Source organism: Hemitrygon akajei, chromosome 22 (genome assembly GCF_048418815.1).
Source record: "Hemitrygon akajei chromosome 22, sHemAka1.3, whole genome shotgun sequence".
Lineage (NCBI taxonomy): Eukaryota > Metazoa > Chordata > Chondrichthyes > Myliobatiformes > Dasyatidae > Hemitrygon > Hemitrygon akajei.
This window is the reverse complement of record NC_133145.1, coordinates 51,951,797-52,023,885: the sequence shown is the minus strand read 5'-3', so window position 1 is coordinate 52,023,885 and position 72,089 is coordinate 51,951,797. Positions and strand designations below refer to the sequence as shown.

Below are 72,089 nucleotides of genomic sequence, written 5' to 3'. Positions count from 1 at the left end.
ATAAACTCCCATTTTTAATTTAGTAAGCTGACCTGATAATAACATATAACGAGAATAGAATGCATTGTGTACTGCTTTCTATCAGTGAAGAATGAAAGACAAACTACTGATGAATATGTCTTTCAATGATGATTTAAATTGGACATTGTGATAATTACCCAAATAAAGAATAAAGAAATCTAGCTGGACTACTGTGCTGATTAAAGTCTTCAGTCTTCAATGTGTCATATCCACACCACATATCAATTGATTGTTTATAGTATAACTAAGTTTTTAGTAGATCCATAGCTTTTTATGGCAAAAATCATACCCAATTCACAAGCCTCTTGGGCTGATTTGTTAAAACGCTCTGTTCTGCTGCTTCCCTTAAAGAAATCCAGGCATGATTGTTTAAAAAAAAGTGGGAAGGCCAGATTAGGAGATCTAGTTCAAACCAGTGGATTCATTGCTACTTTTGGCAAATTCAGGTTAGAGTTGACCATTTGAAGACAAAAGAAAGGAACGTAATATATATATCTGTCTATGACACAATGCCAAAATTGCATTTAAAACATCTGTTCAACATTTTCTGTAAACTTGCAATGCAACTAATAGTAAAGTATAACTTACTTTTGATCTTGGAAATAGGAATGTTGGTAACCAATTCCACAAATGTTACTATTTGTTTTTCCCACCCTTTCCAAATTATTATTTATTTTGCTTTGAACAGTGTTGATTCATGTCATCACATTAGTAACTTTGTGTAGTTGTTGTTGTGATAATCATCCAGTGAGTTGCTGTTCTGTGGGTGAAAATGCCTTGTTAATGAGAGAGGTCAGAGGAGAAATGGCCAGACTGGTTCAAGCTGACAGGAAGGTGAGGAGAAAAGCATCCCTATATGCACAACACATCAAAACTTGAAGTGGATGTGCTACAGCAGCAGAGGATGACGGTCATACACTCAATATATATACTGAGTGCATATACAGAGTCTAGCAGATGAGTTGCAACTGTTGGAAGCCAAGAAACAATTACACTAATGGAACCATATTTTAATTCTACATTGGGGAAAGAACATAGACTCTCTGAGATGAGAGAGAATGTTGGGAATGTGGTAACAAGTATGAAGGAAGACCTGAAAAACCAGGCCTTTCTTTTTAAGAACAATACAGAGTTCTGGACAATGATTGAATAATGAAAGGATGGGTCAGGCTAGATAGAAGCAGATTGTTTCCAATAACAAGGTTCCATTGACACTAGATTAAACACAAGAGGTCAATTACAGCAAGCAGGAGAAAGTTCATTACAAAGAGGGTTGTGAAGCACTGGAATTCCCTATAACATTGATGGTCATACAGCAATTTGATTTTATATGGAGATTTTTAACTCCGTAAAACAACACAGTGTACTTTACTGCATTGAGATAGCAACAATGGTAATTTTCACAGTTCCTGCCCACATTACCAAATTCTCTATAGATCATTATCATTCCCACACCCAACACTCACCCCACCCCCCCCCCCCCCCCCCGCCATCATCACACATTTTATTGTTCCTTTGTGGGATTTAACATCAAATAGTACTCTTGAAGTAGAGGTGATTGTTGCATTATGCACAACAAGCTCCCACAGACAGTGATAAGATTGTGATAACATATTAGTGTATCTCACCAATTCAGCATCCATGGGAACATTGCATGAATGTTGTGAATTGTTCAAAACAAACTTCACTATACATCACACATAAACTTCCTATGCATAAACTTTAATTAAATAGTTGAATTACATGTCTCCTTACAAATACAAGAAGAATTTGCAGATGCTGGTAATCCAAAATGCTGGAGGAACTCAGGAGGCCAGGTAGCATCTTTGGAAAAGAGTAAACCAGTGTTTCCCAACCTTTTTTTGCCCAAAGTCCTTCTAAAGCACTTTCATACTTACCAGCACTCACAGTGTTAAAACATGTCTACCATATGCCAATATGAGAAAAATGATTCTGCTTTAAATTTTGATTTGTCTTTAAACCCAAAGCACTGCACAGCAGCTTCAATATCAATGTGATCCTTGAGCTTGATGGTTTTTAGCAAGAGTTGAAATATCTTGTTCAGTTTGTGACAGCAAAAGCCTTTAAGTCCCCACTCGTAATAATGTCCTAGTGGTTCCTGTACTTTGTGAATTTGCAACGAGAAGCAGTTTGGCTCTTCGCCAAAGACCAGGAAGCTTTGTATGACAGTGTAACCACATACCATAAAAGCTGACATTTTGGAAAAGCATTTTTGCTTCTTCATCATTTTGAATTTCAATAATTCCTTCTTGAAAGCTCTCTTCCTTTTCTTCAGTCTTGCAAAGAAATGGGTTAACCAGTCCAGAATTTACAGATCATTCAAATCCTTGAACTGATTCTGAAAATCCTTCTTCAGTGACTGCAGGTGTAAGCAGTACTCTTGCAAATCACCATCTGTGAAAGAGAGTGCCATAGTTTCCATGCAGGGAAACTGTGAGAACATTCTTCTCCCATTGTTTCCAATTTTCCAACAAAAGTGGAACCTACACTTTTTTGCCTGGATTAAATTGAAATTCTCGCTCTGCAGTTTCATATTTAGAATGTTCATTTTGTCCCGTAGATCGGCCAGGTATGCAACATCTCCACCTAGAAGTTCAATTTTGTTTCCTAAGCTCTTGTCAACTTTAAGCAAAATTTCAACCACAGTGTCAAAAGGATCAAAGAAATGTCTTAAGCAGCAGCCTTTTGGCAGTCAATGCACATCAGAGTGAAGAAGCAAGCATTTAAACTCTTCATCATTGTCTTGGCATAACTGGCAAAATATTCTGCTATTTAATGGATGAGATATAATTTTGTTGATAGATATTACAAGAGTCATGCTTGAAAAAAGTCATGAACTGAAGTTTTTGGCTGTGAGATGATGATGAATTACACAATGAGACTTTTACGCAATTACGCTAACAGACTTGGAATTTATTTTCACATAAATGCCACTAAGCCAACGTGGTGACCTGTCATATATGGTGCTCCATCGGTTGCACAAGCAATCATGTTCTTATTTGGAATATTTTTATCCTCAATATACATCTTCAACTTGTCGTAGATTGATTCTCCTTTGATATTAGCTTTTAACTTTTTACAAAAGTGAATCTCTTCATAAACTTTTCCATTTTTGATAAATTGTACATAGGCCATTAGCAATGCCTCATTGTGTCGCACAGTTGACTCATCCAGTTATCCCAAATTCTGTTTTTTGTAGCTCTGTACAAAGTAAATACTCAATGTCTTCACTCATTTCATCAATACACTGAGTGAAAGAGATATTGGATACCCTAAACGTTAACCTCAAGGTTGAGTCGGTGGTGAAGAGGGCAAATGCCATGTTGGCATTCATTTCTAGAGTTATGGAATATAAGAGCAGGGATGTGATGTTGAGACACTCGTGAGAATACACTTGGAGTACTGTGTGTAGTTTTGGGCTCCAGATTTTAGAATCTGACATTGGAGAGGGTTCAGAGAAGATTCACGAGACCCCTGGTATAGAGCCTGTGAGTAATTCTCTGGCATAGAATTTAAACCATTCATCTTCAGTTTTGGAGTCCAGAATGCTACCAACTGAGCTACAATTCTACTCAAAATACTTTCCATTTGTGGGAGCTTAATGTGCGCAAATGTGCTTTTACAATCTCTGCTTTTAAAAAAGAGAAAATCTGCAGATGCTGGAAATTCTGCCAAAGGGTCTCGGTCCAAAAATTTGACTGCACTCTTTTCCATAGATGCTGCCTGGCCTGTTGAGTTCCTCCAGTATTTTGTGTGCTCTACTTTAAAATAGTGACTTTGGTTACAAAAGTACTTCAAATGATTTGAGGTGGCAGAAAGAAATGCAGGTCTTTGTGAATGGAGGGTAATAGAAATATGTCTTTTGGTCCAGTCAGAAAATATCAGACATCATGAGTGACTTCATGAAGAAGTGAGACTGAATTCCAATTTAAATGCCATTTTTCCATAAACATTAAATAGGAAGACAAGATGATTATTTTTATTTGTTTGGTCATGAAACGCGGAAGCACATAAATCTTAACCAACATATTGTTTCCCATGGCTGATATCAATCTGCTGTATGTGTAAGAAAATAAGGGAAAATACATCATGCTCAAATTGCTTGTCTAAGATGTTATTCAAAGACTTTTGAATCAGGTGATGAGGTCAGGCACAACATGAGAGAAAAAAGTTTGGAATTTGCTTTGACAGCATTCCTGCACATTCGTGATTTACCTTTCTCTTTGACTGACCCCTTGAAATGTTCCTTATCTTTACTAGGGCCAGTTTGGCTACATTCAAATTCCTTCAGCAGACATGGGATAGAAAATGCTACTAAAGAAAGGGCATTGTTGCCGACCTGTGAATAGTTATCAGCAGATAAAATCACGTCAAGGATGCATTTTAAGACAAGACACTCCACCCCATCACATAAAAGCACTTTTCAAAAACTGTAGCTGTCTTTGTCGTTAGGGGTGCCTGTTGGGAAACTGAGGACATTCCAGACAAATGCATTGTCATTAATTCTGTACAGGCACTCCCACCCTATCAGGTTGGTGAAGTTGTAAAATCAATTATTAAATGCAGTTCAAGTTAACTCTAACATTTTACTGTAAAACCATAAAGGTAGGGGAGAAAAGGTCAACACCTGCAGAAAGATGATGTTTCAACAAGAACAGTATGCACTTAAAAAGTGCCTTTATGCAGTTTACACAGGGTTCAAAGTTATGTGGTGCAATTACGTGGGCTTGCTATGTCAGCACTGGCCTGTGTGGCGATACTTGCAGGCTGGCCCCAGCACGCCACTGAGTGTGTTGATTGTAAATGCAAACGATATATTTCACTGCATGTTTCAATGTACATGTGATAAATAAATCTAAATCTTGATCTTGATCTTGTCTACCTTCATCCACCAGTGCCAGGTAATCCACTGAGTTCCTCAAGCAATTTGTATTTTTAGTGGTTCAATGGTTCAATTCAATAACAGAGAATGTACACAATATACAACCTCAAATTCTTACTCCTCACAGACATCCACAAAACAGAAAAAAAATTCCCAAGAAATAAATGACAGAAAATGTTAGAACACCAAAGCCCCCCCACACCTTTCCCATGCACAAGCAACTACAAAAGAAACAATCCTCCCCCCACTTGCTCCAGCAGAAGCATCAACCCCCCCCCGTATGCAACCACCCTCCATAGAAGCAATAGCAAGACCCAGAAGCCATTATCCAGAGTCCATCAAAAACTACTGCCCATCCCAACACTTCGACATCTCAGACAGGCTCTCTCCCTAACTAGCGGAGGAGAGAGAGAAATCACTCCTGCAGCAACGAGAGGGAAGAGCAGCAGCTTGCTGCTTCGATGTTAACGATCTGCCGCCTCGCCTGCCTGAGTTCTCAGACTTGGGGTTCAACAGACTCACTCTTTTGAAAAAGTGATCAGGATGGCTCAAAGAACTTGAGTCTGCTCATCGAAAGCACACAGAAGTCCTCTGTAGAAGATGGAAGGAGCCCACCATGCCCCCAGCGACCTACTTACCTGGCCATCTGTTACTCGGTGCCGGAGTGTGTAGATCCTCATTGGCTAGCCCATAACCCCCAACTCGGGAGTGGAAGCAAAACAGCCTTGTTTTTGAATTACTGACAAAGCAGAAGAGGAGATGAGCAAATATTGGGCATCAGAAAGATAAATAACCATTTCTCCTTAGTGCTTTTGCTTGGATCACTGGAATGTTGGCCAGCACAGCTGGAAGGCTTGCTGCTCTTCTGCAAATAATGCCAGGCGATTTTAAAATGAGATAACAGGACAGACTAGTTCTTGGTTAACCTGCCAACTGTATCACATACCTCCAGAATCTTCATAAAGTTGACTATGCATTTCCACACCACCTGATTACAGATGTCATAATAGAGAGGAAATGCAGGTCCTGAAACCTACAATTTGGTTGTTCTCCATTGGTTTATTACTGTCACATGTGCAGAGATATTGTGAAAAACACTGATTTGGATGCCATCCATACTGATCATTCCAAAACATGAATATATTAAGATGGTACAAAGGGAAAGGCAGTAACTGAATGTAGTCATAGTAATAATAGTGTTACTGTTATTGTTACAGAGAAAATGCATTGCAGGTAGACAAAAATGGAGAAAGGGCCATGGTGAGCTAGACTGAGAAACTGAGTTCATCTTTATCATACAGGACGTCCATTCAACAGTCGTATAACAGTGGATTAGATACTGTTCTTGAGCATGGTGGTAAGTCTTTTCAAGCTTGTGTATCTCTCGCCCAATGGAAATGGGGAGAAGAAAGAATGCCTGATGTAGGATGGGCATTTAATTATGTTGGCTGCTTTCTTGAGGTGGCAGGAAGTGTAAATTGACTTAACAGAGGGGAGGCTGGTTTTCGTGATTGACTGAGTTGTGTCCACAACTCTCCACGATTTCTTCTGGTCTGAGGCAGAGTGAAAGCAAAAAGCTAGGGTTTCTTGCACCAGAGCCGGGCAGCAGATTCACGCCTGTCCTTTATAAATGCGAAGAATGTTTCTTGAAATGGAAAAAAAAAGCCCCTAGAAGAATAAAGTGCAAGCCATTTCATTTGAGAACACAAGAGACTCTGCAGAGCGACACACACAAAATGCCGGGGGACCTCAGCAGATCAGGCAGCATTTCACCTGAGACCGGTTTTCCTGAATTGTTGCCTAATCGATGTCTCCTGTTTGGTCAGCTGTCAATGAAGCACTATTAAAACTCTGGGGATTGCCACCTTGTAGCAGTGGAAAGGCTTGTGAGTTCCTGAGATCCCGATAACGATGCTGTCTGGAGCTTAGCTACTGATAGGGTGACCCGCAGCGTTAAGATTAAAGGGAAGGTTCCAGACAAAGGCGCCAACTAAGACCTCAGTAGCGGAGTCGGAGGAAGATGGACAGTGAGGGTGGAGGGAGGCTGCAGCAGTGAAGGGGCTCCAGTCATAGAGTCATAGAAAAGTACAGCACAGAAACAGCCCTTTGACCCATCTAGTCCATGCCAAAACCATTGAAACTGCCCTCTCCCATCAACTTGCACGGGGCCCATAACCCTCCATACCCTTACCATCCACATTCCTATCCAAACTTTGCTTAATCATTGAAATCGAGCTTGCATGCACCACCTTGTGCTGGCAGCTGGTCCCACACTTCCATGGTCCTCTGAGTGAACAAGTTTCCCATCCTGTTCTCATTAAACTTTATACCTTTCACCCTTTAACCTATGACCTCTGGTTGTAGTCCCACCCGACCTCAGTGGAAAAAGCCTGCTTGCATTTACACTATCTCTACCCTTCATAGTTTTGTATACCTCTATTAAATTGACTCTCAGTCTTCTATGTTTTAAGGAATAAAGTTGACTTGCATTCCATGCCACTGGACCCTGACCCCCAATCTGTCAAGGACTGTATGGTGGTTGCCTGTGTGTCACGTTAAACAAAGTCACGCACAGGCATTCTCTGTTAAGGGAGTAACCCCTTTGGAGAACATCATTTTCGACTTGAGTGATCGCACTAAAATAGAACTCCAAGTAAGTGTCAGAATAGTCTGGTACCACTTCATAAAGCAGGAAAAAATGTGGTCATCATCTATTGAAAAGTCACTGGCATCACAGTAGACATCTCTGTTCCGCTGAGTGAAGATTTGTAAGGACTATGGACTGCAAAGGTTTATAACAGTGTTCAGAGGAGATTTCCCCAATTGTGTTTGCTGTATTGCAGACACGGGGATTGAAGGAATTCAGCAGTGTCTTTATAATATCACTGATGATGAAACCTCAGGAATTATCATGGTATACTTACAGTGTTATTGACATGTAACAGTTGGAAGAATTCACTGTACTGTGCACGTTGAGTCCCTGACTAACATTAATCAGGAGGATTTCTTTATCAAATATTTATGGTGTCACTTTCAGCCAGTGATTAAAATTAATGCTCTGGCTGGATTTATAATGTCACAGACAGCTGACAATCAGAAGACTCCTGTGCACTGCGTTTACAGTGTTGCACATGTCTATCACAGGGGTATTCTCTATACTCGATGTCACTAACATGTGTCAGAGGAACTCCGCTCACTGTGAATATTTGTGGTAAGATAAAACTGGTCCATTTAAAATGCATTTTCCTTTTTTGTCCTCCCTTTTAATCCTGCAGACCTTCTTGGCTTTAGTCTAAAATGGAAAACTCCGCAGGGTTTCCCGTTCCAGCGGATGCTATAAATGGTACTTTCCTTAGGTAGATTGCCCTGCCCTCATAAAAGTAGTATCATGATCTTCTTCATCAAACAAAGCCCCCTACCCCCCCATTCCCCTGGTGGGCGTAACCACAAGCTGCTCTAAAAAGCCATCTCAAAGGTGTTTTACAAATTCCCTCTCATGGGATCCAGCACCAGCCTATTTTCTCAATCTACCTGCATATTAAAATCCCTCATGACTTTCCTGACATTGCCCTTTTGACATGCCTTTTTTAATCTGCCATTGTAATTTGTAGTCCACATCCTGACTACTGTTCAGGGGCCTGTGTATAACTCCCACCAACATCTCTTTACCCTTGCAGTTTCTTAACTCTACCCACAAGGATGCTATATATTCCAATCTTGTGCCACCTCTTTCTAAGGATTTGATTTTATTTTTTACCAACAGAGCCACTTCACCCCCTCTGCTTGTCCTTTCAATACAATGTGTATCCTTGGATATTAAGCTCCCGACCATGATCTTCCTTTAGCCGCGTCTCAGTGATGCCCATAACATTGTACCTGCCAATCTCTAACTGCACTACAGTATCATCTGCCTTACTCCATATACTGTCTGCATTCAAACGTAACACCTTCAGTCCTGTATTCATCACCTTTTTTGATTTTGGTCCCCTGTTACTCATCCCACTGCCTGCAATCTTGCCCTATCATCTGCCTGTCCTTCCTCACAATCTCACCTCACAATGCATCAAGCTCAGCTCTGTCACTCTGGTTCCCTTACCACTGCAAAATTAGTTTAAATCCACCCCAACATCTCGAGCAAACCTGCCAGATCATTCTATTCTCACCCTCACTGGCACATGGCGCAGGCAACAATCCAGAGATTATTACTCTGGGGGTAACACGAGTGAATCTGCAGATGCCAGAAATAAATAAAAACACAAAATGCTGGCAGAACTCAGCAGGCCAGACAGCATCTATGGGAGGAGGTAATAATGACGTTTCGGGCCAAAACCCTTCATCAGGAGTGAAGTAACATGGGATGGTCGAGGGGGGATAAGAAGTGGGGAGAGGGATAAAGTAGAGAGCTGGGAAGTGATAGGCTGGAGGGAAATGGGCTCGGGGGAGGGTGGAGAATTATGGGAAATAAAAGAGAAAGAAAGGTTGGGCTGTGGGGAGATTATAGTGAGGGGGGGAAAGAGAGGGAAAGAGAACCAGACTAAAATAATAGATAGGGATGGGGGTAAAGGTGGGGGGCAGGGGTATCAATGGAGGTCAGTGAATTGGATGTTCATGCCGGCAGGAAGGAGGCTACCTAGGCGGGAGATAAGGTATTGCTCCATCGACCTGCGTGTGGCCTCATCTTGACGGTAGAGGAGGCCACGGACAGACATGTCAGAGTGGGAGTGGTCTGTGGAATTGAAGTGTGTGGCCACAGGGAGATCCCGCTACTGCTGGAGGACCGAGCGCCGGTGTTCGGCGAAACGGTCTCCCAGTCTGCGGCGTGTCTCCCCAATGTATAAATGGCCACATCGGGAGCACCGGATACAGTATATCACCCCAGCTGACTAGCAGGTGAAGTGGTGCCTCACCTGAAAGGACTGTCTGGGGCCTGGGATGGTGGTGAGGGAAGAAGTGTGGGGGCAGGTGTAGCACTTCTTCCGTTTGCAGGGATGAGTGCCTGGAGGGAGGTCGGTGGGGAGTAATCCTCCGTAACTTCAGCCACCTCCTACGTGATCCCACTACCAACCACATCTTCCCCTCCCCCCCACTCTCGGCTTTCCGCAGGGATCGCTCCCTACGCGACTTCCTTGTCCATTCATCCCCCCCATCCCTCCCCACCGACCTCCCTCTTCGACCTTGAATCCTGCAAGCTGTAAGATGGATGCATCACTCTGCTGCCATACTCTCTGTCAAAGCCTTAGGTGTCCTGTTCAGTTCAGAGGACTGCCCCCATATGTGTCCACTATTAAACCGTATTTGTAACGTTTCCAGTAGTTATGTCCCTTCTCCCTCCCAGAAGTCATTCCTGGCTCCCTCCTTGCCCTCATCAAATGTTTCCCCTAATTTAACTAGCAGAAACATGGCATCACTTTACATTGATAATATCCAGCTCTGCTTCACCGTCATTTCTGTTGATTCTCTAATGTCCAAATATCAAAGTCCGCAAACTTCAGCTCCTCATCCGAGCTTGTTTCCCCTTTCTTGTCCAGCCTCAATTTCCATATAGTCATCTAGCCCTTATTAAACTGTTTCGCAGTCCAATTCAAACTTGGATCACGAGCTAAATCCACTCTAGGCCATAACTTCTGCAGCTTCTAGCAGCCCCTTCCTCATGTTGTGTCAGTGTTCTGGCCTGAGTCCAGGAACCTCATTCCCTTGATCCCTTCACATCCCTCTGCTTAAGATCCACTTTTTCAAACATTTTCTCTTTTATTTTGACATCCACTTCTGTCTGACTAATATATAGTAAGAACATTACATGCCCACTGTTATGAGGAACTGATAAGCGAGGCTTTGGGCTTTTCTGGGGATCAGATCTGCGGATTCAATTTCGTTTCGAATGTTGTTCGCTTCAACTGTTTCCATGATTTGTTCTTTTTTTCCTCTCACTCATCGGGTGTCGGTCTTTTTAAATCTTCTTTTCTTTAATTGGGTTCTTGCTTTGTGACCACCTGTAAGCAAGCAGATCTCAAGGTTGTGTAACGTGCACGTCCTTTGACAGTAAACGTACTTCGAAGAGGAGATTCTGCAGATGCTGGAAATCTAGAGCAACACACACAAAACGCTGGAGGAACTCAGGAGGTCAGGCAGCATCTATGAAGAGGAATTTGTATACTTTCAGAGCATTACTATGCATATTAAATTTGCACTTACTGTGATTAGAGTAAGTCTCTTCTCTGCCATGATGCTAATGACATTGAATGATAAATTGAAACCTTGTCTTGCAATGACATCGCTTCACTGAGTAATGCTTCACTGGAGTTAGACTTGTGCACATGAGATTGTACAGCCAAGACACCATTGTAATAAAAAGCCCCTGACAAAAAAAAAACATGTAGGCGGGAGTACAATGCTGCCGTTTAGCACTCTCTGTACCAAGAAACTAATATAACCTTGGAGATTCGTGGACAGCCTCTGAAAAATATCTGACCTTTAAAACAAGACCACAATATTTCTGTCCTTCCCATTAAAATAAACACTGAGAACAACTTGATTCCACTTTGTGGCACTCCTCACACACGGAGGGGGGGATAATCTACCCAGTTATTATAATGGCAGTGCATCTCGTGGATTACCTGGCAGACAGTTAAAATGGGGCACTCACTAATGATTGAGCAGATAGGCAGATGCATTTAAAAAGAAGTTCATTAAACACATTAGGAGAAGTAATAGACGGATATTCCACAAAAGCCCACTCAAGAGGGCACTTTGGAGGATATTCCGGTTGGGTCCAAGGGTATTTATTTTATTTATTAATTCTTGAAATATGGTGGTTGTCCAAATATAATGAAATAATGGTTGAATAAACCACCATACATTTATTTAAGTAGTGGAATTGTAAACACCAGAGATTCTGTAGATGCTGAGAATCCAGGGCAACTCAGACAAGACCTGGGAGGAACTCAGCAGGTCAGGCTGCATCTACGGAGTCACTGTTTCGGGCCATCGAGCAGTGGAAATGTAAATAAATGAAAAGCTCTGGTTGTACTGCTAGAATCACAGAGTCGAAGAGCACTACAGCACAGAAGCAGGCCCTTTGGCCCACCTAGTCCAGGCCAAACTGTTATTTTGCCTAATCCCATAAATCCGCAACTGGACCATAGCCTTCGTGCCTTTCCAATCTATTTATCTACCTAAACTTCTCTTAGCTACTGAACTAAAAAAATACAACATGCTCCATCCACTATAGTCTGCATTAACAACCCCTGTCCAGGTGTCTTCTATTGACAAAAAGGTGTGTCATCTACCTGTTCTGTCAGTTCCTGGAAAATTCTCAAAAACTCTTTCATTATCTGAGGCAAATTTTCTTCTATACACACTCAGAGGCCACTGCATTGGGTATAGCTGTTAATAAAAATATCTAATCAGCCAATCATGCGGCAGCAACTCAAGGCATGAAAGCATACAGGCATGATCAAGAGGCTTAGTTGCTGTACAAACCAAACATTAGAATAAGGAAAACACGAGGAAATCTGCAGATGCTGGAAATTCAAGCAACACACACAAAATGCTGGTGGAATGCAGCAGGCCAGGCAGCATCTATAGGGAAAAGTGCTGTTGACGTTTCGGGCCAAGACCCTTCGTCAGGACTAACTGAAAGGAAAAACAGTAAGAGGATTTGAAAGTAGGAGGGGGAAGGGAAAATGCGAAATGATAGGAGAAGACTGGAGGGGGTGGTGTGAAGCTGAGATCCCTTTTGCCAATCATAATCCTTTCCCTTGTCTAGCTCTGTATCCTTTTTGCCAGTAACATTGACTTCTCTAACTTCTGTTAATGCCCTCCTCCCCTTCTTACCCCATCTCTGATATATTTAGCTTTTTTTCCCCCTTTTTTTTCCTCTCTCTTTCTGCCCATCACTCTGCCTGTTCTCCATCTCCCTCTGGTGCTCCCCTCCTCTTTTCTTTCTCCCTAGGCCTCTTGTCCCATGATCCTTTCCCTTCTCTAGCTCTGTATCCCTTTCGCCAATCACCTTTCCGGCTCTCAGCTTCACCCCACCCCCTCCGGTCTTCTCCTATCATTTCGCATTTTCCCCTCCCCCTCCTACTTTCAAATCTCTTACTATCTTTCCTTTCAGTTAGTCCTGACGAAGTGTCTCGGCCCGAAACGTCGAAAGCGCTTCTCCCTATAGATGCTGACTGGCCTGCTGTGGTCTACCAGCATTTTGTGTGTGTTATTAGAATAAGGAAGGAAAGCAATCCAGGTGCCTTTGACCACGGAATCATTGTTGGTGCCAGACAGGGTGGTTTGAGTATCTCAAAAGCTGCTGATCTCCTGGGATTTTCACACACAACAGTTTCTAGAGCTTACAGAGAATGGTGAAAAAAACCCATAAGAAAATATACAGTGGGTGCCATTTCTGTGAGCTCAGGAAGGTGACAGTAACTCAAATAACCATGCATTACAACAGTGGTGTACAGAAAAGAAGCTCTGAATGCACAACATGCGGAACCTTGAAGCAGATGGGCTACAGCTCCAGAAGACCATGAACATACATTCAGTGGCCAATATATGAGGTACGGGAGGAACATAATAAAGTGGCAAATGAGTGTATAGAAAAGAATCCCATTACCAGCGGTGACTTTCAATTCTTGCCAAAAATAGAGCACATGGATAATAGATTTTATTAAACGTGTTAATTACTTTTAATTTTAAATTTGATGTTAATTTAAGCATTTTAATTTATGAAGCATTTGCCTCAATGTGGTGAGCATTCACTTAGTGCCAAGCATAAAGTTAACCATTCAAATTGAGTTTTCTGTCATATGCACAAGTGCAGCAAGGTACAGGTGCACTGCAAGTCTTGCTTTTAGCAACATCACGTCGAGTCAGACAGCACACAGTGTAAATTGTACAATACTGAAGAAAAAGAGTTCAAAGCAAGGCAGTATGGAGCAAGTCTCTGTGGTTCGTGGTGTTCCATTGCTGAGGTAGTATGAGGGCATTGCAGGTTAGCACAAGAACATGATGATTGTAGGAAAGTAGCTGTTCCTCAACCAGCCGGGACTTCTAGCTCCTGCACCTCCTGCCCAACGGCAGCAGCGGAAAGAGCGCCTGACCCGGCTGGTGTGAATCCTTGATGACAGATGCTGCTTTCCTGAGGCAGCACCTCGCACAGGTGCTGCCAATGGTAGGGAGGACTGTGGCCACAATGCACTGGACTGTCTCCACTTTCCTCTGCCGGTTCTTGCATTTCCATGCATTGGAATTTCTATACCAGGCCACGTAAGAATGTTTTCAGGGGAGCATCTGTAAAAGTTTGTGAGAGTAAAGTGCTAAATCTCCTTACACTTCCAAGGAAGCAGAGGTGCTGGCATGCCTTTATTAGTATTGAGCTATGTGCTGTGTTCAGGACTCTTTGCCATCACTTTGCCAATACCAATAACGACTGTTCAATGTGATAGATAAATTACAACGTAAGCAAAACCAGTGGTCAGATTAAGCACTGCCTTTCATCACAGAATCAATATAACAAGGGTCAGTCAAATGGTTCTCTGAAAGAATTATCCAATTGGTTTCATTCCTTTGGATAAGGAAGAAACCAGAGATGCTGGAATCTCATTCCCTCGCTCTTTCCCATAAAGTACTGATTAATTTCCTCATCTAATCCTACAAATCCATGAATTGATAGTGGTGGCAGTCAACCACCCTATTGCATTTGGGATATTGTGACTGTCAGTGCAGATAGCAGATATATTGCACCACTCTCTGCATGGGCAAAACGTGCCAGTTCCAAAAGCTAAGGTAAAAAATCCTTCAACATCTCCTTGATGATGGCATGTGTCATTAAGTGAAGGTACTACAGTGCCCTGGCTTTCCAAGAAGCTTGCACAAATTTGGCGTGTCACCAAAAACTTTGACCAACTTCTATAGATCCACAGTTGAGAGTACCCTAACTGGTTGCATCACAACCTGCTATGGAAGCACCAATTCCCAGGACTAGAAAAACCAACAGAAAGTGGTGGATATAGCAAGCAAAGCTCTCCCCACTACAGAGCACATTTACATGGAGCAGTGCCACAAGAAAGTGGCCTCCATCGTCAATGACCCCTGTCATTCAGACCCCACTCTCTTCTCACTACTGCCATTAGGCAGGAGGTACAGGAGCCTTAGGCCCCACACCACTAGGTTATGGAACAGTTATTACTCTACAACCATCAGGTTCCTGAACTGGCACAAATAACTTCACTCACATCAACACTGAACTGATTCTGCAACCTACAAGTTCACTGCTAAGCACTCATGTTCTCAGTATTTTTATTTACTTGCACAATATATCTGCTTTTGTACATAGGCTGTTTGTGGGTCATTGTTTATTGAATTGAATTGACTTTATTTCTTACATCCTTCACATGCATGAGGAGTAAAAATCTTCACGTTATGTCTCTGTCTAAATGTGCACTGTGCAATCATAGTAATTTATAATAAATAGAACAGTCAATCTAATATAGAAATACACTCAAATCAGCATCAGTTAATCTGTCCAATGGCCTGGTGGAAGAAGCTGCCGCAGCACCTGTTGGTCCTGACCTTTATGCTGCGGTACTGTTTTCCAGATGGTAGCAGCTGGAATAGATTGTGATTGGGGTGACTCAAGTCCCCAGTGATCCTTCTGGCCCTTTTTACACACCTGTCTTTGTGAATATCTTGAATTATAGGAAGCTTGCACAAATTTGGCATGTCACCAAAAACTTTGACCAACTTCTATAGATCCATAGTAGAGAGTATCCTAACTGGTTGCATCATGACCTGCTATGGAAACACCAATGCCCAGGAATAGAAAAGCCTACAGAAAGTAGTGGATATAGCAAACAAAGCTATAGTTTTTCATAAATTCCATTATATTTCTTTATTTTCCTGTTAATGCCTACAAGAAAGTAAGTCTTAAAGTAGCATGTATGTTCTCTGATAAGAGATTTCACTTTGACTTTGAAGCACCAGGGAAATAACCCCCTTGAGGGCTTTTGAGTACAGGGTGCTTGGGATAGCACAGGCCAAGGCCTAGATTCACTTTTCTGTAATCCAAAGCCATGGAGCAAAGTTATAGTCATATTATTTACAAAGTAAGGAAAAATCAAAGGATTTTTAACAAAATTAACTTTATAATAAAAGAAATTACAAGAATAAACCATTCTTTTTCATTCTTTACATTCATAGCCAATGCTCTCAGTACTGTTCCACTGCATTTATAGCACTGCTCCCACTCTTGTGCTCCTCTGGGATGGATTATTACTGCAATAATTCAATAATTAAAGGGCTTCCTGCCCCAGTACTTCAAATAAATGTTTACTTCTATATTTACTGCAGAGCTACCTTGACTTTCTTCTTGCACAATGGAACTTCTTGACTAACATCTTGAAGCTTTTCAAAATGGGAGGATATCGCCAAACAGCTCTGTACATGTCAAGGTAAGAACATTCAGATTATCAGTTCGCATGAAAGAAAAATAGTCTGTGCTCTTTTATCTTCCCCTGACGTCCCAAATTGAAACTCTGTTCCTGTTATTCATCAAGTGGTAAAATTCAATTCCTTCTCACGTCGGCTGAGCTAAAAAGGTGAGATTTCCATTGTATCATTATAGACGGTAACAAGTGCAAATAATTGTGAGCATTCACACCTTATAACATAATTCATTTTTAAAATTTTATTTAGCGATCCAATGGAGGCCCTTCGAGACATACTGCCCCAGCAACTTCACAACCCTGATTGATGAGGCCTCCGTTGGTCAAGGTCAACCATGGACGTTGCGTCCTAGCTGTTTAGATACACAAGCCATGGCACTATGATATGGAGAGCAAACTCCCCCTCTCATTGCATCTGATGAACCCAAAGGAAGGACGGAGACTGATACCATTTGGCACCAGCAGCGTCGCTGGAGTTGCCAGTCTACTTAGGGATTCCAGCTCCAGATTTTGCCATTGGGATTTACTCCCAAAGCTTTTTCAATGAGTGGGTATAGCCGCAAGGCAGCCGAGGTTTGAGATCAGAGTTTTCCTTCTCCTAGATGAGCTGCCGAATATGGCTGATGAGCCCCATATGCCTGAAATGACTGATTTAAGGCACTAGTGACCCACCTTTGCCCTTTTTCTTGTCAGTAGAAACTGTTCTGCAGGGCTTGGTAACTAAGGCACACGTGAAGGCTAGGAGCTGGATTTGGTTGTCAGAGGCTATTTGAGCCACACACCATTGGGAGCATTTAATAAGTAGTGGGAGTTTGTCCTCATTACCACCACGGAATATAACAACCTTAAGGAAACAACAACCTCACAACCCCGATTAACCCTATTCTAATCATGGGACAATCTACAATGACCAATTAACATACCTGGTACATCTTTGGACTGTGGGGGGAAACTGAAACACTCAGGGAAAATCCACGCATTCCACGGGGAGGACGTACAAAGTCTCCCTACGGATGGTGTAGATAGAGTCTTGGGATTTCTGAGAGATGGCACCTTGGGTGAGTTGAGAAAGGCCTGGCCGTGGGGTAGGGATGAGGTCTTGAGATCCGACAAGAGTGATTCTTCAGTTAGTATGTAGCAGGGGCTGGCGCGTTTAGGGCTGTTTGGGTGGGTAAAAAGTTGGTCCTGAGATTCAGGCAGTCAAAATAAGGAAACTAACTCCAACAATTAGAAACTGATCATGGCACCACGAGAGAGACTGCAGACTCAAGATTCAGATTTATTTATCATGATTACATCAAAACATAGTGAAAGGTGATGTTTGCCTTAACTACCAACGTACTTGAGGGTGTGCTGGGGGCCGCCCGGATGTGTCTCCACACCATGCTCAGCAAACAAAACAGAACACAATAAGCAACAAAACCAGCCCTGTTCCTCCCTCCCCCCCCCCCCCCCCCCCCCACAAACTGTCCTCCAACCCCAGGGCTCCAGCCTTCGGAGGACTTGAACTTGCAGACATCAGGCCTTTGACTTCGACTTCCCCAGGAGACTCGCAGCGATCCACAAACTTTGGGTTGCTGGAAATTGGGAAAGATACACCCAAAATGCTGGAGGAACTCAGGTCAGGCAGCATCTATGGAGGGAAAAGAGCAGTTGACGTTTTAGGCCAAGACCCTTCATCAGGACTGGAATGAAAATGGGTTGAATTCAGAATAAAAGGGTGGGGAGAGGAAGCGGAACACGAGCTGGTGGGTGATAGGTGAGTTCAGGTGAGAGGGTAAAGGTAGGTAGGTGTGGGAGTATGGGGTTGGTAATGAAGAGATGTGTGGAAGTGGCAAAGGGATGAAGCTGGAATCTAATAGGAAAGGACAATAGACCCACGGGGAAAAGGGAAGGAGGGGAGGAATCAGATGAAGCAAGGTGTGGGTCATAGTCAGAGAGTAACACAGGACAGAAACAGGCCCTTCAGCCCAGCCAGTCCATGCCTACCCCAGCATCCTTCCTGCTAATCCCCGTGGCCAATGGTTTGGCCCAGGACCCTCCAAGCCCCTCCCCCTCCCCAAATGTTCCAATTGTACTCGTCTCAACTACTTGATCTGGCAGTTTGTTCCAGGTACTCAGTTCATTCATAGAACATAGAAAACCTACAGCATAATACAGGCCCTTCGGCCCACAATGCTGTGCCAAACATGTACTTACTTTAGAAATTACCTAGGTTTACCCATAGCCCTCTATTTTACTAAGCTCCATGTACCTGTCCAGGAGTCTTTTAAAAGACCCTATTGTATCGGCTGCCATCCCATCGCTTGCAGCCCATTCCACTCACTTACCACTCTCTGCGTAAAAAACTTAGCCCTGACATCCCTCGGTACCTACTTCCAACTGTGCCCTTTTACGTTAGCCATTTCAGCCCTAGGAAAAAGCCTCTGACTATCCACACAATCAATGCCTCTCATCATCTTATACACCTCTATCAGGTCACCTCTCATCCTCCATCACTCCAAGTTCACTCAACCTACTCTCATAAGTCATGCTCTCCAATCCAGGCAACGTCTCCTCTGCACCCTTTCTATGGCTTCCACATCCTTCCTGTAGTGAGGTGACCAGAACTGAGCACAGTTCTCTAAGTGGGGACTGACCAGGGTCCTATATAGCTGCAACATTGCCTCTCAGCCCTTGAACTCCAGGAGTCCGCGCTGAGGGATGCACTGAAGTTTAGTGTAGCTACCAGAAGGACAGTGATATAGGCTTCTTCTGCTACTGCACAGTGAGGGGCCAGGCTAGCTGAGGATGCTCAATTACTGTAGTAATGTATCATGCAAGAGGGCCACAGGAAAGGCAACAGATCAGTTGATCTTAAGGAATGTAACCTAACAGTATACGAATGGTTTACTTTAGTAAATAATTTCCATAATGAATAAAGTTTATAAGAATCTCCAAAATGCATCTGACCTATCATAGATACCTTAGTGATGGTCAAGCCAGGAGAGGGAGCGAGGAGAAAAGGGAAGGGCTAAATGAGAAAGGGAGAATAAAGAGGGGTGGGGAGGGGTGAAACCGAGGGGAGTGGTTGGAGAAATTGATGTTGATGCTGTCAGGTTGTAGATTAGTACAGCAGACTGTGAGTTCCTCAGATTAATGGTGTTCCTTTAATCTGAGCCTAGCCTTTGCTCGGTGGCAGAGGAGTCCATGGACAGACATCTCCGTGTGGGAATGGGAAGTAGAATGGGTGGCCACGGGGGTGGGGGAGGTGGTAGATCCTGGCTGTTACAGTGGATAGAGTAAAGGTACTTGACCAAGTGAACCCCCAATCTGTGCTGCGCTTCGCCGACAGAGAGGAGGCCGCACCGGGGAGGACTGGTCCCGGTAAATGCCACCTGTGGATTAATGGGCAATCTACCATGTTTAGCTTGATACTGTCTCAAGGGAAATCCCCTTTAACTGTGACACCACTTTAAAAATCAGCAATACCAAGATCTTTCTGAAGAAGTGGCACTTCTACACCACTTTTCAGCACAGCACCACACCGGGGTGCCTCCGAAGTCTCCTGCCCACTCCTCACTGCAAAAGTTGTCTCGCTTGGTTCCTCCAGCATTTTGTCTGCTACTGTGAAGAACTGCCTTGACACTATTCTGTATATTGATGTGGGGGCCCCGGACACTGTATCTAAGAGGAACAGCAGGAAATGCAAAACACAGCATTTCAGATACTGCAGAATTCCCTCCGTGTTTCTCGGGTACACCAGCCCGGTGCTCACGCTTGATTCCCCTTAACCGTCCTAATCAGAGATGTTAAACGGACACAAGCATCTCCTGAATTCAATATTGATTTGTCCATTAGATCCCCCCATGAAGACATCATACTTTAAACAAGTTAAATCCCCGGAAACCCAGAAATCCCTAAAATAATGTTTTGACGTATGCTGAGGTCAGCAAAGGCGGAAAACCATCATCAAACTGCCAGGCACCGGAGTTCTAATTCCTCGCTTGCTCCACCTTGTGGCATAATATCAGGGCTACAGGGAACATTTTCGACGCACCAAGACTTAAAAGAGCCCTGAGTCATAAAGACAGAAACGATATGAAGAGCGGGGATGAATATTAAGATTAATTGATATAGAGTCAGTGTCTGCGGTGAAGATATTTGAGAAATGTCTGTACGAATGTAGGTCGAAGAATTGATTTGCTCACTTCTGAGCAAATACTTTTGACGGGCATGTTCAAAATTATAAGGTTGCGGAATTAACATTTAAAGATTTTATAAGTCTGTCCTGTCGGACATCGTATCCAATATGACATAACAGCATTGTTCGCAATTCGAAGTCATAGGACACTACAGCTCAGAAACAGGCCTTTCGGCCCATCTAGCCTGTGCCGAACTATTATTTTGCCTAGTCGCATCTAGCTGCACCTGAACCATAGCCGTCCATAACCCCTCCCATTTATGGACCTCTCCAAATGCTGCTTTGATGGGGAAATTGACCCCGCATCCATCCCTTCCTCTGGCAGCACTTCAGTGAAGACGTCCCCCCTCCCATATCATCCCCATAAACATTTCACCTTTCACTCTTAACCCATGACCTCCACTAGTTCGAGTCTCACCCAGCCTCAGTGGGGAAAAAAAGCCCGCTTGCATTTACCCTACGTATACCACTCATAATTTCGTCTACCTCTATCAGGATTAATATTCTGTGAAATTACTCTGTATACTTGAGGAGCTAACCACTTTGCAGGTCAGCATCTTAATTACGTTCACGATGGAAAGCATAATCACCACTTGCTCATTAATGTAAATACATTAAACGTATTACTTTCAAAACAAAGTAGATTTCAAAGCGCAGGCTCCCCGACATGTCACTGGAGTTTTGCGCTTATTTCATCATCACTGACTCAGGAGACAACTATTTTGTATCTTTAACGTTATTCTTAGCGGAATCAGCGCTGCCTGCTCGCTCTGTAGCGTAGGGACACTATTGTAAGTTCCAGCTGTCGACACGACGGGCAATTTTGTCCGGCATTTAACGCCGTTCACTGACTAAGCACAGTTCCCTGGCAACACTGCGGGCGACTGGTTTTCCCATGTGTTATCAAACCGGTTACAGAACCATACACATAAGCAGCGGAGAGAGAGAGAGACAGAGGCCAGCTGACCCATTCCTTACAGTGAACTCTTTGCTGGAACCTTCCAGGTAGACTCAGCCTTGGGCTCTGTCCTGATCTTAACATTCAAGCCACTACCACATTTATTTTATAAGTTACAATTTGATTCTACTTCCTAAACCCATTTAGGCAGTCCTGATAAAAGGTCTGGACCTGAAACGTCAACTCTTTATTTCTCTCTGTTGATGCTGAGTTCCTCTGGCATTTTGTCTGCCGTAATCCGGATTCTGTCATCCGGTGCACAGTTTTCCTCCAGAACCAACATCGCACTGCCTATGTGCCCCCTCGCAGGGCAACGAATCTTTTGCAAGTAAATTGCCAAGATCGGAGAACAACTCAACCCAACCATTTTTTCCTCTTCATCTCTTCTCTTCTGGAAACTGCTTCAGTGACCCATCCTTTCCCCAATACATTTTTTTTATCAAAAACCTCCAGAAGAACCTATCTAAGCACAAATAAATTACATATTGATTAACATGGGGCTGATCTGCTGATCACAATGGAATCTCTCTCTTTTTCTTTCTTTTCCCTCTTCCCCCTCTCTCTCTGTCTTTCTCTCCCTCTCTCTGTCAGTCTGTCTCTCTCCCCCCTCTCTCTCCCGCTCTCTCTTATCCCCACTCTCTCCCTCTGTCTGTCTCTCCCCACCTCTCTCTCCCTCTGTCTGTCTGTCTGTCTGTCTGTCTCTCCCTCTCTCTTTCTCCCCACTCTCTCCCTCTCTGTCTGTCTGTCTCTTCCCCCTCTCTCTCCCTCTCTCTCTCCCTCTCTCTCTCTCTCTCTCTCCCTCTCTCTCTCTCTCTCTCTCTCTCTCTCTCTCTCTCTCTCTCTCTCTCTCTCTTCTCTGAACGTGACGATAACTAGACATCAGTAAGTCCCGTCTGTGAATCGGTTCAGATACCAGTTATATTTCAGATGTTTGGGATAGAATTATAATATGACTTTCAGATTGAATTGGGGACATTTGTAAAAGAATCTCGCTCATGTTTCTTCATTGTGTCCACACGGGGGTGGGGCGGACTTGCCCTCACTTGATGGTCGACTTCAGTGGCAAATTCATAAGTAAGATACCACCAGGTGTAAATATCAGAGATAACTGATTGTTAATTTATCTTCAGGTCTGTATCTCCTTAGCAGTTAATTTTTCAGGAAGGACTGGCAAGAACCTTGTGCTAAGACTAAAGTCGAAATAAAGCACTTTGCTAATTATCTCATTGTTTTCCCGTGTTTTTTTTACATCTGGAATTCCAATTTACTGTCCCGATGAAGGGTTTCGGCCCGAAATGTCAACTTTTTAGTCCTCTCCATAGATGCCGCCTGATCTGCTGAGTTCCTCCAGCATTTTGCGCGTGATACTCTGGATTTCCAGCATCTGCAGAATCTCTTCTGTTTATATTCACATCGTGAATGACAGTCCTGCCTTGTTTTGTTTTTGCATTGAACATCACTGCTTAAAAAAAAACTAAAAATATGACGGCTTGAACTATGTTCAACTAAGCAGAACGTTCAATTTAAGGCAAAGTCACTTTGGGAATATCTTTAAATACTAGTATGGGAGATTGAACGAACAGTGAAAGCGGGTTCTTGCCAACGAGTCTATCATAACTTGCTGTCACAGGTGCCCCGCATCCATATTTTTATAAATAACAGTAAAATATATAAAGTTTCCACTTCCAAAGTGGAACCCTTGCGCCTAATAGGTAGATATATTGTTTTGGCACTGTGGAGAAGGCCGATTCACTTGGAAGGTAACGAGCAGCTTTTATGCCAAAGACGGGAAATTCTTGTTTCAGGCGTTGCTCAGGAAAAGTGCAGCAAGACCCACTCCCGAGAGGTCCACACGCCTCCACAGGTTGGAATCCACGGCAAGAAAAAACCTGCTGGAAGAACTCAGCAGGTCAGGCATCATCAGTGGCGGCAGGGGATGGTCAAAGCAGGAATGCAGGGTCTCAATCCGAAACTACCTCCACAGACGGTACTTGACACGCCGAGTCCTTGCAATAGTTTGTTTTCCTTTTAAAAACTTAAAAAAAATAAAAATAAAACTTCTGATCCAGAGAGGAATAGTATTAATCGATGCATACAGTCCTCAACAGAAGCATTGTCACGTTAATTCTTTTTTCCATAGGAAAGTCTGAGTTTTCCAATTAAATATTAAAACCGTGTGGCTCGCGGTGCAGGCTCGCGAGTGCCCAATTAAATGAAGCAGAATAATTTCACGTTTTATTGTTACTACTCGACATGGACTCTGTTATATTTTATATACACATTATCACCCAGACTCTCATAAGTAGTTGTGCTGGCAAGTGCGATTGTCGATTTCCAACAGTTGAAATGGACGCGTGTGGAGCGGCGAGGAGGGGAATTAACAGATATTCGCCAGGGATTGGTACACCCAACTGTCAGTTAACGTCGCCGTTGGACGATTGGTAAGAAGGTGTGTTAGGGGCGGAGTTTCTGTCCCAGCCGGCGCGCTTTATATCTTTGTGGGTGAACTGAGTGGTGCCAGATCCGATGAGACTGAGACAGCACCGGAGCAGGGTTTTTACATGTTTCAATGAGTGTGTATGTGTGTGCGCGCTCCTCAAAAAAAAAAGTTGCCGCTAACTCCGAACTAGTACAGGTATTGCTACTGGATCTGAAAACTAAACACTCGCTGCAGACATTGACCAGGTAACCAGGATTATGATCACTTTTTCGTTACTTCTGTCAGTCACTGATAATGCGATTAAATGTGCGGGTGCCTCCAAGACACGTAACAGAGAGAACAAAAAAAATCCGATCTTTTGCCCAAGTAACTCAAGTGAAGCAGATTTTGGATTCGTGCACCGAGTGTGCGGAGTGAGTGGATGGTGCGGTAGATAGTACTCTGCGTTAAGAATTTCACTTTTGTGCCGGGGGAAAGGGAGGGGGGGGGGGAGAAGCGTAAACTATCAAAGGGACCCTTATTTGGTGTGTGTGTTTTGGGAGGGAGGGCTCGGAGGGTGGAAGCGAGCACCCTGACGAGCGACTGCGTTGTTGCATCAGTTCGAAACACTTCGACTACCGGTTTCGTTATGGGGTGCGTTAATGTCAGCGCCTGAGTGTGGCCGGAACATGGTTTCGGCTTTGCTGGACTGAATTCAAAGATGCCGCACGGTTCATATTTTGTTGGTTGTGAAGGGGGGGGGGGGTGTGATGGTGCCTTTTACTTGGAGCCCCGTTCCATTCTTTGCTTCATCGGGAGTGTTGTCTTTTTTAAGGACGGTTTGCGTCGCTTCTTCCCCACTGCCGCTACGCTGGTCAGCCGAGGGCAAGTGCAAAGGGGGCCGCAGCGAAGTTGTGGGCCATCTGTCCTGTTTGCAGACGCGCGCACACACACACACACACACACAATAATTGGCAGCCGAAATAGGAAGTTCCAAATATTCAAGGGCGTTAATAGCAAAATAATATTTTGGAAGTGCCATCAGAATGGGAGTGGAAATCTGTCCTGCGGCTGAAATATTTTCGTACAACCGGTCGGGTCCAGTTTCATTTTATTATCTGTTTTCACGTGTGTGGAGACTATTTCAAACACCCTTTGCCAAGCTGGGATGGAGGTTGTAACCACAGAGATAGAGGGGTGCAGTAATGAACTTCGCTGACAGGTCAATAAAGTGCCCGGGAGTTGCAGACAAGTCAGAGCTGTCAATCCAGCCCCAAGCCCTTGGTTACAATTTGGGGGGGCGGGGGGGGTGTTGCTGTAGTTTTCTGCTCGGATTAGTGGTTTCAGCATTGTTTTTAACGCTGCAATCAGCGGTCGCTATTCCAAGCGCAGCCCAGACAGCTGAGCGCGTCTGCCAGATAACACGTGTGCGTGAGAGGGGCTTGGATCTCAAGAGAGCAGCAAAGGTACCGAGCGAATCTGGACCAGAAAATTGGACGGCTGGGGATGAGTCACGATGCGTAAAAAAAAATCTCGTTCGGCAAACCCCGCCACTGCAGGCTGAACCGCATACCTGCCCTTTATCCTCGTTACCCTCTGTCAGCGTTCCAAAGCCTTCCCTCCTGCCCTGTCTCGTCTTCCCACACACCTGCCCTCCCATTTACTCTCATGTCCCTCAACTCTGCCCTCTCGCTTTCCCCTGTCCCTACAATATCTGCCTTTTCTCTTTTGAATACTCCCTCTACTCTCACTTTCACCCGAATACTCCCTGATATCTCCCATTCTCTCTACCCTCTCTCCAAATACCCTCCTGTTCCCGATCTTTCTATCACACTCTACCCTCTTTCCCTTGAATATCTTGTACTGTACACCTAATCTATGCCTCGGGCCCTCCTCCATCTCATTACCCACTAGTTACACAACCCAAACGCTCAACAATCTGTTTCAAGTGCATTCTAGAACTTCCCAATTCTCCTCCTCCCCCCCCCCCCCCCACGTCCTTTCCATCCCTCGAGCAGCCCGGTACCCCGCTGATCGCCCTCGCCGCCTCTCAGCGGTGCCGTGTGGAAGCCCCCCGGAGGCTGGAGTTAACTTGTCGAGCAACAAGTGCACGGCGGCCGCCGGGGATTAGAGCCCAGCACCAGCACACTCAACTCCAGGGGCTGATTACGCCGGCCTCGGGAGGGGAGGGTGAGAGGTTCTGGGGTGTCAGGCATCCGGACGCTGTCACAAGTCCTGTTCTTGCTAAAGATCAGGGAGGTGGGTGACAAGGCAAGGGAGACGCACCACCCTCCCGGTCTCGCTGCTCCGGTTAGGCTGCAGCCGGCGAAATATTAAACGTTAGGCTGGGGTTGCTGGGAGCAGAGATAGACGAAATGAAAATGAACAGAACTCGGCAGTGAATTGAAAGGGCTCGAACCCGGACCCCTAGAGGCACGGGGTGCATTCCCGACTTGAGTGCAGGACGGTGTTATGGAAGGCAGTTTAAAGAGACGGTTGTTCCTCCGTCCCGAACTGGGCTGGAGCGGCAGCTGGAGTAGCCGAGCCGTTCCTGTTCAGGAAGAATCGCCTGCATTCGTTGTTTCAGTTCCTGTGCTCAAGCCTACTTCCTCCGAGATTTACTGTGTGAAAAGTGTGATATCATTGCCAGCTTCGGACTGTGAAATCGCCGATGGGAAATAACAGCCCTTGGCATCCCCTGGGAAGAAGGGAAAAAACCGGAAGGCAAGCGTGGCAGAGAGCTGGGGCTCTCGCCGAGAACTGTCGTGGCGCCGACCAACTCCAGCCCAGTCCCGGAGCTGTGCTACGAAGCTGGAAAAAGGACTGCCCTGGCGAGAAGTTATTGGCTTCTCCACAGATACCACCCAAGCTGCCGTGTATTTACTATTTCAGAGTCCTTGCACCTGGGATAGAAGGGAAAGGGCGGGCCGAAAGCCTGCCCGGAAAGTGAATGTGCTTTTGAAGGGAGGAAGCAGAGTGCAGCGTGAAAGGGCGGGTAAACGTGTGCCGAGAAACCGGGAGGCGGGCCCTGGGAAGTGGGTTTGCACAGAGCCGGACATGGGAAAAGGGAGGCAGAGCGGACTGCCATTGTATGATTGGACCTGGGTTTGGGTCCAGACCCTACCGCATCCTCGGTGATTCTGTGGGAGAATTCACACCTTTTGTGACAGGTGCAGGGGCCCAGCCTCACGACATAGACCCACCCTTTGTCTGTCCAGAATTAGGAAGACTAATTAACCCACACATGGTGCCATTCTGTTGTCGTGATCATGGAAGCTGTTATTCATGGGTAGATCATTTGAAGTACAACGCCCAGTAAAAGGGCAGGTGACGAGAGAAGAACTGGATGGCTCTAGACGCCGACTGGCTCTTCAGTCCACCTGAGATGAGGTGCCTGGGTAGCCCACGTCGTGTTCCAGTTGCAATATGAGTCGGATGCTCTCTTTCGTGCATGTCAGGGCTCGCCTTAACTGCACACGTTTTGAAATGTTCAGGGTTCCTGGGAGTTCCACAGTGCCGCGAACTGCCAACCTGGACAGGTTGCTTTGCATTGCAAATGCAGGCAGGCTGGTTGCTAAGGTAGTGAGAGGAGTCGGCATTGTGTTTTGTGTGTGTTTTGACAGTGAATTATGTAGGCTTCTGCAGCAGACCGAATAGTGTGCATTGACAGTAGAACTGGAAGGGTACAGATATCTTTTCACTTTAATAAATATGGCATTGACAGATAAAAGGCGTGAATGGAATTTGCTACAGTCTAAGATTTCTCTTTACCAAATTCCCTGTCCTTGCTTGACTCCTTTTCTTATTCACCTCAACTAATTCCCAATTAAATTTACTTTGTATTTCTTTATAACGCTGTGCAAGAAACTGTATTATAAGTAAAACTCAAAAGTGGATAAGGAATTGGTTGTAAGGAATGAATAACTGATGTTGTGATTGGCAAATAATTTGAGTTTAATCCAAGAGATAAGGTTCTCTTTGTTTCTAGCACACATTCTTCTCATTGTATTCCACTGATACAAGGAAAGATAACTAAAGGACACAGACTTAAAATAACTCTCTTGGGTGAGGAATGGGGTCTGAAAGGATCCAGAGGAGATGAGGAACGTACACAGGTGACTGGAGACATGAGGCTCCAGAGCAAAACCCATACTAGCTGGCGAAACCTAGTGGGCCAGGCAGCGTCTGTGGAGGCAAATGGGCTGTCGATGTTTCAGGTGCTGTCACTTCACCTTGGACTGGCTGAACTCCTCCACCTGTTTGATTTTCACACGTTTGATGGCTCTGGAGGGTTTATGTCACAGCCACAATGAAATGCGACTGAGTTCCTTATTGAATTATTTCTGCTGGTTGGATCAATTGTTTCCATGGGTACCCAGAGTTCCTAGGTTATGTCTTACCCATGGCTAACCAGATTTAGTTGGACAGGCAGAGAGAATGCAATCAAATGCACCGCACTCCCCGAGAGGGTGATGGAAGGCAATTCAATTAAAGCTTAAAAAAAATAAGCTTAAACACACTGATAAAGGATACGTAGAATTTTATTTTTTATTTATTGAGATGCAATGTGGAATAGGCCCTTCAAGGTGTGCCGCCCAGCAATCCCCCAGTTTAATCCTAGGCTAATCACAGGACAACTTACAATGACCAAATTAATCTACCAACCGGTAGGTCTTTGCACTGTGGGAGGAAACTGGAGCACCCGGAGGAAACCCACATGGTGTGGGGAGAATGTACAAACTCCTTACAGGCAGTGGCAGGAATTGAACCCAGGTTTCCTGTACTGTAAAGCTACCACACTAATGGCAATTTGGAGAGCAATAATAAGTGGAATATTATTCTGTAGATTAGATCGACCAAAACTTGTGCGGGATGATAGGGGACTAAGTGGCCGTCAGAACTGACAAAACAAATAGAGATCTGTAGAAGGGTCATAAAGAAACTTTCAAGGCGAATTGGCAAATGAGATGAGATCGGATTTTTTGATTATCATTGACACCATGATGCAATGAACTTCCTTGCTGGCATGAAGCTCACAAAGTAAACAGTATACATGGTAATTATAAACACGGGAAAAACATAAATCTGCAATGTTTCATAGACTGGAGCGTTAAAGCAAACAGGACAGGTCAGCCAGAAGAGGTGAGATCAATAGTGATTCAGTCATTGTGAAGGTAGACAGCATTGTAGCATCGTGGATCGCGTAAGGCGATTACAGTGCCAGCGAACCGGGTTCAGTTCCACTGCTGTCTGTGAGAAGTTTGTTCTACCTGTGCCCATATGGGTTTCCTCTGGGTGTTCTGACTTCCTCCCACATCCCAAAGATATATGGGTTAGTAGTTTAATTAGTCTCATGAGTGTAATTGGATGGTGTGGGTTCGTTGGGCCAGAAGGGCCTGTTACTGAGCTGTATCTCTAAACAAAATACCAGAGTATCAGAGCTATACTAGTGAAGGTGCAGAATAGATTGATCAGAGCTCACTGAGTCCTGAATTGACTCCAGGAACTAAAACACAAGGGAAATGTCAGCATTTTGGATGAAATACAAACAAGCACAGGTGGCTGACCCTGGCGTCAGAGAACTGAATTATGGAGGAAAATAACGATAAAAGTAATCTGAGTCTTCAGCTTTGAAAGAAGTTAAAGAAGTTTATAAGGTTGTGAATGGAAAAGAGATTCTGGTGGACTTTTTCCAAGCTAAGCAATAGGAGGCAACATGATGTAAGTATAGTTAAGGAAAGTTCAGGACCCATGTCAGGAAACATAGATTAATTAAGAGCCCCATAAGATAACCGAGTCAGAAAAAAATGGATTGTATCTATACAGCAGCTTTCCTAAGGTTTGAGGTTCCACTGCACTTAACAGAGGACTAAGTATTTTGAAACATAATTTCTCTTATATATGAAATGTAGAAGCCAATTTGCATTTATCAATGCACTGCAAACAATATTAAAAAATATAAAAATAGGGAATTAAAGGGCACAAGAAAATCTGCAGATGCTGGAAATCCAAAGCACACACAAAAAATGCTGGAGGAACTCAGCAGGCCAGGCAGCATCTTTGGAAAAGAGCAAACAGTCAACGTTTCAGGCCGAGACTCTTCATCAGAACGTGAAGGAAATCGTCAGAGGGTCGGAGAGCAATGACAGCAAGAGAAACAGGAGCTAACATTTGAGATTGAAGAGCTTTTATCTTTTCACTGCTATTCTCTGTGTGTTTCCATCCCTTTCTGGTTTTGTTGCTGATTTCCAGCATCTGCAGTTTATTTATAATCTTTGATTTAAAATAAAACAGATCATTCATTTAAAGTTGTGTGAGAGATAGCTTTTGGTGTTGACACTAGGTAACTCATTTTCTTTGACACGGTAGTTTATATTTTCACCCGAGAAGGCAGTGAGCAGAAGATTTTCTTAAAATCATAAAGATTTTCACCATGTCAAATGAATTATCGAGCCTATCTCAGGCCAAAAAAATGGTGTGATTAATCCCACTTAGCAACAATGTACATTGCAGCTCATCCAAATACCTAATAAACTTGAGTGTTCCTGCTTCCATTACTCTCCAAGGTCCTCAACTCTTGGATGAACAACAACTTCTCCTACTCCTTTCTAACTTTTACGATAAATGTGAGGCTCCTCTTGTAGGGAAAATGGCTCTTCCTTAATCTCTCTATCTAGGCGTCTTTAAAATTTTATGTAGCTGAATTAAATCTTCCTTTAGCCAAGGGAAACAGCCCCAGCGTATCAAATGTTTCCTCGTAACTGAGTCTCTCCAATCATGTCAACGTCTTCATGAATCACTGTTGTGTAATAACGTTCTTCCCATCTCATCTGAAAGAAGGCATCTCCAGCATTGAGTAGTTCCCTGCTACTAGTGCGCTGAATTATTGGTCAGTATTGTGTAGTATAAATTGGCAAGATGAAGTTTAAGCATACAACCTTCTGATTCAAAACGAATGGGTCAGAACTACCCATAAAGTGTCATGGTAGTGTAGTGGTTAATACGACCCTATTACTGTAGCTCAGGGTGCTCCGGAGTTTGAAGTTCAGTTCTGGCACTGTTTGTGAAGAGTTTGTACATTCTCCCTGTGACTGAGTGGGTTTCCACCGGGTGCTCCAGTTTCATCCCACAGCGCAAAGACGTATTGCTTCGTAGGTGAATTTGTCATTGTAAATTGTCCTGTGATCAGCCTAACGGCTTGAAAGTGTGGCTTGTTGGGCTGAAAAAGCCTGTTCCATGTTGTGGTTCTAAATAAAAATAAATGAAGAAATAAATATGATTGACCGATATCTTCAGACTGCATTAATAGACTTTCACTCTGATAGTTTATTTAATTTGAACCACTTAATGGGATATTCCTAATCTACATCATTCACTCTAACACATATCTATTTATCCATCCTGCCAGTTTCACTGATGTTAAATGTAAGCTATCGTACTTGTACAAGACTTAAACGTCAGTGGGAATAGGTTTGCAGTATGTAAATAAAGAAGTAAAATGACTGCTTCCTCAGTAATGACCCAAGGGCAGATAAGGTTGGGAGGAAGGTCAATAAAAGCACAAGAAGATCTGAGTTGAAACTTAAATGATTATCAATTTAAGGCACACCAATATATAACACTGCTGGCTTGGTGTTCTGAAATCTAAAATTAGTTGTATTACGGTGATTCATTGGTATTCTTTGATTGTGGTAGGGAGTAGTTTGGCAATTGCACAGTAAGTTCATATGTTTGGATAAACTGACTGACTTTTTTAACAGTCTGCTGTGTCAAACAGCATTTCCTTTCCTGAAGTACTCTTATCTAGTCATGAATAATGCTTTTTACAGAAAGTAATGTTGTATAATCTGTGCGAAGCTGCTGAACACATTGAATGTTTGTGTGCAAAACAGACAGAACTAATTTTACATTGGTAGCTCGTACTTTTAATAAAGGAAAGAAATGAGAAAGTACAGGACAGCGTGACTTGTGTGCTAGCTGCTTATAATTACTATTGAGATGATTATCTGTGCTTAAATTTACTGCTGTAATCTCATTCAAGGTAAAAGAGAACTGCCAGGTCCAAGTATTTTGAAAAACTTTATCAATATCATCAGCAAGTGTGTTAGAGCTTCCCTGAGGACACTACTTACAAATTTTGATGGTAAACCTGACTTAAGATGTTCAATTGAGTTTATGCCCCAGTGTTTAGAATGTTGTAGATATCCATCTCTACCCAGTTGTTGGATTGGACTCAGGTTAATTGGATCACATTGATCCAATACAACTGACGTCCTAATTTAACATGCACTAGAAATGTTTTGCTTGTCCTTGTAGGCAGGAAAGAGAACACAATGTACATTTCATCTTTAATCATGAATAAAAGAGAACAGGACAAGAATTTTAATCTGCATGAAAATTTGAGAAATTTAGTGCTTTGACTATCAAGGCCTGGACCTATTCTTTAGCTGAGATTAAGTTGGAGTGTTTAATTATCCCTATTGATAGTGGTGGGGGTGATTTCTACATTGCATTGTTATGTTAATGTCCATTATATCCTTTCAATTACCACAGCATCAAAATTTTTATTTGACAGTAAATTTAATTTTGCTTCTATTACAGATCACCCTCTCATGAATTCTAACCAAGCATAGATTCTTGGATAGCCATCTCCATTCAAGACTGCTTGGTGGAACGAACGTTACCAGCAGGGATCTACGTTCCCGGTCGCGGTGGTATTCCGCTCAGACGTTCGAAACTGTTTCTTCAAAGGTTGCTCCAAAAAATTTCAAGACTGTATCCCAAAGTAGAAACGCAGCAGTCCCAGGCGTTGGCAATGGGCAGCGTGCGTGCCAACCGCTACAGCATTGTGTCGTCAGAGGAAGATGGGATGAAACTGGCCACAATGGCTATTGCCAACGGTTACGGAAACGGAAAAAGCAAAGTTCATACCAGGCAGCAATGCCGGAGCAGGTTTGTGAAGAAAGATGGCCATTGCAACGTCCAGTTTGTAAACATGAGTGAGAAGGGGCAGCGCTACTTGTCGGACATCTTCACAACATGCGTAGACATCCGCTGGAGGTGGATGCTGGTCATCTTCTGCTTGTCCTTCATCTTGTCCTGGCTGTTGTTTGGCTGCATGTTTTGGCTCATTGCACTGATGCATGGTGACTTGGATAATAAATTAGGCCATAAGCCATGCGTTTCTGAGGTCAAAAGCTTCACGGCTGCATTTTTATTCTCCATCGAGACGCAGACAACAATTGGGTATGGCTTTCGCTGCGTGACAGAAGAATGCCCCATAGCAGTGTTCATCGTGGTCTTTCAGTCCATCGTGGGCTGCATCATAGATGCTTTCATCATTGGCGCTGTCATGGCCAAGATGGCCAAACCGAAAAAGAGGAATGAAACATTAATCTTCAGTGACAACGCGGTGATTGCAATGAGAGATGGGAAGCTCTGTTTAATGTGGCGAGTTGGAAACTTGCGCAAAAGCCACTTGGTGGAGGCTCATGTTCGAGCCCAGCTGCTGAAGTCAAGAATAACTCCAGAGGGCGAATACATCCCTTTGGATCAAGTAGATGTCAATGTAGGCTTTGACAGTGGAATAGATAGAATATTTCTGGTGTCCCCTATTACAATAGTCCATGAAATTGATGAAGACAGTCCTTTTTATGACTTAAGTAAACAGGATCTGGATAATGCAGACTTTGAGATTGTTGTCATTCTGGAAGGAATGGTAGAAGCTACTGCAATGACCACCCAGTGTCGCAGCTCATATCTTGCCAGTGAGATAATCTGGGGTCATCGATTTGAGCCAGTGCTCTTCGAGGAAAAAAACTATTACAAAGTGGACTATTCTCGCTTTCACAAAACCTACGAGGTGCCTAATACGCCCCTCTGTAGTGCCAGGGACCTGGCCGAAAAGAAATACATACTCTCCGCACCTAATACTTTTTGCTATGAAAACGAGGTGGCCCTCATGAACAAGGACGATGAGGGGAGTGAAAGTGGGGTTCCAGAGAGCCCAAGCACAGACACTCAAACTGACCATAATCAGGCCACCGTTCCATTAGAACCTCGCCCACTGAGGCGAGAATCCGAAATCTAATACCTAAAGTATCTTTGTTTTGTTAAAGAGAGTATCTGTCAAAGCATATTATGCTTACTGTGGCCGGAGTAGTCAGCCTGGAAGGGTACTGTTGAAGTTAGGCTTTGCTCAAAAAAAGCTGCTGTACAGAAGGGTTTGTCCTTTAGCAGAAAATCAGTTCTTTCATACAAAGCACTAACTATACTTTCTGACGCAACGTGAAGGCACATAATACTGTATGCTGTAGCATACATAAACCGTATAGCAAAACTTGAACTTGCAGGAAAGACTGGGTGGATTGCATTATCTAAAGATGGCTTTCAATGGAAACTTGTAAACCTAGGAGATTTCCATCTGCTCTGAATGGTTTAACCAAATACCTGAAAGTACAGTGAACTCTGTACAATGATTTCAAAGACAAAGGTCTTGCTGTTAATAAGTGAATCTGCAGCTTAAATAATATTTATTTTGGAGAACTTATTGTGATAAAAAAAATCAGTATTTACGATTCCTGCTCTTTTTGAGCATCATCGATTAGAACATGGTTTGATTAGTTTTCCACTAGTTCCCTATTTTAGTCTCCCAAGAACTGGTAACTTGGTTCTCCATAGTAGTGGCCCACTTACAATTATTTTGATTGCCACATTTTCTCTAAAGGGTATGGTTCCATGATTAATTAGAACTCCTGCATTTGGAGGTATCTTGGGGCATTGCTCATGTGCAAAATTGTCACCAATTCTCCAAAAGCCTAGGAGCATATAAATTTTGAACGTCACGTTCAACCTTCTACCAAAGGCATACAGGACCATCCCATACCTCAGAAGCTGAGATGCCTTGTTCCAAAATGCAGGAAGGTTCAGTTTCCAAATCTGATAGTTTATTGGTCAAAGGCACTCTTTGATCTTAAGCAATTACAGTCTTCGATCTTAACTGCCCCTCACCCACCACCCCAATAAGAAGGGAATTGCTTTCTTGAGATGCTTTACTGGACAGCAAATGAGATTTGGTTTGCAGTAGTATTAGGCTACACTTCTCTGAAAGTCTGATTATGAGCCACCTTAATACAATGAGCTAACCAAACATCTTGAATGCCATGGCCATTTGTACTAGAGACACAACTGAGCCACATGCCTGGCTTTCTGGGATGATTTTTTTTTCCATAGCAAATTTGCTCAGACTGAATCAGAAGTGAGTGTCCTGGTGAGCAAAAGTCTTGATGGTACTTGCACTCAGAACCTCTTGAAGGCTCTGTAGCTTATCTGATCTTCCCAGCTGTTAAAGAGGCTGAACGGAGGCATCAGCAAGGGTGAGGTCATGTTGTTAGTGGAAGGATTTGGGAGATTTAAATTTTTGTTTTCCTTTTTCCTTTCCATGGTTTTATTTCCTTTTTTTTTCACCTGAATTGGCCTCCACTAATTCCACAACAGTAGCTAACCAGTCTTCTTGCATTCCAAGACTGGCTTACCAGAGAGAGGATTTTTACTGCTGTGTTAATGTACCTGGATCGACCTCCCAAGTCTTCACAGACCTGTTACCTATTCTCTAAAAAGGTAATCCATGAAAATGATCCCATCAGATCAGTTCTATGTCTCCAATGAGGATGTCAGCAGGATTTACTAAATTAACACTTTGGGCCAGATTGTAGTAGTGATAAGGTTCACTGAACTTTCTGGTATTAACTCTTTGAATACCGTTTAAAACTTGCAGAGTTTTAAAAGTAAGCTTTTAAGACTGTTCATTCATAAGCTGAACATTGAGGGCATTGGAAGTAAGAGAACATTTCTCTTTTCAAATTACGAGTATTCTTTGGAAAGAAACAAGTTAGGTAAAAGTCGGGCTCGTTCTGCGATGAAGGGTTACTGACGTACTGAGAGCCGAGATAAAGATCCTTTTCCAACTACAAGTTTGTCTCCTGGTCCAAGTACAGCTTTGTTGGTGAAAAGGCTCTCAGAGGACTGAAATCACTTGCTTAGTAAAGTGGCGAGCTTCCGCAGACTGCAAGTGATTAATGGTCCTGTGGAAGTAAGATACCATGAACAACTCCATGGCAGGGAGCCAACCAGGGCTGGGAATGGGAGTTGGGGTGGGGATAGGTGTGGGAGGCAGGCAGTGTCTCTGTGAAGAAAGCAATACACACAAGTGACTGATTTAGTTAAGTACAGAGAGAAAATACGCACAAGACAACTTGAAGATGGATGCCAGTCAGTATACTAATTTAAAAAAAATGCAAAAATACTGCACATGCTGCTAAAACTGGTTCCTCAGAATGGAATTTCAACCAAAGAGTATTTAAACCAGCAAATAAAGCAATGGGAGAAGAGCAGGACACCAAGGAGCTGGCTTACATCACTTTGGATTTGCCCTGCTAAATGCTGCCATTTCACTGAAAAGAATTTAGCACATTTAAAAATATATAAAAAAAAATAAAAAAAAACTTCCTTGAACAATTCAGGTCTCATCACCTGATTCATATATTTATCAGGAAAGAAAGAAACAGCATTTGTACAAAAAAAACTCTTGCAATATATATAGTTTTGAAAAAAAATGTACAGTTTATAAAAGTTTAACAAATATTTTCATATTTAAAGCCAAATGTAAATAGATTCAAAGTAAGATGCCACAAAAGGATTAAAACTGGCAGTTCAGTACTTGTATCAACCAGTAGAACCTAGTTGCTGCAGGTTAGCGCGGGTTACTTGATTTTAACATTGTTCAAGTTTAGTAGGGTTTGTAACAACTATGAACTTTCATTATTTATTATTTAAGCATGACATGAAATTAAAACTCATAGAATATCTTAAAAGCATTTAAAATAAACTGGTTAGAATTTGGAAAGCTGCAATCTTGTCAGAAGACAAGTGAGTTTAAATCTCATGCACTCTTTGTATGAGATTTCTATAAAGATATTTCTTTTGGCCTTCCTATGAGGCATGTTGAGAAAACAAAATTGTGAAGTACTGTAACGTTTATAATGTATAGCTGCTCTCGACCATTTAAATTATTTAGTGCTGCATGGTGGTCACCTCTCAGCCAGTAAGATTTGTTGTCTTATGAACTCCATAGCTTTTCCTCAAAACACTTGCAGCTTGAACAAGGTAGATTTTGGATGATGTTCTTGATTTCAGTTGTACTTGTCCCAATTTTCCAACCTTTTTTTATTGATGTCTTCCAACTGTACTGCACAGATCCACCATTTGTACAGATTTTTTTAAAATAATGTATGTCTTATTTTATGGTTGAAATAAATTTTTTGTGAAATACTAAACAACATGTCTGACTTTCTTATTATGCCATGCACATTTCAGCATAAGATCAAACTATGTCCTTGTTCACTCACAAATTCCCAGACATTTCCTGTAGACCACACATTATCTTCCTCCTTGACAAGTGTCTGAAACTGAACCGGACTATTTGTTACCTTGAAGATTTATTTGAACTGAGATGAGGTTTGGACCACAGAACCTCACTGGGACTAAAGTCAGCTATTTCAGTAAAATTGCCTGACTCCACCAACCCCTCAGTTCAGCTGCTGATGCATTCATACCACCTCCTCACATAGCCGGTTCAATGCCATCCCTTACCCTGTGCAAGAGAAGCAGTTTATATTTCAGATGGAAGACACTTCTTTGGCAGATGCAGGTGACTGTAGGAATAAGTTAATTTATAACATTCAGCTTACTTAATACTAAGTTGTTTCCTCACTTTCCCAATTCTTCAGTCTGAAACGTTCACTCTGTGTCTCCTTCAACAGACATGGCCTGACTTGCTGAGGTTTCCCAATATTTTTTGTTTTTATTTTGGATTTCCAGCATCTGCAGTTCTCCAATTTCCAGTACTTTATGTCTCATTTCTTTGAGATCATCCACTTCCCTGCTTGCTGTGAACTAACCTGCGCCATATCATGATCACATACTGTATAGCTCTTTGATTGTTAATCCACACTGCTTTCTGCTTGGTGATTAAAATACTTACCTAATTTTTAAACCGTATAGGACCAATCCCATCACCATGTCTGTAGCTACCTTCAAGTTTACAATTCCCCAAGGTAGCATTAATTTTTAATAGACCTGATCACTGACTACAAGCGTATTAATGCACCACCCTCAGTTGTGCCTTTCTCAAAATCTTCCTCTTTATTCAATCATTTAGTTATTTATCCCAATATGGCCTAGTATCATTTTTTGTTATTGTTAATGCAATTGCAAAGTGCTTTGGGAGCTATTTGGTCCGATACTTTAGATCTTACCTGAGAATGAATAAATATTACTCAGAGATAAATCACTTTGACAATATAACAGCAATAAATTGCTATTGGAAAATAAAATCGCAGATCTGAAGTTATCAGTTTTGTTCCCTAATTGCAATTTTTAATTTTTTTTATTTAGAGATATGGCATGGAAAAGACCCTTCTGGCCCTTCAAAATGTGTTGCGCAGCAACCCACCAATTTAACTCTAGCTTATTGACAGTATAATATACAATGGGCAATTCACCTACTAACTCGTAGATCTATGGACCGTGCGAGGAAGTGAGAGTACCTGGAGAACAAACAAACACACACACACACACACACACACACACACACACACACACACACACACACACACACACACACACACACACACACACACACACACACACACACACACGTACTTATGGACAGCGCCGGAATTGAACTCTGAACTCTGATGCCCCAAGCTGTAATACTGTCGCGTTAATTGTGGCAGCTGAATATAGTATTATTGCTATGTACAACCACTGGCCACTTAATTAGGTTAGGTACATCCTGTATCTAGTAAAGTGGCCACTGAGCCTATGTTTGTGTTCTTAAGCTGCTGTGGCCCATCCACTTCAAGATTCGACGTGTTGTGCATTCCAAGATACTCTTCGGCAGACCACTGTTGTATTGCGTGGTAATTTGATTTACTGTCACATTCCTGTCAGTTTGAACCAGTCTGGCCATTCTCCTCCGCCCTCTCTCATTAACGAGGTGTTTTCACCCACAGAAATGCTGCTCACTGGATGTTTTTTTGTGCACCATTCTCTCTAGAGCAGGGGTGTCAAACTCATTTTAGGTTACGGGCCGGATTGAGCAAAATGCTGCTTCATGCGGACCGGATCAGTCGGACGAGTGCAAACGCAGCTTTCGTTGCCTCCGATTTTTTCAGCCTGCTCTCATGTGTCTCAGTCTCTGCTATAACTACAAAGTGTTTCACTTTACAAATTCCGTTTCTTATGAAGAAGACTGCCGAGCAAGACTGCCGAATAAACACTAAAAACCCTGAAAACCTGGTACCTGAATAAACTCAGCATTAGCCATATCATACGCCATAGGCGCTTCGACTACTGGGGCCAGCTTTAATAGTAATTAGATATTATCTCGCGGGCCAAAGATAATTCCACCGCGGGCCGGATTTGGCCCGCGGGCCTTGAGTTTGACATATATGCTCTAGAGGCTGCTGTGTGTGGAAAACCCCAGGAGATCAGCAGTTTCTGAGATACTCAGACCACCCGTCTGGCACCAACAATCATTCCACAGTCAAAGTCACTTAGATCACATTTATTCCCCATTCTGATGTTTGGTCTGAACCTCTTGACCATGTCTGCATGCTTTTCTGCATTGAATTGCTGCCATGTGATTGGTTGATTAGATGCAGGTATACCTAATAAAGCGGCCACTGAGTGTATATGGCCAAGTATCAAAATTTTATTTTAATGTAATTGCAAAGTGCTTTGGGCATTATTTGATCCGATAAGGTTGCTTATATAAGTGATTCTGTCTAATTATCCTTTGGATTTTCCCTGAAAATGACTAAAAGCAAAAATTACCCAGGATAAATCACATTGACAATACAGCAACAATAAATTGCTATTGCAAAATAAAATTGCACATCCAAAATCATCAGTTTTATTTTGTAATTGTAATTTATTAGTGCTGTATATTCTGAAATCTGAAGCAGAAACAGAAAATCTGGCAGCAACTCTGGAGAAGGAAACGAGAGTCAGTGTTTCAAATTCACAGCCCCATCTATACCTATGTTATCTCTAGGTTTAAGTGTTGATCAAGAACCTTCATCTTAAAGCATTAACTCTGGTTTTCTTGAGTTAGCTGTATAAGGGTCTTGGCATGAAATATTGACTTCTTATTCCTTTCTGTAAATGCTACCTGACCTGCTGAGTTCCTCCAGCATTTTGTGTGTGTTTGTGTGGATTTCCAGCTTCTGCAGAATCTCTTCTGTTTCTGATTCTTCTTCCAACAATAAATTGCATTCATCCAAAGTTCTGCACAGAAGTAATTAGATGATGTGTCACTGAAAAAAAAACCCCAGTACATTAGTTTAATAGATGACTCGTTGATTCAATTAACTGAACTGTACAAATAATCCCTAGGTCAGCTTTTGGGGAACCATGGTTACATATTGAACTGCAGGCTTGACACCAACCTCCCCCGCCACCCCAAGTGTCAGCATAGATAACCTCCACCGTTGGGCATATTGCAGCCTTATTGAATTTGCATCATGCCCAGCATTCATTCATTTTCACATGGAGATGCATTAGACTGATTTTGAAAGCATGGAATCAGCCTTCCGTTTCAGCAGGGACCTAGGATCCTGTTTCATTTCTATCTGGTGCCTGACCCCACCTCCAGAACATGCCTTGAGTGTCTTTTTAATCCTAAAAGCTACAAGTTGCCATTTCGGTAAACAGGTGGAAATGAAGACGTCAGTCTCTTGCTGAGAACATTTGCAGTATTTATTTAGGGATAAAGCACGGTACAGTCCAATTAACCTATTAACCCCGTCCATCTTTGCAATGTGGAAGAGAACTGGAGCACCTGTGGTCATGGAGAGAAAGTACAAACTCCCTATAGACAATTATTACAGCACAAGAGATCTGGGTTCATTTCTACGCAAGGAATTGAACCCAAGTCGCTGATACTGTAATAACGTCATGCTAACTATTACACTACCCTGCCAGTCACTTGATCTAAAGCATATTCTCTACATTCACTTGTTATCAATGAGTGTAAAGCCAACCATTGCTTCAGGAGAAAACTGATTGGTTCTCTGGTTTCTGACTATCAAGTTCAATAGATTTACCTATAAAGCTGTGGAGTCTGAGGCACCATTGGTGTGATTGACATGTTCGACGTCAGTGTTGCTGGAAGCAATTAGTAATGACTTTCTAGAAAGGAGCAATCCATTGCCAGTGGTGTCGATGCACACACAAGTCATCTGTGCTGCCTGTTAATGTGCAGCTTTTGTGTGATTTTACTCAACAGGTGATCAGAGCTGTGGCTGAGAATTAGCTGAGTGATATCCCTTTTGCTGACTGAATTTTCCCTTTGCCATGTTCGCAATTCATCCTCACCAGTACTTGTTCCGCCTCTTAGGCAGGATTCGTTGGAATCCATCTGACCTTTGACGCTGCTTGATCATTCAAACCAGAACATATTGGTGCAATTCCACACTGCTGTCCTCACGTCAGCCATTACTGTCTGGTTTGGTGCAACATCTGCATCCTGCATCTCGCAATGTACAGAAACGAAACTCTCAGGTCAGCAGAAAAAGTCACTGGCTGCAGTGAGCCTTCACTACAGGGTTGTATGTCCAGGACCAAGAAACGAGCAGGAAACATCATTACAGGCACGAAAAATCATTGCAAACTGCCTTCTTCAAAAGCTCCATTCTGGAAAGCACTATAGGGCTATTAAAAAAAAAAGTCAGGCTGGGTTAAAAGCTTCTTCTCCAGACAGATTAACTAGTTAGCCCCCCCAAACCCCCTTTATCACCTTCACTGTAAACCATTTAAACCACTTTTTATAATGCAGTTTACATTGTAAATATATGCTGGTACTTATGCACATTTTATTCAATATCTGTACCTCTAACCTTATTTTTAATTTAATTCATTTTTCTTCATAATTGTTGAATGTTGTCATTCATGTCGCACCCTGACTAACACACCACAACAGGTTCCTATTACATGCAAGTGTATATGGCAAATCAAGTTGATTCTTGATCCTTGAAGTTGAGGTCTTTGGATCAGCATCTTAAGCCTATCTACCTAGGTTGGTGCCGTATTCTTCATTCCTCTGAAAATTGGAATATTTCAGATGCTGGAACTCTAGAAATAAAAACAGAAAATTCTCTGAACACTCAGTCGGACAGGAAGAACTGAGGGAGAGAGAAGCAGAGTTAATATTTCAGTTTAAAGGGTCCTCTCTTTCCACCAGTGCTACCTGACTTGCCAAGTGTGATCAGTATTTTCTGTTTTCTCTTCCTTAATTCCCTTTTGCAGAAAGAAACCTCAGTCAGAGCTGAATTCACCGTCGATCCATTTATAATGGAAGTTCTCACTGAAACCGTCATTTGGATGACTTGCAATGACTGGTATTTGCCGAAGTTCCCATTCTATGTTTAATTGGTGGGGGAGAGGTGACGGAGAGGAGATCATTTCTCCATGTTTGGTGGTTTTGTATTTATTTATTTATTTACAGACACAGTGTGAAACAGGCCCTTCCAGCCCTCCGAGCTGCGTCACCCAGCAACCCACCAATTTAACTCCAGCCTAACCACAGGACAATTTACAATGGCCAATTAACTGACCGATTGTTAGGTCTTTGGACCGAGAGAGGAAACTGGAGCATCTGGAAAAATTTCATGTGCACATAGGAAGAACATACAAGCTTCCTTACAGAGGACACCAGAGTTCAACTCCAAACTCCAATGCTCAGATCTGCGTCAGCCACTATGCTACTATAAACTGGATGTACGGCGAGTGTTTGCTGGTTCTGGTGGTGATCGCTGCACTTCTGTTTCCATTCGCTTCAGCGGAGTGGAATGCATGGCGAGTAGAAATGGGATATTCTGCTGTTTCTCAAACAAACACACACACACACACACACACACAAACACACACACACACACACAGATAGATAGACACACATGCACACAGACACACACTTTGGTCGATCACTTTAGTGCTTTACTGATTGCTTCAACATTTGTGTTACGCCGAGTCTTTTTAATCTGATTTTGTACCCTTCTCAGTGTCTGCTTAATGCTTGTGTTGTTTCACAAGTGGCCAAGCCCCTCCACTGCTGTTTGCTGATCCATGTTTCTGCTGAATGAAGGTTTAGGTGGAGAGGCCAAGATAAACTCGATACTTTGGCAAAGCTACTCAGCTTTCTGTGATAGCACATGCTATCTCACATGAAGTGAGGGAGTGGAACGAGGGAAGAGTTTATGCATGCAGTGTTTGTTGGATCTACTCACATTAATTAAGCTTTAAATGGTCACAATCAGTTGTAATCCTTCCTATATCACCTCTAAATTATTTCAAACTGCCACAGCCTGCACAAGGTGCTGTAAACTATCAGGTTGATTGTTTTCCTGTCTCTCCACCAAGCTGGTAGATTCTTCCACTGATTGACACAGTGATGCTGGTTCACTCTGTAAATGGTGATGGCAGGATTGAAACTAGAGAAACTCCTGAGTTTGCTTGTGGATGTTTGTTCTATGGCCTCATGTTCACGGATTCACACTGCTCATTATGTGGTGTTTAATCGGTTTCCATTCCACCTCATTTTTCACATCATTACCTCACCGTCTTGTTAGGTTAATTTTTTTTTTGGAATTGCCTTCAGCCATCAGGGACCCTCCTATCAGGCCCTTTCCCAATTCAGAGCATCAATCAATTCATGAGCCTCCTTTCTGACCTTCTGCTTGGGAAAGTCATACCGTATAAAACAGGATTTTGTATCTGTTGTATGTTATTTTGTGGGTGGTAGAGTGGAGATATGTCTCTAACGAAGGAGGTATAAGGAGCTCCTTCCCTCCGCTAGCCTGCAGATCACCCTTGGGCAGGCGATGCACCTGCTTGGGATGATCGTATGAGCAACTGGTGCATATCACAAATCCTGGTTATGAAACCACTGACTCAAGGCAGAAAATCTCTGAAGAGTATTGATAATGGTTGGGGTCACCCACCTTGTAAAGACGCTGCCCAGAAGAAGGCAATGGTAAACTACTTCTGTAGAAAAATTTGCCGAGAACAATCATGGTCATGGGTAAGACCACGATCACCTACATCATACGACATGGCACATAATGATGATGATGATATATTGTCTACAATTTACAATCTGAACTTGGAATTTTACTGAAACAGGAGTCAAGAAGTTCATTCAAGTGCTTCCTTTGATAAATTGAATGGTATAGCACACGATACCATCTCTCTGCAAACTGAAACAGGGCCAGAATGTTGCAATCTCTGTGTCCTGATCAAAACTGATTTTTGATTCATCTTGATGTCATCAGTCTGTGTACTGTTTAGTACATCATCAAATGCTGCCTTCTTTTCAACCCAATTTCTACTGAAACCATTATCTATGTTTTTGCTGTCCTTAGACCTGTCTATTCCAGGCCACTCCCAGCCTTCCTCCTTCCTTAAACTCTCCATTGACCTAACAAACAACATGTATCATTCACTCAAGACCAAGTGCTTGCTTGCTTTCATTAGTTCCTGAATAAATAAGGGCTAGATTACAATAATTACCTTCCTGATTTCATAGGGTCAACTCTCACTATTTTTATGTAATCTACAAACTCCTCCAGTTCTGTTTTTCCCAATCATCTCTGAATTTAATTGTTCCATCACTGATCCATCACAGGCAAAGCCCTCCCCATTATTAAGCACATTTATAAGGAGCGATGCCACAAGAATGTGGCATCCATCATCAAGGAACTCCGCCTTCCAGGCCATGCTCTCTTCTTACTGGGAATTGAAGAGTCTGAGATCCCACACCACCAGGCTCAGGAACAGTTATTAACCTACAACCATCAGGCTCCTGAGCCAATATGGATAACTTTACTCACCTCAACACTGAACTGGTTCCACAATCTATGGAATCACTTTCAAGGACTTTACAACTCATGTTCTCAGTATTATTTATTTACCTATTTGTTACATTTTTATCTTTTCTCACCTCAAGCTCGTAAAACCTGAAGTACTGGCATAGCCAAGCACACTCATTCCTCAACTGCGAGGAACTTTCAGACTATTCCAGTTGTGTTTAGTATTGTGGCTTTCTGCAGATTTGTAGGTCTAATTGCTTAATGCTATTGTGCAATGATCTTGGGATCAAAACTGCTTTTTGATTCATCTTGATGACAGTTGTAGATATCTGTATTGGGATAATGTACACCCTGTTCGTGTTCCATAGTCTTTCAGTTTCCTCTTTTAATTCAGCATATTTCTGGCATTTTAATTTATTGATTTCTGTATTCCATGAATGTTTGGAATGGCTCTATCTTTTAAGTAAGTTGTTCATGCTTGTTTATCTTGTAATATTATATCCAGGTGATTATTATGGATCAGCCATAATATAGTTTGCAGGTCTCTGACTCTAAAACTAGATCAGACTTGTATTTATAATAAGGTATGGTGTCCTTTATGCAAGCTTTGTGTTTGCCACCTGATTGTGCCTGTGGAAGCAATCAGATTAAGTGAAACTGCCGCAGGGTCCTGTGATGTGTTGGATTGTTTCTGGTTTCTCTTGGCATTTCTCCATTTATCATCTTGAAGTTGTTGTTCTTTCATTATGCATTTTTGCTATTTTTTATTGTATTATTATTATTGTGATGATGATGATGATGATGATGATGATTATTATTATTATATAAGGTTCCCCATACAAGGCTCATTCAGAAAGTAATGAGACATGGATCCAAGGAGACCTTGCTTTGTGGATACAGAACTGGCTTGACCACAGAAGACAAAGGGTGGTTTGGATGGTTCATATTCTGCATGGTGGCTGGTGACCAGTGGTGTTCCGCAGGGATCTGTTCTGGGACCCCTCCTCTCTGACATTTTCATAAATGACCTGGATGAGGAAGTAGAAGGGTGGGTTAGTAAGTTTTCTGATGATACAAAAGTTGGGGGTGTTGTGGATAGTCTGGAGGGTTTTCAGAGGTTACAGCAGGACATCAATAGGATACAGATCTGGGCTGAGAAGTGGCAGATGGAGTTCAACCCAGATATGTGTGAAGTGGTTCATTTCAATTGGTCAAACCTGAAGACAAAATATATTAATGGTAAGACTCTTGGCAGAGTGGAGGATCGTGGGGTCCATGTCCATAGGACACTCAAAGCTGCTGCACAGCTTGAGAGTGTTGTTCAGAAGGTGTATAGTATGTTGGCCTTCATCAACTGGGAACTGATTTCAAGAGCCATGAGGTATTGTTACAGCTATATAAGACCTTAGTTAGACCCCACTTGGAGTATTGTATTCAGTTCTGGTCACATCATTACAGGAAGGATGTGGATGCTATAGAGAGAGTGCAGAGGAGATTTACAAGGTTGTTGCCTGGATTGGAGAGCATGCCTTGTGAAAATGGATTGAGTGAACTCGGCCTTTTCTCCTTGGAGTGAAAGAGGATGATAGAGGTGTATAAGATGATGATCGTGTGGATAGCAAAAGGCTTTTTTCCCAGGGCTGAAATGGCTAACATGAGGGGGCATAGCTTTAAGGTGCTTGGAAATAGACACAAGGGGATGTCAGAAGTAACTTTTTCATACAGTGAGTGGTGGGTGCATGGAATGCACTGCCTGTGAAGGTGGTAGAGGCAGATGTAATAGGGTCTTTTAAAAGACTCTTACATAAATACATGGAGCTTAGAAAAACAGGCAGCTTCTAGAGTAGGTTACATGGTCAGCACAACATTGTGGGCTGAAGGGCCTGTAATGTGCTGTAGATTTTCTATGTTCTGTTCTATTATTTGCTTTTTTATTTGCACAGTTTGTCTTCTTCAGCACATTGGTTGTTTTTCAGTCTTTGCGTGCAATTTTTCATTGATTCAATTGTATTTCTTTATCCTACTGTGAATACCTGCAAGAAAATCAATCTCAGGGTAATATATGGTGACAGATACATTCTTTGATAATAAATTTATTTTGAATTCTGCTTGTACTAAGCCCTCAAGCTCAGGAATTCCATTCCTCAGTCTTCCCTCCACTCTCTCCCTCTTTGAGTAAACATTTTGCAATCCAACCCAATTCTTTCTTGTGTATTTGCTCTGAACTTTGTTTGGTAAAGCTCCAGGTAAGTGTTTTGGGACACTTTTCTATGTTAAACTAACCCTGTAAATGAAAGTTGTTGAAGTTTGTTAATCAGGATTGACTGGTTGCCTTAATTGGAGCTCAAATTGGAATCAACTGGGCTGGTTGTAAACATATAGGGCAAGCACAGCACCCAGTGTTCCAAAAATAGGGCATATAATGTTATCTCAGATCAGTTTCAGATGTTGGTCATTCTCTGTTAAAGGGCATTGAAGATCTTGTGATCGTGCTGCCCAATCACCACAACATCAAGTACACAGACTGATCGCTTGCATTTCTGCTGGATGAAACTAAGAATCGAATTCCTGAAAACATTCTGAAGCAATGGAATTAAATGTTAACAAATGGTATCAATGCATTCTACTGTGTATCCTGATTAGTGGAGAGAGTGATCCACACACCAGCTAACAAAGTCATCCATCACGTAAAGCTTTGGTCTAAATTCAATTAACACTCAGTCATTAATTGAATGTTAGAAAGGTGACACCTGATGTGAAATTGAATTGCTTAAGAATGGAACACCATTCCACAGAGAGCAAATGTACACTCACTTCAGCAACGCACACAAAATGCCGGAGAAACTCAGCAGGCCAGACAGCACCTATATAAGTGAATGGATAGTCGACATTTTGGGCCAGACTCTTCTTCAAGACTGCGAAGGAATGGGGAAGATGCCAGAATAACAAAGGTGGGGGGAGGGGAAGGAGGCTAACTGGATGGTGATAGGTGAAGCCAGGTGGGCAGGAAAAGTCGAGGGGTGGTGAAGAAGGAATTTGAACAGGAGAGCATCTGGAAGTCATGTGGCACACGGTGGCGGCGAAGACAAGCTTCGAGGAGGGATACGTGGCTGTGGCTGTGTGTCTGAGAAAGTACATGGTCGAAGATTCAGAGTGTAGCAGAGGTCACAGAGGGGGAGCAGAAAGGGTTTCATCCTGCATTCGAGTTTAAATTAACATTGGATCTTCTTTTAACCCATATAACTGTATATAGTTTGACATGAGTTAGCTTTAAGTTAAAGTTATCCAAACACTTAATATGTAAAGGACACAACTTGCCCAAATTGGTACTATTGAGGAGAGATTTATTAATGATCTTCCGAAACATATAATGAGTTGTCTTATTTGAGAGCCCATGGTATGCAATCAGGTTTGTATCTCAATTACATTGTTCATGAGTTTGTGGATCCAGCTTCTAATCCAGTTGGCTGAGACCGATAGCCTCAGAAAGTGACTTTGAAGTCCAGCATGACCGAATGAAGGAAAGGACATCCTCATCATAGGCTGGAGGCAGGAATTCCGGTGGAGAGTAATCAGTTTGTGTGGGGATGTCAAACATTGACAATACATAACTGTTTTATGGAAAGGAACCTAAACTCAAGACCTGGAGGCCAGCAACATCTAGTGTGTTACCCCCACATGCATCTGAGACTTAGACCACCCACTGTCAGGGGAAGAGATGAATCGGTGGATGGAGGAAAATATTCGGTGATGCTCTTCAAAAAAAAAGCAAGATCCTCAATGACCTCTGGGAAATCTTGCTTCATGGTGGCTCAAAATGGAGGAGTAGGCACAGGCAACCTGGAGACCATGCACTCGAAGCATTTCAAAGCCTAACATGAGTAGTGGAACAAGAACAGCACCTTCATAACTTTCCAACCTCCCCATCCTGACATACTCGTGATGTTTTTAGTCTCATTTTTGCCTGATGAGTCACCTCGGAACCCATGGAAATGGATCATGGATCCAATCTATCCTTGATTGCTTGTGTGGCCTAAGAGGGCATCATATACGTATTTACAACAGAGGTTCCAGCTTCAGCTGGAAACACCATAAACGTGGGTTTGGACTGGAAATTATGCAAAAATGGCCACACGAGCACAAGGATAAAGATTCAAGATATTATGTGGTCAAGATGGAAAGGAAGAGCTGCTAGGGGTAGATTGTTGGGGGATAGTTAAAATCTATCAGCTACCAAGATGTGGGGTGTGGGTGGTATGGTTACAGGAGACTGTAGACGCTGGAATCTGGAGCAAAACACAAGATGGTGGAGGAGCATCAGTCCAGGTGAAGGGTCTGAGCTGGAAACATCGACTGTCCATTTTGACTCTTATTTGCTGCTCATGATGTGGGGGAGGTTTGACAAGCCCATCAATTTTGTACAATTTTGTGTGGAGGTTACTGGGTTATTGTGAACTACAGTGAAAACGAGGTTGATAATTTAACCAAACAACTGATTCTTATTTTCTGCTGTTTTCACCGAGCATATTAATAAATGCAGAGTCAAGCAATGCATGCACTTACTTAGTTTAATGGTGCCAGACAATGGTATCTGTGGACAGTGTATCACTTCCAAAATTTATTTCCCTGACTAGACTAGAAAGTAAACTGTCAGCGTTCCCAACACTTATGGTAAAACTGACAGAATCTGCAGAGAAAACATTCAAGTCTAGAATCTACAATCTGTAATTCTATGTTCCCCTTCTGTGTGACTGGTTCAGTCTTTGCAGATGCAATGCACACTGAATTAAAAGTTTGTCAACCACCTCAATGTCTTAAATGCCCTATTCCTTCTGACAGAACTAGCATGAATCCCAACATATTGATGCAATATTGAAGAAGGTACATTGCTGTTTTATTTCATTAGGAGCAGTAGGTGATTTGGCACGTCGCCAAAGACTTTAGCAAATTTCCACAGATAAACCATAGAGAGTATTCTACCTGGTTGCATCACCATCTGGTATAGAGGGGCCACTGCACAGGATCGGAAAAAAGCTGCAGAAGTTTTCAAACTCAGCCAACTCTATCATGGGCACTAGCTTCCCCAGCATTGATGACATCTTCAAAAGGAGATGCCCCAAAAAGGTGGCATCCATCATTAAGGACCCCCATCACCCAGAACATGCTCTCTTCTTATAACTACTATCAGAGAGGAGGTCCAGGAGCCTAAAGACACACATTCAATGTTTTAGGAACAGCGTTGTCCCCTCTGCCACCCAATTTCTGAATGGACAATGAACCAACCCCTGAACACTACCTCACACTTTTTACTCTCTTTTTGCAATACTTATTTAATTTATATATATATATTTCTGATGGTGATTTATAGTATTTTTTATGTATTGCATTGTACTACTGCTGCAAAACAGAAAATTTCACAGCAACTTAAGGATAGTTTCCTTTCTGCTGCATCACACTGATCCAACACCCTCTTTCACATCTCCTTCCCAGTGGCGCTGCCACACTCTCGAACTTTTGCATTTCCCTCTACTGCTATTTCTTATTGTTACTTTTCCGCTACTTCATGTTAAACTACAATCTTTTCACCATTCTGACTTGTGCTCATCGGTATATTTATTGTTCTAATTTTTATTACCACATACATTGATAATTGGCAGGTAGTCAGTGAGGGCATCACTGAATTGTGGTTGATAGAGCATCCAAGGATATATATTATATTGAAAGGACAGGCAGATAGGTGGAGGAGGTGACATTGGATTGGAGGATGTAAAATCCTTATGGGTAGAGTTAAGAAACTGTGAGGGTTAAAAGACCCTGATGGGAGTTATATTCAGGCTTCCAAACAGTAGCCAGGATATGGGATCTAAAATTACAATTGAAGTTGGAAAAGGCATGTGAGAAAGTCAACGTTAAGATTGCAGAGGATTTCAATATGCAGGTAGATTGGGAAAATCAGTTTGGTGTGGATCCCAAGAGAGGGAATTTGTCGAATGCCTATGAGAAGGCTTTTTAGAGCAGCTTGTGGTTGAGCCCATTCAGGGAAAGTCAGTTCTGGACTGGGTGTTGTGTAATTAACTAGAGCTGATTAGGGAGCTTAATTCAAAAATCAGTGGCGCAAAATGATGAATCAGGAGGTACGTTGTCTGCTGAAGGCTAGGTCTGTGGCATTCAAGTCTGGTGACCTAGGCCTGTACCAGAAAACCAGGCATGATTTGAGGAGGGCTATTTCAAGGGCAAAGAGGCAATTTCGAATGAGGTTGGAGGCGACATTGGATGTACTACAACTCTGGCAGGGTTTGCAAGACATTACTTCCTACAAAACCAAACCCAATTGCATGAATGGCAGCAATGCGTCACTACCAGATGAACTCAACACCTTCTATGTCCGCTTTGAAAGGGAGAATATAACTACAGCTGTGAAGATCCCTGCTGCACCTGATGACCCTGGGATCTCTGTCGCAGAGGCCGATGTTAGTCTGTCTTTAAAGAAAGTGAACCCTCACAAGGCGGAAGGTTCTGATGGAGTACCTGGAAAGGCTCTGAAAACTTGTGCTAACTAACTGGCGGGAGTATTCAAGGACGTTTTCAACCTCTTATTGCTATGGGCGGAAGTTCCCACTTGCTTCAGAAAAGCAACAATTATACCAGTGCATAAGAAAAATAATGTGAGCTGCCTAAATGACTATCACCTGGTAGCACTCACATTGCTTTGAGAGATTGATCATGACTAGACTGAACTCCTGCCTCAGCAAGGACCTGGACCCATTGCAATTTACCTATCGTCACAATAGGTCAATGACTCTGCACATGACTTTAGACTACCTGGACAACACAAACACCTATGTCAGGATGCTGTTCATTGACTATAGCTCAGCATTTAATACCATCATTCCCACAATCCCGATTGAGAAGTTGCAGAATCTGGGCCTCTGTACCTCCCTCTGCAAATGGATCCTTGATTTCCTAACTGGATTGGTGATTATATCTCCTCCTCACTGACGATCAACACTATTGCACCTCAGGGGTGTGTGCTTAGCCCACTGCTCTACTCTCTATATGCTCATGAGTGTGTGGCAAGGCATAGCTCAAATACCATCTATAAATTTGCTGACAATACAATCATTGTTGGTAGAATCTCAGATGGTGAAGAGAGGATGTACAGGAGTGAGACGTGCCAACTAGTGGAGTGGTGTCCCAGCAACAACCTGGCACTCAACGTCAGTAAGACAAAAGAGCTGATTGTGGACTTCAGGAAGGGTAAGATGAAGGAACACATACTAATCCTCAAAGAGGGATCAAGCGTGGAGAGAGTGAGCAGTTGCAAATTCCTGGGTGTCAAGATCTCTGAGGATCTAACCTGATCCCAACATATTGATGTAGTTATAAAGAAGGCAAGACAATGGCTATACTTCATTAGGAGTCTGAAGAGATTTGGTATGTCAACAAATACATTCAAAAACTTCTATAGATGTACTGTGGAAAGCATTCTGACAGGCTGCATCACTGTCTGGTATGGTGCGGGGAGGGGGCTACTGCACAGGCCTGAAAGACACTGCAGAGGGTTGTAAATTTAGTCAGTTCCATCTTGGGTACTAGCCTACAAAGTACCCAGGACATCTTCGGGGAGCGGTGTCTCAGAAAGGCAGTGTCCATTATTAAGGACCTCCAGCACACAAGGCATGCCCTTTTCTCACTGTTACCATCAGGTAGGACGTACAGAAGCCTGAAGGCACACACTCAGCAATTCAGGAACAGCTTCTTCCCCTCCGCCATCTGATTCTTGAATGGACATTGAACCCTTGGACACTACCTCACTTTTTTAATATATATTGTTTCTGTTTTTTGCATGATTTTTAATCTATTCAATATGTGCATACTGAAATTGATTAATTGGTTTATTATTATTATTATTTTATTTGGTTTTTTGTCTATGTTATGTATTACATTGAACTGCTGCTGCTAAGTTAACAAATATTACGTTACATGCCGGTGATAATAAACCTGATTCTGAATCTGATTCTTGATTAGTCAGGGTGTCACAGATTACGGGGAGGAGGCAGGAGAATAGAACTGAGAGGGATAACAAATCAGCCTTGACAAAATGGTGGAGTGGACATGATGGGCCAAATGGCCTAATTCTGCTCCTGTCTTACGGTCTTTTGTAAGCTTCACTTGAGCAAGGAAGTTCATTGCACTCTGGTGTATATGACAATGATCAAATCTGGTCAGAAGTGCGAAGCATCATTCCATCGTGACAATTTTAAAGCATTGCTTTGTGTTTTAACAAGGTATTAATTGTAATTTGGAATTTTTTATTTTATAATATTCTATCTTCTCTGTTTAACCCTAATCTCTACTTTCCGTGCAAGAACTGAAATTAAGATTCATCCTTCATGCTGTGCTGGCTGTGAGAATTCTTCAGCCTGATGGGATGATCAACCTGCTTGATGTCACAGGTTGTGTCAAGTTGAAAACCAAAATGAAGTCATGTTCTGGAGCCCACTAATCTTTGTGACAGGTTTTATCTAGGTAATGGATGATGGCTATCTCTTCCAAGTTAACCAATTAGTTTTAAGTTTTTTTGAGGAAGTAGACTATAGACCGATGTTAAAATTTTCAGAGTACTGTTAACAGAATGAAGACCTGAACCAAATGGAAGTGAGAACTTCCCTCCAGCATCTTGGTAACAGAAATTTAAAAAAAAGCAATGGTGTCATAGATATTATGTTAACAAGCAAATCTGATCTGACAGTGTGAAATGTGAGTGGCATTAAAAGATTTACGGCATGACTAATCTACTGGCAGACTTGTACAGAGAATCAGTACTTCCAACTGTGCTGTAGCTTTTCAGTAACAGGTATTCAACATTCTGTCATCTACTTTAAATAAAAGAAGCTTCATTATCCACAGACCAATTATTTGCTGCCTTGATTATCCACTAGAATTCTTGTGTCAAATGTTTGTGAAACGTATCGTGAACCATCAGTTTTCTACTGTATAATAGAAATAGATCTGAATGTTAGAAATTTGTTTGTAATTCATTGGTCTTCATTCCTCTTCCTTCTGAGATGGGAGGAGATTCTTTTGATCTACTCTAATCACATCAAATATTTTATTAATACAAGCGATTCTGCAGATGCTGAAAATCCAGAGAGACACAAACAAAATGCTGGAGGCAGTCAGTAGGGCAGTCAACATCTGTGGATGAGCAGTCGAAGTTTTTGGCTGAGATTCTTCATCAGGATTGGAAAGGAAGGGAGAAGAAGCCAGGATAAGGAGGTGGGGAGAGGGGAAGGAATACAAGCTGGTAAGGTGATAGATGAGACCAGATGAAGGGGAAGGTGGGCTAGGGGTGATGAATTGAGAACTTGGAAGGTGATAGATGGAAGAGGTACAGGGCTGAAGAAGAGCTCTGAGACCATGGAAGAAAGGGAAGGAGGAAGGTGATGGGCAGGTGAGGAGAAGAGAATGTTAAGAGAGGATCCAGAATGGGGAATGGAGAAAGACAGTATGGGGAGGATCAGAGAATACTGAAAATTAGAGAAATTGATATTTATGCCATCAGGTTGGAGGCTACCCAGATGGAATACAACACCTTGCTCCTCCAACCTGAGTGTGGCCTCATCGTGGCAGCAGAGGAGATGATGGACCAACATATTGGAATGGAACTGGAAAGTCAAGGGAAATAAATGGAATAATTCTGAGATATTAGTCTTTACCAGCCCCAGCCTATTTTAGAATCAGAATCAGAATCAGAATCAGGTCTATTATCACCGGCATGTGATATGAGACTTGTTAACTTAGCAGCAGCAGTTCAATGCAATACATAACATAGAAGAGAAAAGAAATATAAAATTTAAAAAATAATAAATAAGTAAATCAATTACAGTATAGTATATTGAATAGATTAAAAACATGTGCAAAAAACAGAAATACTGTATATTTAAAAATACATGAGGTAGTGTCCAAAGGTTCAAGGTCCATTTAGTTATTGGACAGCAGAGGGGAAGAAGCTGTTCCTGAATGACTGAGTGTGTGCCTTCAGGCTTCTGAATCTCCTACCTGATGGTAACAATGAGAAAAGGGTGCTGGAGGTTCTTAATAATGGACGTTGTCTTTCTGAGACACCGCTCCCTAAAGATGTCCTGAGTACTTTGAAGGCTAGTACCCAAGATGGAGCCGACTAAATTTACAATCTTCTGCAGCTTTTTTCGGTCTTGTGCAGTAGCTGCCCGCCCCCATTAACAGACAGTGATGCAGCCTGTCAGAATGCTCTCCATGGTACATCTATAGGAGTTTTTGAGTGTATTGGTTGGCATGCCAAATCTCCTCAACCTCCTAATGAAGTATAGCCGCTGTCTTGCCTTCTTTATAACTGCATCGATATGTTGGGACCAGGTTAGATCCTCAGAGATCTTGACACCCAGGAACTTGAAACTGCTCACTCTCTCCACTTCTGATCCCTCTATGAGGATTGGTATGTGTTCCTTTGCTTTACCCTTCCTGAAATCCACAATCAGCTCTTTCGTCTTACTGACGTTGAGTGCCAGGTTTTTTTCCATTGATAATATCACCATTTTATTGCACATATTTCCCCTTTTGTGAATAGTTATTCAAACATGTTCTGACTTCTGCAGATTAATTCCTAGATAGGTTGCTCATCATACAACATAACTTTAAGGAAAAGGTAAAATTAACTCATGCTTATTATCCAGCACTCAAAACGCACACTGAAGATTGTCTTGACATAGAACACAGAATGGTAGAACAGTACAGAATAGGAACAGGCCTTTCGGCCTACAATGTCTTCACCACACAATATGCGGAACTGAACAAAATCTCTTCAGCCTGTACATGATCCATATAGATCCTTTCCCTGACTACCATAAGCACAAGAGATTCTGCAAATGCTGGAAAGCAGGAGTAACATGTATGTAATTCAGAAGGAACTCAGCAGTTCAGGCAGCATCCATGGAGAGCAATAAAGAGACAACGTTCTGGGCCAAGACTCTGTCCTGTGTGCGTTTCCCTGACTATCATTGTGTCTATCTAATAGTTTCTTAAACACCACTATTGCAATAGCTTCCATCATTCTTTCCAGCACCCTGTTCCATGCACCTTTCCACTCTGTATGTAAAATAAAACTTCCCCGCACAGCTCCTTTAAACTTCCCTCCTCTCTCTTTAAATGCATTTTGTTAAGTGGTTGACCTTTCTACTCTAGGGAAAACATTCTGACTGTTTGTCCACGCCTCCCTTAATTTTATGAGCTTCTACCAAGTCTCCCTTCAGCCTCTGATGCTCCAGAGAAAACAAGTCGGTTTGTCCAACCTCTTCTTATATCTCAAGGACCTTATAGTCTTGTATATTGTGAGGCTGTTGAATGAAATGGCCAAGCATGTAACACAAGTATTCACTTCTGTTCCCTAGTCATAGATTTAATGTTGCATACCTTTGTGACATTTAAGTTTGGCCCCTATCTGAGGATAAGCAGTGTGCTTAGATTTCAGAGAACGTCACACATCATAGAATGTAGAACCTAGAAAGCTACAGCACTGTACAGGTCCTTCGGTCCATGATGTTGTGACAACCTTTTAACCTACTAAAATCAATCTAACCCTTCCTTTTTACAAAGCCCCTCCATTCTTTAATTATCTATGTGCTCTATCTAAGAGTCTCTTAAATGCCCTAATGTATCTGCCTCTACCATCACCTCAGGCAGGGCATTCCACAAACCTACCTCTCCCTGTTTAAAGAAACTACTTCTGACACCCTCCCTATACTTACCATGAAACACCTTAAAATTATACCCCTGGTATTAGCCATTTCTGCTGTGGGAAAGTGTCTCTGGCTATCCACTCGACCAACACCTCTTATCATCTTGTATGTCTCTATCAAGTCATCTCTCATCCTCAAATATTTTCAGTAGTCTTTGAAGAAAGAGAAAAAATAATCACATTGCTACTTCAAGATTCTCAGAGGTAATCTCTGTTGCTTTGCTTGAGATCTCTTGACTCCAACATCTTCCCAACCACTGAGGTCAGACTAACAGGGCTATAAATTCTTTTCTTCTGCCTTCCTTCATTCTTGAAGAGTGGAGTGACTTTTGCGATTTTTCAGGTCTCCAGAACTATGCCAGAATCTCTTAATTCTTGAAATAGCATACCTCCACAATCTCATCAGCCACCTCTTTCAGAACCCTGGGGTATAGTCCAGATGACCTATCTACCTTCAGATTTTTCAGTTTCCCAAGCACTGCCTCCCTACTAATAGCAACTGCACTCACTTCTGCCCCTGACACTCTTGGATTTCTTGCATATTGCTAGTGCCTTTCACAGTGAAGACTGATGCAAAATACTTACTCAATTCAACTGCCATTTCCTGGTCTCCCAGTATTGCCTCTCCAGTGTCATTTTCAAGCAATCCATATCTGCTCTCGCCTCTTTCTTGTTTCAGTGATGCCCACAATGTCATATATGCCAATATCATTGGACATATTCTGTATAGTGTCCATTCAAATATAACACCTTCAGTCCTGCATTCATCACCCTTTTTGAGCTTGTTCCCCTTTTACACTGCTACCCATCCCACTGACGGCAATAATGCCTTATCATCTGCCTATCCTTTCTGACAGTCTCACTACACACTGCCTCTGCTTGTAAACCAACAGCCCTTCGGTTCACATCTCCATGCCAAATTAGGTTAAACCCTCTCAGACAGTTCTAGCAAACATGCCTGCAGGGTTATTGGACCCCCTCAGGTTCAGGTGCAACCCGCCTCTTTTGCACAAGTCATACCTTCTGCAGAAGAGTTCCTAATGATCCAAAATTCTGACCCCTGCACCAGTTTCTCAGCCACGCATTCATCTGCCAGATCATCCTGTTCTTACCCTCACTGGTGAGTGGCACAGCAGCAATCCAGAGTTGGTGCTCTGGAGGACCAGCTTTTCAGCTTTTTACCTAACTCCCTATATTCTCTCTTCAGGACCTCCTTGTTTTTCCTACCTACATTTTTGGTGCCAATATGTACCAATATACCAAGACATTGGCTGCTCACCTTCTCCCACTAGAATGTCATGGATCTGATCTGAGCCATCCCTGACCATGGCATCTGGGAGGCAACATACCATTCAGGTGTCTCTATCACGTCCACAGGTTCTGGTATCTACTCCTCTATCATATCCCATTATCACTTCTGCAGTCCTCTTCTACCCCACTTTCCTTCTGAGCCACAGTTCCAGACTCAGTGCTGAAGCCCTGGTCACTGTGGCTCCCCCCCCCCCCACCCCCCCCGTAGGCCATCCCCCTCAACAGTATCCAAAATGGTATCCTTATTAGTAAGGGGAATGACCACTGGGGTACTCTGTATTGGCTGCCTATTTCCCTTCCCTCTCCTGGCTATCGCCCATTTAGCTGCTTCCTGCAACTTAGGTGTAATTACCTCCTTGTAGTTCCTATCTATCACCTCCTCAGTTTCTCATATGAGCCAAAGCTCATCGAGCTGCAGTTCCATATCCTTAACACGTTCCCTGAAGAGTTGCAGCTCAGTGCACCTGGTGCAGATGTGGTTATATGGAAGGCTGGAGTTCTTCCAGAATTCCCACATCTCACACAAACACAACACAGCCCCAGAACCATTCTCACTGCTCTAACTATGCCCTAGTTTAAAGTGCGCATGAAATGTTGTCACCCTCCATGCACTAACAGATGAAGAATGAAGAATGAAGAAGAAGAAACTCACCAGATACTTATCTCGCCGAAGCCTGTTGAGCCAAAGCCTCCTCACTCTAACCCTAGTCCACTCCAACAATGGCTGCTGCGCTTGCCCCTGCCTTATTTTAATTTGCCCTTGCTGATGAATCATGACTGTGTTACTGAAAAAAGGCAAAATCCTGCATAAGTCTCTCTTGGACTTGCGTAAAAGGCCTGCTGGTTGGAGAGAGATTGCACCACGAGGAAAAGCCGAAATCCTGTGAAAGCTCCTTTTTCAAGTCTCTCTCTCCCAGATCTACAAGAGGCCTCCTGCGCTGACTTGACTGTGACTGCACCACCGGAAAAAAGCTAAAATTCTGCGAAAGCTGATTTTAAAATCTCTCTCCCCAAACCTGCCCTGATTTGACACCCACCACTGATTTGATCTGACTGTGACTGAATCGCAGAAAAAAACATGAAATACAAGCAGAGAAGGAAATGCAATGTCACAAAATTTAGTGGCTCCTATACAAAAAAAATGTTATTTCAAATAAAAGTTGGATAGGATCTGCTAAAAATCTGTAGATTCCATCGAAGTTTCCAAGCCCGCAAAAACCATAATATGTCTGTTTTAAAATGAATCCCTTGGGACGGTATAATCTGATATGACTAATGAATAGTGACTTTGCCTAAAGTACTAACAAAATACAAAATTACAGCCACTGCCATTAAAGAATTCACATGCTCTAAATATATTCCCAAATTTAAAGAGATCCGAATGGCAGAACTGGCATGTTTACCAATCACAGTTCACTTTCAGCCAATCCAGCGCCTCATTCCATGCTAAAAGACGGGGAAAACTGAATAAAAGTACTTTTACTCCATTCTGCTTTGCTGAATACCCAATTGCACATAAGACACAGCTAGGCTTTAATTCCTATTCCAAGTTGGTGACATTTTTAAAGCATTAAAAGCACATCTCTGGAAGCCGTTGGGTTATGCATTTGAAGATCGCTTATCACAATGCTGGGAGGATATTGGTACACTTTATTCCTCTGCATTTCTGCACTAGCATCACTGTTTTCTATATAGTCTAGAAAGCAGTATTAATCCATCAGACTGATGCCAGAAACTAGTATCATTGGATATAAACGATATCAATACCTCAATTCAATCATGTATTTCTTCTCATTCCCATCTATCTTTCTACTGAAGGATAGAATGCAAAGATCACAGAAGGGATTTGGCAAGTTCCCAGAGCATGCTAGGATTGTCTGGACCTGGTAGTTTACTGGATGGGATGGGATGGGATGTATAATTTGTTTCCAGATGCACCTTCTGGATGCATCACAGCTTTGTGTGGTAACGAACTGCTCTGCGCATGACTTCAAGAAACTGCAGAGTTATGGGCACAGCTCAGCACTTCACAGGAACCAGCCTCCCTCTATGGATGCCTGGCCTGTTGAGTTCCTCCAGCATTTTGTGGGTTTTGCTCAGATTTCCAGCATCTGCAGACTTTCTCTTGTTTGATATTCCTCTACGGACTCTGTCTTTCTTGCTGCATCACTGAAGCAGCCAGTGTAATCATAGACCTCATCTACCCAATTTTCCTTCTAAGACGAGTGTATGTGTATGTGCGCACACACACATCTTTTGCTACCAGAGCACAAAGGAATTTAAACTGCGTATAAAAGGTTGTCACCCTCTACCTTGTTGGCGTGTTAAGTATATTTCACGATCGTACTCATTTCGTGATTACATTTCATTTTCCAGTTTCTGATGCGGATGGTGTTGACAATGTGCAATTTGTGTTGATTTATCTGCAGAATTTAAAACTGGCTTATTTATACTGTTTTTATTGAAAAAATTACTGATTCTCTATGTTGACTTCCAAATAAGCAAAGGGTGTGAAGCACAAAAGAACTGATAGCTCATTTAAAGCAGAATGGCTTAATGAAACAGTAGAATCTGCTGCACTGAAAGCTCATGAGGTCAGGAACATACAGCTACAAGAAATATTTATGTATAATACAGAAATTGATGTTACCTGTGTGTGTTGAATGCTGGAGAATTTGCAAGTGGGAAGAAGTGGAGAAATATTTGGAATCTAGACTTTTTAAAGCATCATTTAACAAACAAGTTGCATATGGATGGTGTGCAAAAGCTCCGTTGATAAAACCCTTCATTACCTGCTACGGGCCTGCTACAAATGTTTTGTGAGTGTGCAGATGGATGAGAATGAAAATGATCTTTTAAACAACTGGACTTGGTAGTTTACTATCCTTTGAATAGTTTCTAGTTTACTTCCACTTAAAAATTCAGTGCGCGCCTGTTGTTGTCACTGGGCAAAAAATTGCACAACTTAAGATTTTTGTGCACCCTGGTGATTACATATTAGAGGGAATATTGCACCCAGCCCAGAAATTTTCTATTCTCCCCTCTTCCACGGGGCAGAGATATAGAAGCCTGAAAAGACAAACCATCAGGTTCAAGGACAACTATTACTCCCTCCTGTATTAAGACTATTAAATTGCATCCCAGTATGATAAGATAGACTCTTGACCTCACGATCTACTTTATTGTTTACCTGAAGTGCACTTCCTCTGGAGTTATTACACATTATTCTCTATTCTGTTATTGTTTTTATCTTGCTCTATTTACCTCAACACTCTGTGTAATACTTTGATCTGTTTGAATAGTATTCAAGACACAGTATTTAACTGTGTCTTAGTACAAATGACAATAATAAATAATAAATCAAAACCAATACCAATAGATGAAAAGATATTTTATCGATCCCAAATGAAATTATAGTGTCACAGTAGCATTATGAGTGCACAGATATATAAATATTAGAAGAGAAGTAGAAATAATAAAAAATGAATTACCTCAAACAGTCTATCAGGAAAGGATCATCACTTCCCCGGCTAAAGGTTGACTCATTATAGACTCTAATGGCTGAGGATAAGAATGACCTCATATCATGCTCTTTGGAGCAGGGCTGTTGCCGTAGTCTATTACTAAAAGTGCTCCTCTGTTCAGCCAAGGTGGCATGCAGAAAGTGAGAAACAGTTTCCAGAATTGCCAGGATTTTCTGGAGGGTCCTTTGTTCTACCACAGCCTCCAGCGTGTAGAGTTTGACTCCTAAAACAGAGCCAGCCTTTCTAATCAGTTTATTGAGCCTGTTGGCATCACCTGTGTTGATGCCATTGCCCCAGCACACCACCGCATAGAAGATTGTACTGGCGACAACAGACTGGTAGAACATGTGAAGGAGAGGCCTGCAAACTCCCAAGGACTCCATTCTCCTCAGGAAGCAGAGGCGACTCTGGCCTTTGTTGTACACAGTCTCTGTGTTGGTGCTCCGCTCAAGTGTGTCATCCAGGTGCATCCCCATGTGTTTGTGGGGGTGGGGGAGTGTGCTGTACTACATATACCTGTCTGGACATGCCCCCCCTTGCTGACTGCTCCTGTGGCCCCTCCCACAGACCCCGGTATAAAGGCGATTGAGGCCTGAGCCCGGCCCTCAGTCTCCAGGATGTAGTATGGTGGTCAACTACTGCTTGTTCTTTCTTCCAGTCAATAAAAGCCGATATCTCGCCTCACGTCTCAGAGAGTTATTGATGGTGCATCAAGCTACTGACCAGATGCCTTGGGTATGGATGTGAGTTACTGTAGCTACAATACTTCCAAACGGTCTGTGGCTCCTGGGCCTCAGTTGTGCTAATTTCCATACTGGGCCCATTCTGAATGTCTGACATGCAGACTTGACACCTCCACTCACCAGAATTTGCAAGAGCTCTGCCGTTATCTGTGTCCACAAGGAAGCTCCTCTGAGATATCAGGCATTAGGCAATGGCATCGCTTGTTTGTGCAGAGAAATCAGCTAATTCAACCGGAGCACGAGGGAAGCAAAATAAATAGATTTGATGAGCTGTGGTGGGGTGACCATTTACCAAGTGCCGGTGTCGTCAGACCAAAGCTGCCTGGATATCTGATGGTGATATTGCTGCAAAGGTGTGTTAGAGCCATCGGACGTCTGGACAGCTGTGGTATGAGGACCTAGACACTCTATACATTGAGTCTATAAGACCATAAGATATAGGAGCAGAATTAGGCCATTTGGCCCTGGAGTCTGCTATGCCATTTCATCATGGCTGATCCATTTTATCACTCAGCCCCGATCTCCTGCCTTCTCCCTGTATCTCTTCATGCCTTGACTAATCAAGGATCTATCAATTTCTACCTTAAGTATGCCCAATGACTTGGCCTCCACATCCTCCGGTGGCAATGAATTCCACAGGTTTCACCACTCTCTGGCTAAAGGTATTCTTCCTCATCTCTGTTCTAAATGGATGACTCTATTCTGAAGCTGTGTCCTCTGGTCTTAGACTCCCCCACCATCGGAAACATCTTCTCCACATCCACTAGTGAAGTTTTTCACCATTCGATTGGTTTCATTCCCTTATTCTTCTGAGTCATAGAGTAACACAGCACAGAAACAGGCCCTTTGGCCCAAATCATCCATACTGGTAAAGATGCTCATCACCACTAGTCCCATTTAATCGACTTTAGCCTGTATCCCTCTAAACTTTTCCTATCCATGCCCAACTCTCTTTTCAGTGCTGTTAATATAGCTACCTTGACCACTTCCTCTGGTAGCTCCTTCCAAATACGTGCCTCCTTTTACTTGAAGAGTGGTACTTTAAAAATATTTCCCCTCTTAAATGAAACCAATCCCATTCCCCTTCTTGGGGAAAAGCTGTGTGCATTAACTTAATCTTTTTCTCCTACCCCTTCCATCTTCTTCCATTCCTCATTCTGGCTCCTCTCTTACCTCTTCTCTTCTTGTCAACTGCCTATCACTTTCCCCTGCTGCCCTTCCACCTTCCCTTTCTTTCATGGTCCAGTCTCCTCTCCTATCTGATTCCTGTTTCTTCAGCCCTTCACGTTTCACCTATCATCTCCTAGCTTTTGACTTTATCCACTCTGTCCCACCTAACTTCCCCCTCTCTTAGTTTCGTCCATCACCTTTAGATTGTACTCCTTTCTCTGCCCAACCTACTTCTTCCTTTGCATCGATGCAGCCTGATCTAGTGAGTTCCTGCAGCAATTTTATATGATACTCTGAATTTTCAGCATCTGCAGACTCTCTTGTGTCTATGCCTTTTATGACTTATATGCTTTTATAAGGTCAACCCTCGACCTCCTATGATCTAGGGAATAGACTACCTAACCTCTCCCTGTAACTCAGGACCTCGAGTCTTGGCAACATCCTTATAAAGATGAAAAGGTCTGCAGGTGTTGGAAATCCAAAACAGCACGCACAACATGCTGGGGGAACTCAGAAGGCCAGGCGGCATTTATGGAAATTAATAAATGACTGGCATTTCAGGGTGAGTCCTTTATTCAGGACTGAAGAGAAAAGGGGAGGTTGCCAGAATAAAAAGGTGGGTGGGGGGGGGGGAGGAGAGTGAAGGAGGCTCGCTGGAAGGTGAGAGGTGAAGCCAGGTGACTGAAGATGAAGGAATCTAATAGGAGAAGAGAGAGGAATGTAGAAGAAAGGGGACCTAAGGGGAAATGATAGGTAGGAGGGAAGAGGTAAAAGGCCAGAGTGGGGAACAGAGCAAGAGTCGAGAGGGAGGGAATTCTTTTTACTGAGGGAGAAATCAATATTCATGCCATCAGGTTGGAGGCCAACCAGCCAGATTATAAGGTGTTGCTCCTCCACGCTGAGGGTGGCCTCATCTTGGCACAAAAGGAGGCCATGGACCAACATGTTGGAATGGGAATGGGAATCAAAATTAAAATGTTCGGCCACTTGGAAGTTCCTCACAAATCTTCTTTGCACTCTCTCCAGTTTAATGGCATATTGCCTTAAGACAAGCAGAGATCTATGGCAGATGTATCCATGGCTCTGGAAGTCTCTCTTATTGTTACACCATTCACTGAGTATTGTATATGGATTATGTTCAGTATAGGTGGAAGAACCTGTTTTAAGGCTTGAGATATTCCATTGAAAGGAGACGGTTTTCTCTGCTGGTGAAAGTGAGTGGCCACTGTGATTTTTGCACAGAATATAGCTGTTGCAACAAAATATTAAGAGGAGGAAGGACTGTGTATTCTGTATGGGTTTACAGTATCATTAACTCTGATACTGATTCACAAGTCAACCATCTCTGCAGCACTCTCCCACAGGCCCATTTATTTTTTCAGAGCCATTTGCATTCCTGTCCATTGCCATGGAAACACTGGAGCAGGATTAAAGTACAAATGCAAAGTAAATTTATTATCAATTTAATATTGAATTAAATTTATTATCAATGAATTTAATACCAAAGTACATTTATGCCACCCTGTGATTCATTTTCTTGCGGGCATTCACAGTCGAACAAAAAAATGCAATAGAATCAATGACAACCTACACACACCCTAAGATGGTCAATCAACCAATGTGCAAAAGAAGACAAACTGTGCAAATACAAAAAAATACAAATAATAATAATGACAAATAAATAAATAATGAATAATACTAAGAACATGAGTTGTAGAGCCCTTGAAAATGAGTCTATAGGCTGTGGAATCAGTTCAGTGTTGTTCAGAGTTGAGGTCAGTGTCCATGCTGGTTCAGGAGCTTGATGGTTGAAGGTTAATAACTGTTCCTGAATCTGGTGATATGGGATCTAATGCTCCTGTACCCCCTTCTCGATGACAGCAACAAGAAGAGAGTATTATCTGGATAGAATAGAAGGACATTCATTTAGAATGGAGATGAGGAGGAATTTCTTTAGTCAGAAGGTGATGAATCTGTGGAATTTGTTGCCACAGATGGCTGTGGAGGCCAGGTCACTAGGTATATTTAAGGTGGAGGTTGATAGGTTTTTGATTAGTCAGGACATGACAGGTTACTGAGAGTTGGCAGGAGGATGGGTTTCAGAGGGAAATGGATTAGTCATGATGGTGGAGCAGACTCGATGGGCTGAATGGGTTAATTCTGCTTCTTTGTCTTGTGGATGGTGGATTGAAGTTCTTCAGGTTTTCAGTCAAACTATCTATGGCTGATCCACATCTTCACTCTTTCATCTTTGTCTCTGTAGCTTTAACAGCTTTGACTATCAAAGGCCCATCCACCCACTGAACCAGCTTCAACCAGAATATTTCCATGTTCTGATTTTGTCAAGCCTTACTCGTTTTGTAATGATGGGAAGCAAAATAGCAGCACCATGTTATACAAGGAAAATACTGATTTGAGGAGTTTTCCCTACGTTTGTCAGTAAGATCTCAAACATAGGAGTAGAATTAGGCCATTTGGCCCATTGAGTCTGCTCTGCATTCAATCATGGCTGATTTATTATCCCTCTCAACCCCATTCTTCTACCTTCTCCCCTTTGACACCTTTACTAATCAACAACCTATCAACATCTGCTTTAAATATACCCAATGAATTGGCCTTGTCTGTGGCTCCCACAATATGGGAAACATCTTCTCCACATCCAGTCCTCATCTCTCTTCTAAAGGGACATCCTTATATTCTAAGGTTGTGCCCTGTTCATAGATTCCCTCACTATAGGAAACATCTTCTCCGCTTCCACTCCTTCTAGATCTTTCAATATTTGATAGGTTTCAATGAAATGTCCCCTCATTCTTCTGAACACTAGTGAGTATAGACCCAGAGCCATCAAACGCTCCTCATATGTTAACCCATTCATTCCCAGGATTATTCTTGTGAACTTCCTCTTGATCCTCTCCAATCCCTATACAGCTTTCTTAGATAAGGTGCCCAAAATTGCTCACAACACTCCAAGTGCGGTCTAACCAATGTCTTATAAGACCTTAGTTTTACATCCTTGCTAATATGTTCTTGTCCTCAGGAAATGAATGCTAACATTTCATTTGCCTTCCTTACCACAGGCTCAATCTGCAAGTTAACCTTTGGGGAATCATTGAGGAAATGCATCTATTTCTTGTGCGTGTTAAGACCTGTGGTTCTGCTGATAACCCCCCTATTTTCCTTATATAATTCCCTCAATCTGCACACCATTGCCTCTTGAGCCTGATTATCGAATCTGTTCATTTCCTTTCCCCTGTGCTCCATTTGAGTTACTAGGATTTTTTGTGCAAAAACAAATTATGCTATTGCCTGCTCTTCTAACCAGCTTAATTACTTATTAAAGCCCTTAAAACGGTGTACAGAGCTAGACTGCTGAAATCTATTTGGCTGTCCTTTGCGAGAATGCTTCAGAATAAACAAATGCACAAGCAAGGAAATACAGCCTTCATCTGGATGTTTTCAGCTATTACAGATCAAAAACAAGGGACAATTATGTCTACTTTAGTGTAAAAAGCCACTTCTACATATTTTTGTCAACAAGCAATCAAATTGACTTCATGACATCGACAGCAGCAACTCCAAAGCAAGACAATAATTTCCGTCAGCTCTGTGTTTGGGGTCAAAAACTGTCAGGGTGCCGAACTTTTAAACATCTGAAGAATGATGATGAGTGGCATTGATCGTGTGGATAGCCAGAGGCTTTTTCACAGTGCTGAAATGGCTAACACGAGGAGGCACAGTTTTAAGGTGCTTGGAAATAGGTACCGAGGGGATGTCAGGGGTAAGTTTTTCACACTGAGATTGGTGGATGCGTGGAATGCACTGCCAGTGGCAGTGGTGCAAGCGGACTTAATAAGGTCTTTTAAGAGCCTCTTGGATACATGGAGCTTCGAAAATTAGACGGCTATGTGCTGGGGAAATTCAAGGCAGTTTCTAGAGTAGGTTACATGGTTGGCACAACATTGTGGGCCGAAGGGCCTGTAGTGTGCTGTAGATTTCTATGTTCCATGTTCTATGAATTATTTTGGTGCTAGTTTTAATCAATCAAAGAAATGCTTCTTTAATAATTACTACTCTCACCTTGTTCATGAGCTGTCTAAAATAAGTAGCCATTTCAGGGTCTCTGATGCCCTTTGTATATTTGTCATTGATAATAATCCTTCCTTCACAATGGGTCACGTATCCCCAAACCATTTTACAGTCAGTTGGAGGAAACCAGGGGAAGCATCCGGTTTCTGATCGTAAGATAATTCACAACACTGAAGGAGGCCTTTCAGCCCTTTGTGTCTGTGCTGTTTTTGTAGTGTGAATGAAGTCACTGGAGAATATTGATGGTAGATCCAAACCAGCGGAGTTATTTGTCAAAACAAGGTACAGCAGGCATCATATGGAGACGCTATTGGTCGAAAAGTCTCACTGGCCCAATGTGGGTCTCAATATTTTATGTACCAAATATCAAAGAAAAATTCGATATTTACAATGTACGGACAATGCTTTCTTTGAAACTACACGCAACCTTCACACCTCCTAATTGGCATCCACACCATAGACATCCAAATTAGTTTTAATCAGCCTTGTCAGCTTTTGTTCAGAGCTGCACTCCAAATTAAAACCATAACACATGTTCAGATGTGAATACTGGTAGCCAAAGTCAATTGCTAAATGTATGTGTCCTAAACCCAAAAATCACTCTAACACCTATCAAAGAAAAACACCTTCACCTTTCCCACCCAGCTGGCCTTACCTACCACCTTTTAGCTAGACCTCCTTCCCCTCCCCTCACCATTACACTCTGGCATCTTCCCCCTTCCTTTCCAGTACTGAAGAAGGGTTTCGGCACAAAACATCAACAATATTTCCATGGCCTTGCAGGTTGCAGCTCTTCAGGTAAAAATCTAGTGGGGTGCCTGTGCATTCCATCCCTGTAAATCCAATTACTTCTCTTTTAATTCCTCTGAATCCAGTTCCTGTCTACCTTGCTGGTATCCAATTCTCAATGGTCAAGTGAAGTACTCACTTCCTTTGATTTGCCTAAGTCCAGTCAAAAAGTCGAGGGAGGACCAAAGGTCAAACCCATGACCGCTGGGTCTGAGGTAAAGTCTGAAGTTGTCTGTGAGTCTGAGAGTGCAGGGCCAAGGACTGAAGGCCGAGACATGGCCTGTCCTGGGGGGGGGATGTGTGTGTGTGTGTGTGTGTGTGTGTGTGTGTGTGTGTGTGTGTGTGTGTGTGTGTGTGTGTGTGTGTGTGTGTGTGTGTGTGTGTGTGTGTGTGTGTGTGTGTGTGTGTGTGTGTGTGTGTGTGTGTAGATTCCATTCCTCATTGTTCAGTTTGGTCAAGAACTTCCTTTAATAAAATGTTTTTGCTTTCGACCATGTATTGTTTGCTAAATGCTTTACAGCCAATGAAGTAATTTTGCGGTAAATTGGTGAATCACTATAGTAAGTAAACACAACAGTTAATTTGCATATTTCAAATGATGTGGAGGATAACGAGATAAAAGGTAAAGCAATGTATTATAATAATCAAGACAACCGTCAGGCTTCCTTTGAATAATGTTATATGATCGTTCAACTCCACCTGAAAATGAATGAGAAAGCAGGAGAATCTCTGGTTACCCTTTCAGATACTCTTTCATTTAAAAGATAGCTTATCAAATACTTCAACATGGAAATGGAAATCAACATTTTAACAAAACAAATCTATCAACCTATCAGCTCTCAAATTTAAGAGCTGGCCTTGCAGAGAGTTGCAAATCTTTACCACCCCTTTGCGAAGAGCTTAATTTTAGACTAGTTTCGGATTCCCTAAACCAAGACCAAAGAACTGACTGTGGACTTCAGCCCGAAATGTCGACTGTACTCTTTTCCATAGATGCTACCTGGCCTGCTGAGTTCCTTCAGCATTTGATGTATGTTGCTTCGATTTCCAGCATCTGTAGATTTTCTCTTTATTGTCATAGTCTCATACTGTGAGGAGTTTGATTAGGAATATAGAAATATAGAAGCATTTCGCTGCATAAGACAGGAATACTCAGAGGAAGTTGCACTAATCCATTATCCATTGACTCATTAGACTGAACAGCTCACAGTGATTTTAATTTTCATCAGCTATTTCATGGCTAATTCAAAGCCAAGTCCAGGTACCAAGCCACTTCAATGGAATTGGCAACATTTAGAATCAGAATCAGGTTTACTATCACTGACATATGTCATGAGATCTTTTGTTTTGTGGCAGCAGTACAGTGTAATACACAAAACAACCTTAAGTTACAAAAAGAAATATAAAAAATAAACAAATTAGTGCAAGAAAAGAGCAAAATAGTGGTAGAGTTCATGGGTTTATGGGCCATTCACAAATCTGATGGTGGAGGGGAAGAAGATGTTCCTAAAACATTGAGTGTGTGTCTTCGGGCTTCTGCACCTCTTCCCTGATGGAAGCAATAAGAACATAAGCAAAGGAGATTACGGCACAGTGCAGGTCATTCAGCGTATGATTTTATGCTGAGCTTTTAACCTATTCTAGGATCACTCTAACACTTACCTCCTACATAGCCCTCCACTTTTTTATTATTCACATGCCTATCTAAGAGTTTCTTAAATGTCGCCAATGTATCTGCCTGGCAGTGTGTTCTGAGCAACGCCACTCACTGTGAGGTTGTGTCCTGGGTGGTGAAGGTTTCTGAGTGGAAACTGAGTATGAATGCCAATTACATTGTCATGGCTATTTGTGTGATAATCCTTTTTCAGTAATTCAAGTTCCACAACCCCACACCCTCCTCCAATCAATCTTGTTGAGTTTTCGGGAGAATAGTATAGAATTAGTATAGGATAATATGCTGATGGTGAGACCCGACACAGACTGGGAGACTGTTTCGTGGAACACCTACGCTCGGTCCGCCAGAAAAAGCAGGATCTCCCAGTGGCCACACATTTTAATTCCACGTCCCATTCCCATTCTGATATGTCATTCCATGGCCTCCTCTATTGTCAAAATGAATCCAAACTCAGGTTGGAGGAACAACACCTTATATACCAGCGGGGTAGCCTCCAACCTGATGGCATGAACATTGACTTCTCTAACTTCCGTTAATGCCCCTCCTCCCCTTCTTACCCCATCCCTGACATATTTAGTTGTTTGCCTGTTCTCCATCTCCCTCTGGTGCTCCCCCCCTCCTTTCTTTCTCCTGAGGCCTCCCGTCCCATGATCCTTTCCCTTCTCCAGCTCTGTATCACTTTCGCCAATCACCTTTCCAGCTCTTAGCTTCATCCCACCCCCTCCGGTCTTCTCCTATCATTTCACATTTCCCCCTCCCCCCACTACTTTCAAATCTCTTACTATCTTTCCTTTCGGTTAGTCCTGACGAAGGGTCTCGGCCCGAAACGTCGACAGCGCTTCTCCCTATAGATGCTGCCTAGCCTGCTGTGTTCTACCAGCATTTTGTGTGTGTTGTTGTTTGAATTTCCAGCATCTGCAGATTTCCTCGTGTTTGTTGAGTTTTGCATGGCTGAATGGAAGATGGACATCACGATCAGGACAATAAGGCTCAAAGGTTCATTTACTATCGGGGAAGGTGGGATCTGTACAGAAGGAATGGTTTGCCCCTGAACAGGAGAGGGGCTGTTATCTTGGAGGAAAGATTTTTTAATGCTCCGCAGTAGGGTTTAAACTGGAAATTGCAATGGGGTGGGAACTGGAGTGCCAGAGCAGTTAGCGGAGAGTTTGTGGAGGGAGCTGCTGGTAAGACATTAGACAAACTTATGAGTCAAAGTAGGTTTGGGCCCTTTATCTTAGAAAGGATATGCTGAAACTGTAGAGGGTTCAAAGAAGGTTCACAAGAATTATTCCAGGATTGAATGGTTTTTCAAATGAAGAGCGTTTGATGACTCTAAGCCTGTACTCACTGGAATTCAGAAGAATGAAGGGTGACCTCATTGAAACCTCATCGAGTAGTGAAAGGCCTTGATAGCGTGGATGTGGAGAGGATGTTTTCTATGGTGGAGAGTCTTCAATAGAAGGCTGTCCCTTTAGAATGGAGATGAGAAGGAATTTCTTTAGTCAGCGAGTGGTGAATCTGTGGAATTGTTTGCTAAAGGCAGCAGTGGAAGCCAAGACTTTATGTATATTTAAGGCAGAGAATGATGGATTCTTGACTGGTTACAGCATGAAGGGATATGGGGAGAAGGCAGGAGATTGGGGCTGAGAGGAAAATTGGATCAGCCGTGATGAAATGGCAGAGCAGACTCAATGGGCCAAATGGCCTAATTCTGCTCCTATATCTTATGGTCTTACGGTCTAAAAGATGTGAAATATATGGTTTCATGATCTATCCAGAAAATATCAATGCAGGAGCATTGTATGCAGGCACCATCTTGACCAGAAGAAAGCAGAAGAACTATTGATGATTTGTGATCTGTAATGTAATTTGTAACTATAATTTACTTCACAGCTTTGTGTATTTTAGTCTCACTTTTGTTCAATGCTTGGGATGGAGATTCTGTAGTAATGGCAAAACTCCATTCACTCTTTCGAATTATATAGACATCGATAATATCCGGGGAGATGTTACAAAAACATCTAACTCCAAATGTAGAAGCTGAAAGGGTCTTTCATTTCTCAAGAGCCCAGTGCTGTCTTTCTCTGTAAGAGGAGAATTGACAGTTCAACACTAAAGTTGAGAAAGGTAAGGGTCAACACTTGCAGAACATTTGGAATGATCAGT

General features: G+C 42.5%; 2 protein-coding genes across 8 annotated transcripts in view; both read left to right on the top strand.

Annotated features, from left to right (window-relative positions):
- LOC140714723 (inward rectifier potassium channel 16-like) overlaps positions 1-182 on the top strand; it is a 181,937-nt gene extending 181,755 nt beyond the window's left edge. For all 7 annotated transcript variants that reach the window (XM_073026226.1, XM_073026230.1, XM_073026227.1 and 4 more), the window contains one exon: positions 1-182. This exon is cut by the window's left edge and continues 1,952 nt beyond it. The gene's annotated coding sequence lies outside the window, so the exon portion shown is untranslated.
- Positions 183-24,028: 23,846 nt separating this feature from the next.
- On the top strand, positions 24,029-37,259 carry LOC140714722 (inward rectifier potassium channel 2). Its single transcript, XM_073026225.1, has 2 exons — positions 24,029-24,188; positions 32,524-37,259. The coding sequence occupies exon 2, from the start codon at positions 32,738-32,740 to the stop codon at positions 34,010-34,012; it is 1,275 nt and encodes a 424-aa protein (XP_072882326.1). The 5' UTR covers positions 24,029-24,188; positions 32,524-32,737; the 3' UTR covers positions 34,013-37,259.
- Positions 37,260-72,089: the final 34,830 nt, after the last annotated feature.

Excerpts from the sequence above, each read along its gene's own strand:
- LOC140714722 (XM_073026225.1), top strand. The coding sequence starts at position 32,738 with ATGGGCAGCGTGCGTGCCAACCGCTACAGCATTGTGTCGTCAGAGGAA.